This window comes from Babylonia areolata, chromosome 3 (genome assembly GCF_041734735.1).
Source record: "Babylonia areolata isolate BAREFJ2019XMU chromosome 3, ASM4173473v1, whole genome shotgun sequence".
Lineage (NCBI taxonomy): Eukaryota > Metazoa > Mollusca > Gastropoda > Neogastropoda > Buccinidae > Babylonia > Babylonia areolata.
In genome coordinates, this window is record NC_134878.1 from 49,060,873 (window position 1) to 49,132,961 (window position 72,089).

At 41.0% G+C, this 72,089-nt stretch overlaps 2 protein-coding genes across 2 annotated transcripts; one reads left to right on the forward strand and one right to left on the reverse strand.

The window, feature by feature from the left end:
• Positions 1–5,128: 5,128 nt before the first annotated feature.
• On the reverse strand, positions 5,129–24,539 carry LOC143280059 (lipoamide acyltransferase component of branched-chain alpha-keto acid dehydrogenase complex, mitochondrial-like). The gene is made up of 11 exons (XM_076584551.1): positions 24,261–24,539; positions 17,986–18,124; positions 15,473–15,548; positions 14,629–14,810; positions 13,380–13,531; positions 12,034–12,127; positions 11,196–11,503; positions 9,624–9,701; positions 8,095–8,286; positions 6,080–6,151; positions 5,129–5,546 (listed from the first exon to the last, which is right to left on the reverse strand). The coding sequence occupies exons 1-11, from the start codon at positions 24,318–24,320 to the stop codon at positions 5,379–5,381; spliced, it is 1,521 nt and encodes a 506-aa protein (XP_076440666.1). The 5' UTR covers positions 24,321–24,539; the 3' UTR covers positions 5,129–5,378.
• An 85-nt stretch (positions 24,540–24,624) lies between these two features.
• On the forward strand, positions 24,625–56,886 carry LOC143280060 (serine/threonine-protein kinase Nek8-like). Its single transcript, XM_076584553.1, has 17 exons — positions 24,625–24,975; positions 27,699–27,904; positions 28,514–28,569; positions 30,657–30,833; positions 32,021–32,070; positions 32,822–32,903; positions 36,077–36,285; positions 38,783–38,859; positions 40,138–40,310; positions 42,493–42,637; positions 44,532–44,608; positions 46,623–46,740; positions 49,338–49,488; positions 50,196–50,353; positions 52,069–52,227; positions 54,218–54,376; positions 55,807–56,886. Exons 1-17 carry the CDS (start codon positions 24,929–24,931, stop codon positions 55,836–55,838), a joined length of 2,076 nt encoding a protein of 691 aa, XP_076440668.1. The 5' UTR covers positions 24,625–24,928; the 3' UTR covers positions 55,839–56,886.
• Positions 56,887–72,089: the final 15,203 nt, after the last annotated feature.

A 72,089-nucleotide genomic window follows, 5' to 3' on the forward strand; every position in this document is an offset into this window, starting at 1 on the left:
AAACTAAAGCGCCTTTCCAGTGGGTGTTGTACCAGGCTGAAACGGAGCCTCAAACTCTGATCACCATTGAACACTGGATCAGTAGTCCAACAACGGCGAACCAATTCTGCCAAGGATTTACCCCATCATGGACAGTACCAAGCAGAAATGGCTAGAGTTGTGTACCTTTGAAAGAGCAACAGTCACCCTACTTTCTTGCTATTGTTTAACATTTCTCTTTTTTCATCAGTTTGATTTCTGATTATAAATATATACTAAACATTCTAAACAAAACCCATCCATTTTCTTGTCTCCTGAAAGCAATAATTATATCTGACAATTTTATACCAACAACTGTGCTTCCTCTCACAGTTAAGTTTCTCTTTTTTGCTCATTCTTTCTTCTTTTTTTGTTTTGTTTTCATTTTCAAGGTCAGGATTAAAAAACAACAACAACAAACCCATGTATTCTGTATCATAGGCATGAAATAAAAATTATTCATTCATTAATTCACCCAAAGATAAATTTTATAACACTATATCTAAACTGAGCATTCTTAACTAAGTGGACACAATCCATTCAAGTCAAGCTCTACATTATATTATCTATATACAAGCTAAGAAAGTAGATGATTGCAGTGGAGGGGTAAAGAACTATCAAGAAATACTTTCTTCTTTGAAAATTATAGGACATGACAACAATATTCTTCCCTCTCATTTTCTGAAAGATTTTCTTTATTCTTTCACCCATAACTTATTTGAAATCCCATGATCATCGTTCCCATCCACCCTTGAAAGTAAACAAGTATCAACAGCTTTGTACAATCATCACCGGTGTACAGTAAGTGGCTGCCATCTATGGTATGAAACTCAAGACGACTAGCCAGCGCATTCAGAGTTATACTTACTTCTTGTTCAGTGGCTGAGTGCAGGTTCACATGTTCACTTTGATGAAACAGTAAAGTAGCAACAAACACTTGACCAACCCATATCACAGTGGCAGCGAAAAGTGTTTTTGCCAAGATGGTAAAAACCTACCTTTTGATATCTTACTGGTGATACCACCATTGCCATCAAGAGCCCAGCCAGCAGCTTTGTGCTTACTGCTCCATAGTAAGTGCTATATGAATGCACATCATCATTATTATCATTATCATTAATGGTCCCCTGCATTAGTCGACAGCGCAGACTTGATTGAGCAACATTGCAGTGAGGCCCTGCCCAGAAAACAGAGCAGGTCACAGCCTTCTCTGTCATTACCATCAATACTAAAACTTTCATGGCACAGTGAAGTCAAAGCAGTTTCTGTGTAAATGCATGGTTTTATTTACGGTTTCTGAATTAATGATCTAGCTAGATAAGAATCCTGATACTTGTGAAATGTACACAATGCCATATAACTTTAATATATGAATTAAAACATCATTGTATCGATACAAATGAATCTCAATTAATCAGGTTCACAATTTGCTCGATGCCTTGTGAAAAGAAATTCATTCAGATAACAATAACAGAAAGGTATTCTGAAGAAAAAAGAAATGCTGAAAGACAATAATCTACACTCCTGACCAGTGCGAAAAACAAGCATACACACACTTCTCCACATCACTCAAGAGCTGCTGGTTTATCACTCATCAATATTCAAATGCCTTTCACAACCTGGCAACTCTTCAATCAGCCAAATTCCCCTCAGTATTTGGAAGGTGGAATGACAGAAGTGAGAGCCTTCAGCTCTATGTCCTTGATCAGAAAATGTTAAAGTCTGATGTGCTGGTGCTGGAATGACGGAAGTGATAGCCTTCAGTTCTATGTCCTTGATCAGAAAAGTCTGATGGTGATAGTGCTGAACATGACAAGACAAAACCACTTATCACAAGACATTCATTCATGCAAGAAGCAGCTACATTCTGATTTGAATCAGAAACATGAAGTTTTCTTTTGCAATCACATATATTCAACTGCAATTAAATTAAGAACCAAGCCAGTGCTTTAAAATTCGGAAACTGAACCTAGGTTTTCTTTAAGTTTAATTCTACCTTCAAAAATGTTTGTCAACATTCACTGATGTAATTGATTCTCTTGAGCTCTTCTGCAGCTTAGGACTTGGAAACTATGCACATCACCACCATCATAATGATTAATATCACTGGTATCATTAGATTTCAAACTTGCAATGAAAAAAGAGGCAAACTAAGCTAAGCTCTTTCAGACATGATTATGAATCTCAGCTGATAATTTCTAATATCTCTTCTTTAACAGATATATATGAAAACAAGAATGTACATGAGATTCAGTCCAGCAGAGATAAAAAGACTAGATGGCAAATTTTAGAGACTACTGGTCCCATCATCTTTTTGTGGCTAAGAAATAAAGATTAAATTCAAGTGCAGGTTTTAGAGACAGCACAAGCAAAATCATATCTTCATTATTCTTGTAAAACAATTTTGGCTGGGGATATAATAAAGATAATAAATAAATATAACTAACCATTTTTCTTTTTTCAATTTGCACAAGACTGATAACATTTTCAAAGGTAAATACAAATCTGATATGAAACTTACCTGTGCTTTGTACAATGAGTAATAGTTTGGTTTTAATCAACGAGTTGATCAATGGTAAACATCCCCACTTGAACAAGAATATCAACTAGTAACAAAACAAACAAATAAAAAATAAAGAACATGCTAACAAAAAAAGGTATTTGTACACAAAAACATATATCTATATAATGTGACTGCATTTCACAATACCATCCAGACACTACTACAGACACCTGACCTGTTAATGCTGCAGGCTGCATTATTGGGAGTTGATAATGATCTTAACTGGTTCATATTGAACATATCTTGCCATCGTGAAGCAAAACACCAGAAAACAGCACAACACAAATTAGGCTATACCATCAAGCCAGTTGGAAGTAAAGAACACTATTCAAACAAAAACTGCTCTACAGTTATACATTTATAATGTCTTCTTTTGTTAATGTATAGTGTGTATGTGTATACATTTGTGAGTGTAGGAGACAGTAGAGAAAGCATGGGGAGAGGGAGAAGATCTCTTAGTTTGTGGACTGCAACTCCCATGTTCACTCGTATGTACAGGAGTGGGCTTTCACATGTATGACTGATTTTACCCGCCATGTAGGCAGCCATACTCCGTTTTCAGGGGGTGCATGCTGGGTATGGTCTTGTTTCCACAACCCACCGAACGCCGACATGGATTACAGGATCTTTAACATGTGTCTTTGATCTTCTGCTTGCGTATACACACGAGGGTGGTTCGGGCACAAGCACGTCTGCACATATGTTGACCTGGGAGATCGGGAAAAATATCCAACCTTTACCCACCAGGCACCGTTACCGTGATTTGAGCCCCGGACCATCAGATTGAAAGTCCAACGCTCTAACTACTTGGTTATTGTGCCCGTCAGGGAGAGATCTGATTTATGTATGTAGTAGAGTCCTTCTTTCTGAGGAAATGCTTTGTGAGGTTGCTTTTTTCCCCCCAAACTATAGCAGACTGTGATAAAAATGTGGCCATAAATCTAGTTCCATAAAATCTGAGTACATTTAAAATAGCAACATTGTACAAAAAGGTAATCAGTCTTGAAATATACCATGTGATCACAGAACAATAATGCCACTGACACCCCCAAGGTATTTTAAATGTGGACCTTCACAGCCTACAACAGAGATACAAATTAAACAGCAATGCAAATGTGAAAATCTGTGTATCCATTAGAAAATGTTCTTGTCCTAAGCATTTTCCCCAAACTGAGGCAACTCTCTGATAACACACCATTGTACATCCCTTCCTCCAAACAAAACCAATTATTATCCTTGTTGTTGCTGATAGTCCAGCCGACCACACAGAGCCATAACAGGACTGCCAAACCATACAAATGCTCAACTGCGTCAACACAAAACTGTCACATCTACACACACACACAAAAAAAACAACAACAAAAAAACACCAAGAAAAATCCACAAAACACAGTTCATGACACATTGTCCTAACCATTTAGCTCCTTAGGGCAAATGAGACTGGGGCGTGCTGAGGACATCAGCCATTCTGTTTCATTCAACATCCCCAGATTATTTTTTAAAAAAAGGAAAAAAAAAAAGAGGATAAACCCCAAAAAATTTCCAGAAGGCTGGGATGCTATTTATACTGAAAGACCCCTGAATCCCATGCAGGAAAACAACAAGAAAGAACTATATATATATCTATCTATCTATATATATATATATATATATATCTATATATATATATATATATCTATATATATATCTAAAATTTAATAAACATCTATCCCAAAACCAAACAAATTCAATCAGATACAGCTCCATTACTTTTTCAAGTTCTGTACCATGCAGACAATGCATGCCGTCATGCTACGCATGGTTTATCCACATTCTCACTTGACAATCACACAATGTACCTTTGTGTGTGTTCATCAACCACTAGCCAACCACTTCAAAATGCAAAACTGGACTACTGCTTTTTTTTTTTTTTTTAAACACAAAGGCCCATGTGCTGTTGTTTATTATGTTACCTACGGAATAAACTGCATTTGCTTTTTGTTTTTTTATGGTTTAACCCCTTGCCTGCTGAACCTTGGTGGAATGGGTTCAGTGTAGCATGAGTCTAATCAGCATTTACTAATCATTATGAAATTATCAACGGTGTAATTGATTTTGCTGAACAAAAGCAATGCAGTCCCATGACGATGAAGTCAAAACAAAGAATGGTGACTGGCATGCTGACCTTTAAGCTCCACTTTATCTCAGTGAGGTGACAACCCCTTACTGATGGGCACACTTGTCAGTAGTGGTTAAGGGGCTGATGTGGTCAGTGTGCACATGTAAAGAAAACTGCATGTGCACATGCATGGTTTATCTCAGAAATGATAACTAGAGCCAGGACATACCGGAACATGCTGAATGTAAAAAAGAAGAAGTCCAGGCAAGACATCTTCAATCTATGGATACCAAGGCCAACAGTTTTTCTTCTTTTTATCCATTCTGATTTTTGTTTGGTATGTGAGTTACAATTTTTTGTTAGGAATTACACACTGTTAAGCAAAACTTGCAAAGATGAAGTGTCTTCTCAAGCACCCACAAAAAAAAGAAAGGAAAAAAAAAAAAAAAGAAAAGAAAAAAAGAAGAAGGAAAAACAACAAAGCAACAAAAGACCCACAGCATTTCCAGGAAAATTAAGATACACGACTCTTGTGTATGGCACACCTGCACTCGGAAACACAAACAATGCTCTTTCACACCCCTAAGTAATACAGCATGATCCCAATTCACCAAAAAGCATGAGCAAAGTTCTGGTATTATTTTTCCGGTCAAAGAGGGTCTACCATGTCAATTACGCTCCAGTCACAACTCATCCACATCATTTCAAGTCTAATATCATCGCTGCTGGATCCTCCAGGAATGATTTCCACAGGTTGGAGAAGCGAGCGACAGTAGCACCGTCAATGATTCGATGATCTGCTGTCCAGCTGACGTTCATGATGTGTGCTTTGACCACCTCTCCATTTGCGTCGAATCGTGGAACCACCTGCACCACACAACAGCTTACAGTGTTACCCAGGTAAAGAACTGCAATGTTCCACTGGTCATTTCAACGACCTGAGGTTATCATACAGACAGACACCGCACTGAATGTAATCCAAGTTAGACAGAAACGTATACAAGATGGTAATGTACATTCAGACATGTCACAGATTTTAGCCTGGAAAATAAGCATGGTGAAAGCAGAACAACTTATAAGTCTGTAAAACGATGTAAAGCAAAGAATGCTTTCATCTCTAATCACTTAAAAGTATACAAGAGGAGGTCATGGTTGGACACCCATCACAATTCACAACCATATACACTCTAAAAAGTAGGATACTAGTGTAATGCTGCAAATCTGAGAGCTGTTTTAACAATATCAACCAACCCTCTCCCCCCCCACCCCCGCAAAAAGTTAAACATGAAACAAAGTTTTAGCTCTGTGATTATAAATGATTAATCACCATGATATCTGCAAACCAAATCAGCGCTTTACACAGAACAACAGATTAAACAAAGTAAAAAGTGAACACATGCCTGTATCTTTCCAAGGGCTCCAATGAACACCTCAGGAGGCATGATGACTGGCCTGGCGTATGTACCCCCAATCTGTAACATAGGTTATGATAATACCATGGCATATGTGCCCCCAATCTATGATAATACCATGGTATATGTACCCTCAATCTGTAACATAGCTTATAATACCATGGCATATGTATCCCCAATCTGTAACATAGCTTATAATACCATGGCATATGTACCCCCAATCTGCAACATAGTTTATGATAATACCATGGCATATGTGCCTCCAATCTATGATAATACCATGGTATATGTACCCTCAATCTGTAACATAGCTTATAATATCATGGCATATGTATCCCCAATCTGTAACATAGCTTATAATACCATGGCATATGTACCCCCAATCTGTGACATAGTTTATGATAATACCATGACATATGTACCCCCAATCTGTAACATAGCTTATAATACCATGGCATATGTACCCCCAATCTGTAACATAGCTTATAACACCATGGCATATGTACCCCCAATCTGCAACATAGTTTATGACATTACCATGGCATATGTACTCCCAATCTGCAACATAGTTTATGACAATACCATGGCATATGTACCCCCAATCTGTGACATAGTTTATGATAATACCATGGCATATGTACCCCCAATCTGTAACATAGTTTATGATAATACCACTGCATGTGTACTCCCTATCTGTAAAACAGTTTATGACAATACCATGACATATGTACCCCCAATCTGTAACATAGTTTATGATAATACCATGGCACATGTACCCCCAATCTGTAACAGTTTACATTATCACATACACAAACTGATCTCTGAGCAATGTGCACAAGTTCTTGTGTGAACGTGCTTCATATCAATTATTACCTTTCAAACTCCAGGATTCACTGATGAAAAGAAAACTGTGTAGAACAGTCCACTTCACAATATTTCTCTGTCAAGAGACTGAGCTGACGCAACTCCAGATCATTATCATTGATAACCCAGCGAGAAATCTTCCCCGCAGGTCAGAAAACAAAACTCCATACCTTTTCGCAAGACTGTTCCACAGCCATTGTAACATTTTACAGGACAGTATTCCTAATAGAAATAACTGCAATCAACAAAAAACCGGCTTTTACACAGAACCCCCAGCACAAATATTTATCAACACAAAAAGCAAACGCAACAGCCAATTGGGCTGTTAAGACAGCACAAACATATAATTCTAGTAACACATTTATACTGTTAATGTGCTTCGACAAAATAAAAATCCAAACAACTCTTGCGTTTTACTCAGATACTGTTTGACTGTCCACAGCTTTCATTTTCTTTGAAAACTTGGACTAAAGATGTTCACACACTAAACAAATGTGTACCTATATTACAAAATTACAAAAGTTTTCCTAGACCAAATTACTCTTTTCCCCTCAAGAATTTTTAAGCCCCAGGTAATGTCGTTTAGTTTGGGGTGCTGCTGTTGTCAGCACTAAAACATTTTGGTCATATGATGTTTCTCATGCTGTCAGTTCCAAGCAGGGTTCCAACAAGTCAGAACAAAATTCCATTATTTTTCAACACTTTTTCCAAGACACAAAAACAAAGTCATTATGTAAACATATAATCATGTACAAACACACACACACACACAACAGAATTACGTAAGTGAATGAGAAATTGTGCGAGAAAGTGTGGGAGGAGTAGTATGGGGTGTTCAAACACTGTTGCAGAAAAAGTACCAGAGGTCTTGACATTTTTTTCAATTCAGTTTTATCACTTTTTTTTTTATTATTATTTTTTTTTTATCTTTCTCTCTTATTTTTATTTTTCTTGTGTAAGCAAAATCTCCTATACAGGAGGTGTAATGAAAACTCCCAAGACCTTGCACAGTGTAAAACATTTATTCCCACAACTTTCCCAGCCCTGGAAACAGTCTTCCTATTTTCCCCCAAGACTTAAACACACACACACACACACTTCTCTGTGGAAGCCCTGTCCATGCACATGACAACACTCACAGATCCAATGTTGGAGAGGGAGACGGTGCCCCCAGTGAGGTCTGCTGTGCCAAGTTTGCCTGCCGCCCCCAGGGCCTGCAGACGGGTCAGCTCTGAGGCGATCTCAAACACACTCAGCGACTGCACATTCTTCACGTTGGGCACCAGGAGGCCGTCGGGGGTGTCCATGGCCACACCAATGTTGTGCGAGGCCTGTGTGAGAGAGAACAGACGATGGACGCCGACTGATGTCGTCCTTTGTTTAGGGTTTTTGTTGTTGTTCTGTTTCATCTGCCTGTCTAGGCACTGGATACCCCACACTGACTCATCTAGGTTTGTTCAGAGATGATGGACACTGACTGATGTTGTTCCTTTGTTTATTTTTGTTCTTGTTTTTCCGTTTCATCTGCCTATTTATGCACTGGATACGCAAACTGACTTATCGTGGTTTGTTCAATAAATTTAGTAACCTTACAATGTGAATTATATTCAAGCTTGATCACAACACCCCCTCTGTTCTATCCAGCAGCTATTTCAATAATTTTCAGTTGTGACAAATACTAGTGGAAATCAGAACCTTACTTTGGCTCTGTAAAGGTTTAATGAGTGTATTTTGGGAGGTTGGGGGTTGTTGTAATGCTATGTCATGTCATGTATTGTGTGTAAGTGTGTGTGTGTGCAATGTGTGTGTGTGTGTGTGTGTGTGTGTGTGTGTGTGTGTGTGCGTGCGTGCGTGCGCACGTGCATGTGTGTGTGTGTATGTGTGGATATGCATATGTTTGTGTATGATGAACACATGAATGGTGTATAGGCAGATGTATTAATGGATTTATATGTGTGTATTGTTCTGTTTTGTGAATTGAAAAGAATAAAAGAAAAAGGGAAAAATGATGATGGACACGGACATTTTTCAAACATTGTTGGACATACACTGTTCGACCTGATGAAAAACTATGTTACAGACACCAAATATTAGGTTTTTCTATCAATCATCCTTTCTCCTGGAATTTGCAGTGCACCCTATAACACAGGCAACACGTATACTGTTGTTGAAAACATGAACAGAAGAAAATAAATCAGACATGGAAAGAAAAGCATATCACTACAAGGCTGAATATAGAGAACACGAAGAATGAAATCAGTCTCATCACTGGATTCAATGGCGCAGCACTGCTGTATACTGGACTCCGGCTGACGAGGTTAGACATGAACTTCAAACCAGAGTGTAAGCTGTTCAAGGCACCAAATTATCTAGAAATAAAACAAAACAAAACAAATGCTTACTCTGGTTCTGGGATAAAAAAAAAAAAAGGAAACCAAAAACAACAAAAAAAAACAGTAATAACTTGACAGTGTGTACAGATTAAAGATTTTTAAATGAAACACAAAAACTGGCAAGAAAAATGGAAGAGCTTATCTCACAACTAACCCCCATTCCTTTTAGCTCATGGGGGAAAAACAAAACAAAACAAAAAATCCCATACACAAATAAAAACCTGTCTAATACTTTAAAAAGTATTTGGGTGGAAAGCAACAGCTGAACAACTCACCTTGTAAGTGATGTTCTCACACTTCTCGTCAACAGATGAATTGAGCAATGGGTACTGATGAAGAGCCAAAGAAGCAGCCTGAAATAAAGTTTTACAGTGCTGTAAATGTTTATTCATGTGTATGTTGTCTATAATCAATTTATGTCTCTATATGCTGCTTTGATATAAAAAAAAACCTCAAACAATAAAATCACAGCAACAATGGTCGAGTCTTTAAATGTGACCTTGGGGTAATCATTAATATAAATGCAAGTCAAAAGACAAACAGTAATCTCATACCCCAGCTGCAATGCAAAACTATACCCCTCTTTGTGGCGGACCAGGAAAGTTTCAGTTTTCAGTTTCAGTAGCTCAAGGAGGCGTCACTGCGTTCGGAAAAATCCATATACGCTACACCACATCTGCCAAGCAGATGCCTGACCAGCGGCGTAGCCCAACGCGCTTAGTCAGGCCCTGAAAAAAAACAAAAAAACAAAAACAAAAAAAAAAACAACGGAAGGTACTGTTCAAAAGTTTTCAAATCCTTTATTTTCGTCTTTTATCCACTGGACATCTGTTTTGAAAGATACAGATATAAATACGTCATGTCTCCTTCAAGATGTCACTGCCATTTAATGTCAATGCGGACTGGACGAATGGCTGATGTGAACAGACCACCTGACATGGACCCTGCACGGTTCTGACTTTATGGTGAAAAATAATGTCTAGCTGTCTGGTGGAACTTCTTTTAAACAGAAAGGATACTTAAAGTAGCAGGAATTTCACCCCTGAAATCCTGTGCAAACTGACATACTTAATATGACTTGCTGGTGACAAGGCAGCATTTACTGCATTAGTCACTCTTAAGTTATCTAATGATAAATGCCTTATTGCGGCTAATGTCCAAGTTTTCGTTGTGGAAAGAATGTAGCCTACATTTCTAAGTAACATCAACCTTGTAAATTCTACAGTTTGTCCCTTTCAATGAAACTTTAACTTCTGATTATGGGAATATTACCCACTTCCAAGTTATGTCACGTGTGTGAGTGTGTATTCTGTCACCTTCCTTTCCATCATTATATTCTCTTTTTGTAAAACGCACAGAGCTCTGAGCTACATCAAAGGATGTGGAGTGATGGCCAAGGAAGCGGGAGAATCTGTGTGCACAGGATCGAATCACACACTCAGCAGTATTTTCTCCCCCTGCACTAGACCTTGAGTGGTGGTCTGGACACTAGTCACTTAGATGAGACGATGAACCAAAGTCCTGTTTGTAGCATACACTTTGTGCATGTAAAAGAACAACAGGGTTGTCACAGACAAAATTCTGTAAAAAAAACAACCACCACCCCAAAACACCCCACTTTGGTAGGAAATCAATACAGCTGCAGGCAGAAAAAAATAAATGGTGGAACTGCACTGTAGCGATGCGCTTTCCCCATGGGGAGCAGCCTGAATTCCACACATTGAGATATGTTGTGTCAAAGAGTATCAATACAACACACCATGGAAGTGTGTCATTATCATCATCACCATCATCATACTGAAACGTAAAACACACTGATTCACTCTGACAACACACCCATCCCTCACCTTCAGAAACACAGGCATGTAGGAGAACCGAATCCCCCTCTGCTCCGCAATGCTCTTCAGCTTGTCGCGAATGTTGACTAGCTGGGTGAGGTCCACGTCATCATAGTAACCAAAAGCCGGGATGTTCAGTGCTGCCGTCATGGTTTTGACCATGGCTTTCTGCATGCCCTTGATTGGCACCCTGCGGTCCTGCCCTACAGGGGTGGACACCCGGGGTACTACTGGCGGTGGTGGAGGTGGACGGGTGGTGGTGGGAGGTGGGGGGCGAATTTCCTGCAGTGGTGGTGGCTGTGCAGGTGGTATAGTGTCTGTTGTTGAAGACAAAGGTTTTCCTGCTGTATTCAATGTCAACAAAATGAGCCCCCCCCCCCCTCCACCCCCCAAAAAAAAAATCATATACAGAGGAAATAGCAACATAATATGATTATGGCATGATGAATATGTTGATAAAGAAAGAGACTCATCTCCTGCAAAGTCTGTTGCACTGATCCAAAGACTGCTGTTGATGAGTAAATTCATCAGTAAAGGGCTTGTCATCTGACTGAGATAAGACAGACCTTACAGGTCAGGATGTCAAGTAACATGTCAAAATGTTAATTTGTTGAACATTCACTTAAATCTGCATTGCCTTTCTAAGACAGGCCTTTGCTTAATTCATCTTGCAAATTAACATTCAGGCAGCATCTGGATCTCAATAATGTCTGTGAAAATGAAAATGCAGCTTGCATGGTATTATCTGAGGAGTAAAATGTCACAAGTATGAAAATAAAATATCTCTTCTCCATCAGCTTAGACTTTCCAGAACTCAAACCCTGAGGAAGACACACAGAAGGCTCACATGTCTTCTTGACGGAGTCCTCCAAGAATTTCAGAATGTCTTCTTTCAACACACGCCCATCTTTCCCTGTTCCTGCAATGTCGTTCAAGGTGATCTGTAGACAAATCGATGCAATCATTTAAGTGTTGCAGTTTGTGTACATGTAAAATTTATACACCACAACAAACATCCCCTCTACACTATCCCACACCCACACACCCACACTTACACGCATAACAAACATATGCACAGAGTTACGTATGCTTATTACTATGTTAAAAAAAGTTTCCCTTGTTAATGACAGCCAACACTGAATTAATCTAAATAATACAAAAAAGCAGACACAAAACATGTGCTGCTGACACCAAACTATCACTATCTGGAAATCTTACAGGATTCTTTAATACTGTATCATATTCTAAAGATACATGTTAATATATCACTTAAAAACAATGTATGCCATGATATCAAGCAATGAAATAACAAATTGCACACACATGACATAATATGCACATAAACACATACAGCAATAGAAACAGATTCAGTTTTTATGTGCCCACACAGCATATTAACATACAGGAGGGATGAAATGCACAGTACATATGTAACTTAAAAGTCCAGCGCTACTGACAAACAAATAATTCTATTTCTCTTCAAACTATTCTTATCTTCAATTATTCTTTTTTTCCCCCCATCTAATACACTGGTGACAGCAGGAAACATTTTCTCTCACATGTATTAATACTTTCCTTGCACAAAAAAATAGAGTACTTTGATGACACTGGTGTAGTTTGTGATTTTTTTTTTTTTTTTTTTGGGGGGGGGGGAGGAGGGGAGGCAGTGGGGGAAAGAAAAAGAGTGGTTAACACCAGAAAGTAACTATCTCACTGGCTTATATCAATACTCCTCCCTGTTTATTTTTTGACTGTCCATATATTTTGTCCTTTTTGTTTTGTTCTGCAGTGTGCCAGCCAAGCCTTCAGATCATATTCTATTCAATGCCTATGACTGTGTGCTTCTGCTTCAATGACAAACCCTCATGCATTATGTTCAACAGCTGGCAAAAGACAATCTGACACTGCCATAAAAAAGTTGTGACACAGGATGAATTTCAAACCATGAAGGACAAGCTTAGCAAACCCAGTATCTCCACAACACAGTTGACCTTCCTGAACATACATGGTATCACAGAAAACCTACCCTGTGGTGTTAATGTTTGCAACCATTCCCCCCATCCCTCTGTTGATGTTAATCTAACTGGGCCCCTGTGTTAAAGAGGTAGAATGCATTATAAATGCCCATTTTATCATAATTATTACTATCATTAACAGCCTGTACGTCAGAAAGTGTCCATCCGCCATGCTCACATTGTTCTCCATGGCCAGTCGTCTGACAGCCGGTGTAGCCAGGACCTTGTGGCCGCCACGGATGGTCTGTGTAGGCACACCATGGGATTGTGAGGAGGCAGACTCCTCGGCACGCGCTGCCTGAGGCTCATACACATCCTCCTCCTTGGTCTCTGGGACACGCTTTCTTCATTTCAATAGGTTTCAGCAAATTATGTCATCATTTCAAACGGCTTCAAAATAGAGCTTCTGTAGCAGTGTAAAGGGGGAGGAGGGGAGGGAGGTCCGGATTCAGTAAAATACACTCTTGGGCTACGAGTAGAGGAAGGGAGGGAGGATTAAATTCATTAAAATACACTTGTGGCAATCACAGAAAATTTTAACTGTAAAGTGACAAATTTTCATGCTCCGCTTCTACAGTCACAACTTGGTGCACACATTATAATTTTTTTGATTTGGCTCAGTATCAAGCTTCATGCTTCAGACCAGAGAAGATGACAGGAACTGTTACATGGCAGCCAGTAACAGCTTGATAATAATTCACTGTGACATCCATAGCACACCTTCGTAACTGTCAAAAACTGGTTGCTGTCATCACTAAAGCCATGTCATCGTTTTGCTGTATGTAACTGGCAAAATATTTCTTTAAAATTGTGATCAAAGTGCATCAGCTGGAATAAACAATATAATTTTCAAAGTTGATAGCTAACCTGCACAAAACTTAAATCAAAAACACACTTAATTGTCATCACAAATCTGTGACAGAAACATTGCATGAAGGTCACCAAAAACCAGCTTTCGTAAAGCTACAATTTTCATCATCTTCAAAACACTGAAACCTCTCTCTCCTCACTCATTGCAAACTAACCAGTCAAATGAGATGCTTCTAAAAATTATGAAAAGAAACATGGCCAGCATGCTTTCAGCTGAGTGCTTTGATTGTTTGGAATTCAATGAGTGTTAGTCTGAGAAATATTCTTTCAGTCAGTTTAAACAAAATCTAAAATTATACCTTTTCAAGCAAGCTTTTTGTGGAAGTATTCTTCAAATGTTTCTTTAATCATTTATCTGCTTGTTATCTAACCCTGTCACTGTATTGCATAGTTCTGAGTGCGTGTCCATGTGTAGGTGTGGGTGTGTATGGGTGTGGGTGTGTATGGGTGTGGGTGTGTATGGGTGTGGATGGGTGGGTGGATGAGGGTGGGTAGGTGCAATGAGTTTCTACTGAGAGCTGTGCTTTATAATGGAAACTTATGATGATGATGATTACCTGCACTGGACTCCACCTCAATGTCAACCAGAGGGTTTCCCACTAGAGCTGTGTCGTCCACATTGTAGTGCAGTTTCTTGATGATCCCATCGTAACGACTGGTGATGGTGACAGAAGCTTTGTCGCTCTGCACCTCACAGATTGGGTCAAACTGATTCACGTCATCACCTACCTCCACAAACCTGGACAGGACACAAAAAATAGGTTCTTTACTGCAACAATGATGGTGGGGATTTTTTTGTTTGTTTTTGGTTTTGTTTTCACATCTGGTGTCAGTGCTTCATGAAATGCCTAATATGCATGCATGCACATCCCTCCTTTCCCACAACCATCCCCTCACAATACTATACATGCAAGAGTGTAGATACATGTACACACACATTCTTATACAATTACATGCAGTGCACACTCATATGCAATACGTTCACATACAGATGTATGCACACATTGGATGATCCACACCCAAACAATTGCACACACACACACACAGAGACTGAGAAAGCACATGCCAAAGTATCACCAGAATATTTGTATTTCTTTTTATCACAACATATTTCTCTGTGTGAAATTTGGGCTGCTCTCCCCAGGGAGAGTGTGTTGCTATACTACAGCGCCACCCATTTTTTTGGTATTTTTTCCTGCGTGCAGTTTTATTTGTTTTTCCTATCAAAGTGGATATTTCTACAAAATTTTGCCAGGAACAAACCTTTTGTTGCTGTGGGTTCTTTTACGTGCACTAAGTGCATGCTGCACATGGGACCTCGGTTTATCGTCTCATCCGAATGACTAATAGAATAATGGTTTAACCTAAGATTTTACAACTTTATCATCAAAAGTTTCTCACCATTCTTTGACAACCACTTCTCGAATGCCTTCTCCAATGTCTGACAGGTTGAATGGCAGGACTTCCTTCCTTCTTCCTGCAATTATAAACCCTCTTGATCAAATCAACTGTCAGAAAAAAGAAGAAGCTCAGTTTCAATAAGTGAAGATAATCCCTAAAAGAATGTTTCATTTATGCAATATATAGATGCAGGCACAAATGTATGGCAATTTTGAATTACATTTATGTAGAACATCTTTTTCTGGGGTTGACGTGGACGCAGCAGGGACACAGAAGGAAATATCATTGCCCAGTTGACTGTCTGACTGGCACTGCTGTTGTTTGAGAACACCAGATTTCTTTACCTTTTTTTCTGGTCTTCCACCCCTACTCTGTTGTTGAAAGTGATCACATATTGGACACTGGCTTTCTGTTAGATTTGGGTCAAACTGGGACCATAAACGAGAAGCTTCATCAATTTCTGCCAGTGCTGTGGCTATTGATGCTGAAGTATTTGTATGTTTGTGCAGTGTGTACAGCCACATGGTACAACACACACACACTGTTTTTGAGTGCACTCACTCCTTGTCCTCCAAAACATTCAGACTGTAGAATCTGTTTATATCAAAAGCAATACTTAGACATGTTCTTGATGGCCTCTTTTTATCTTTCTGAAGCCTCTTGGACCTTTTCCCAGAAAGTCTACACAAAGAATTTAAATGTTCTAAATGCTTTGGGAGAGAGTGATTACTTTGCTCCATATTTGATTTCAGTGTCTAGATAAAACAACACTCACAAACAGTAAGAAAGGAGATGCAGAAAAGAGAAAGAAAAGACAGATAAAAGACTGACTACTGCTAATACTTCTCCACTCCTGTTGACTGATGCTCTTGCTGTTACTGCTACTGTCACTGTTGCTTCTGCTTTGTCAGTATTTTGAGTTGTACTTGGCAGTAGTTATATCAATTTTGCTTATGATCTTGTAACTTGAACGCAAAACCAGCATAACCAAGCATAACCAGCATAATACATTTTTATACAAACTTCACTTTTCTTGTCTTTCACTCATAATACACACACACACACACATATATATGAAATTCTACACTGAATGTGTTACTGAGAGGTACATATATGTGTGCAGTGTAGTCACTCAATGGCCTGTCAATCAAACACACACACACACACACACACTTGAGCTAATCGAAACTGCTATGAAAAGTACTATGACTTTGACTACCGCTTCCACCACCACCACAATTACAACTACACCTGATGCTGCTGCTATTACTGTTGCTATGTTTCTTAACTCTTTTTATTTTTCTAAATATCAAATGTTACTTTCTTCTGCAACGCTGCAAACTAGAACAATTATACTATACACATAAGTCACCACCAGCTCACTGCTATGACTCAGCTTCCTGGCAAAGTGCCAGAGTGTAGCATCTGTCTGACCTGCCTCACATAGACCTTAAATCGTCAGTTAATTAAGTCACTCACATACGTGCTGCAGACACCAGCTTTTGTCAGGTGAAAGACAACACCTGGAGCTAGAATCGTCACTATTTTTTATTCACAAAAAAACTGATGCACACTTTTTATAGAACCAAAACACAAGCAATCCAATGCATGAATGCACAGCCAAAAGACTGCAATAGTCAACCAAAGTTGTGACCTAGAAACAGCGCGCCGCGTGAAGTGCACTCTGTGGCTGAACAGGTTAGGCAGGAGGCCATGTGCATGATATAACCATTATACCCCCAGGGAAGAAGACAAAAATGACTGCAGGATTCTTCAAAGACAAAAAACTAAAGTTTATAAAAACCTTTTGGGTGGTAGTTGAATCCTCTTTGTTTTGACACAACGTTTCAGACCATAGGCCCGTTGTCAAGTGATGAGAAGAAGACAGGGTGAATAGGAAAGCCTGTGATTTTTGTCATTATACCCCCAACTCGCCCGATGTCGACTTGCAGTGTAACACCCCCACCAGCCCGGTACCGTCGTCTAAACACGTGCTTACTATGGACGCAGCCATTGTTGTTTACATAAAAGAGACTTGCGAGATTCACAGCCTCATTTTCGGCACTTCCTGCCATGCATTTTGCACTTTTCAGAGTCCGATTTGCTTGAATTTTGACAAAGTTGTGAATTTTTAAAGTTGCAAGACGAGTTTGATGATTTCCGAGAGCTTTAGCATAATCTGAACGCCAATTCTGAAGATAACTTTGAACCGTTTTAATGATTTTTGCATGAGAATCTTGTAAAAATCGATTGAACTGAGTGAGCTAGATATCGACTATGCATGTGTGTGTTATTTTGGAAAAAATTACAAATAATTCCAGGTGTCAAAGGGTTAAACACAAACACACACAAACCACATACAATATACATTAAACACATCCACCACACACTCACACAGAGTGCAAGCTACCCAAACTAGCATTACTAGTTCATTCTAAAAATTTCACACCTCTGTGAAAGTCACTTTAATTATCAAATCAATGTAGCTTAATTTTAATTTACTGACACTGTACCTGCTGATGTGTGGAAAAACTGCCAGCGGAAGGAGACTGGACCGCCCTGGAAAGCACCAGGTGTAACTGACTGATGGAAGTTACCAGACTGACATGCCACAGCTGTCACAGCAGCCTGCTTTTTGGTGCGGCCATGTGCCTGTAATAGAATCACTTAATTAAAGTAAAATTAAACTAAAACACTCTACTGATGTAAATGAGGTTTAAAACTATGATCATTATACAACAAAAGTAAAAAAAAAACACCTGCATTTATTTTTTTTTACAAAAACAAAAAGTATAATTAGTGTTTTAATGCAGACAGAATCTTCTGTTTTTATTTTCATATGTGTGTATGTGTGTGTGTGTGTGTGTGTGTGTGTGTGTGTGTGTGTGTGTGAGAGAGAGAGAGAGAGAGAGAGAGAGAGTGTGTATGTGTGTGTGTGTGTGTGTGTCTATGAGTGTGCATGTGTGTATGCATGCTTGTGTGTAAAAATCGTCAAGTCTCCACACTCAGCTCTTTCAAGTCTGGCCTTAAAACCCACCTCTTCCTAAAATAGCCTCCCGTCCCTGCCTCTTCCTTGTCTTCAGTTTCTCGAGTCTTAGAGTTATGCATGCGTGTGAATGACTGGTGTGAAAGCGCTTTATAAGTTTATTTGTCTTTGCACAAGATTCAGCACTATATAAATACCATTATTATTATTATTATTGTACTTTTCATTTTATATATATATATATATATATATATATATATATATAAAGGTTACCTACTTCCGGGAGGTTATCGGCCGTAGTTTCGTTTTCTCCGCATAGGCGGATAGTAGTTTGCACAGGACAGGAATGTCAGACCCCTGCCGGAGTCTGCACTTGTTGGGTCACGGTTAAGTATGTGTAATTAAAATATATTTAAACATTTCATTTCATTATCTATTTGCTTACTTCATTTTTCTTCATTTTTTAGATTTATCAGCTTATTTATTATTATTCTTTGTTCGTGGGCTGCAACTCCCATGTTCAATTGTACGTACACGAGTGGGCTTTTATGGGAATGACTGTTTTTACCCTGCCATATAGGCAGCCATACTCTGTCTTTGGGGGGTGGGATGGGGGGTGGGGGATGGTGCATGCTGGGTATGTTCTTGTTTCTACAACCCACCAAACGCTGACATGGATTGCAGGATCTTTAACATGCACATTTGATCATCTGCTTGTGTATACGCAGGAAGGGGAGTCAGGCACAAGCAGGTCTGCACATATGTTGATCTGGGAGATCGGAAAAATCTCCACCCTTTATCCACCAGGCACCATTACCGAAATTCAAACCTGGGACCCTCATATTGAAAGTCCAAGGCTTTTACCACTCGGCTATTTCTTTCATTCATTTGATGACATCTATTTATTTGCTTACGAGTTATGTATCTCATTTTCCTGACTGACTAAGTGTGTTGGGTATAAAAATGCCGCTGGTCAGGCATCTGCTTGTGTTTAGCAGATGTAGTGTAGCTATATCAACATATGGATTTGCATGAATGCTGTGACATAAAAAATTCACACACACACATAATGCAACGCTACACTCAGTGGGATTATGCATGCTCATGCACATACAAACATCACACAGCTGTAGTGTTGATCTCACGGCAATATTAACATTTTTACCCGTGCACTCTTCGATGTTGAAGTGAGAAATCAAATCCACCCGAATGGGTATACCGGCTTGTGACATTGTGCACCATCTCTGGCTCGACATTCTTATATTATAATTAACATTTTTACCCGTCTGCAGTACAAACCATACGTGAGAAAGTCCAAAACGGGTGAAAATGTTAATTATATATATAAGTTTGTCGACTATAGTAGAGGATTTTAAAACGAACTTGTCGAGATTAGAAAGGTGTCTAAAATACCGGCTTGTGACAACTGAAGTTGTGCACCATCTCTAGTTCGACATTCTTATATTATAATTAACATTTTTACCCGTCTGCAGTACAAACCATACGTGAGAAAGTCCCAAACGGGTGAAAATGTTAATTATATATATAAGTTTGTCGACTATAGTAGACGATTTTAAAACGAACTTGTGGAGATTAGAAAGGTGTCTAAAAAGGGATGCTTTTTGGGGCATTCCATGCACCTAGCAAGGGGCTTGGAAAGAATGGGGGATACGCAAAGTGAAAGAAAAAATGTGACCCATGGGTCAGTTCGAACTTACCCGTCTGTGGTACAAAACATACATGAAAACGATTAAGACGGGAGTGTGTATATATACACAAGTTTGGGTCAGTACTCGCAATGAAACTTGTCTCGATTCTAAACGCCGGTATGTCCGAGTTCGTGGGGCATTCCATGCATCAAGCAATGGGCTTGAAATAGAAAAATTCGTAAAGAAATCGGGAAGCTTGTCGCTGTCATATCTCCAGGAGCGGACATGCGCGAACGAGACGTATAAGGCAGTTCGATCGAAAGCGGTCAGTGTACGCGATCGCCAGGTTATTTAAAGTGAAGACGGAATGAACTGTACCATGCTTCGCGAGAGGATGAAAACAGAGTGGGGGACGAGACAATAGGTTGTGATCCTAACATGAACATGACTGAAAATAATAAAACAGCTTGCATGAAACACCGTGCATGAAAAGAGTGACGGCAGTCTCCTGTGGTGGGTCTGTTCTTTTCAGCCTGTTTCGTTGTACATCCTTGCTCGGTTCCGACAGCACTGACCAGGTACACGTGGAAACCGCACACCATTCCCTGTATTGCAGTGCTCAAATGCGTTGCACAGAGGACTTCACATTAAAAAATGAGCGGGACTGGTGGAACTGACCTTCCTTAACAACGTGCTGTGCAGAAAAGTCACATACCGAAATAGGAAAGTGCATTTTAACGGCCGAGTCAGTGTCCGTGCTGAACTTAACCGTTTCAATTGGACAGCTGCACGTCCCTTTCTCGTCAGTGATGCTTTGGCCGGCTGTGAATGTTCAAGTCAGCGATTTCACATGTGTGTGTGTGTGTGTGTGTGTGTGTGTGTGTGTGTGTGTGTGCCTGTGTGTGTGTGCCGGTGTGTGTGTGTGTGTGTGTGTGTGTGTGTGTTGAGAACTTCATTCCGTGATTGTCCGTGGTGTGTGTTAGCTTGTTTCCTCGACAGCACGCGTCACATACGTGTGTGCTGTGTCCTGTGTTGCATGTCAGTGTGCTCCTGGCCTTCCGTGGAGAACTGAGGGCGAGACATAAAATATTTAGCTCCACAGATGGCCATTCTTTCCGTACGCACACAGTTGTTCATGTTACGTTCGGAACCCATCAGTTGTCTAGTCCTCCACTCTTGTTTTCATCCTCCCGCTGAAACACGGTGCAGTTCATTCCGTTGTCTTCACTTCAAGTATAAGATTGTCAGTGCACAGTAACCTCTTTCCTACGTCCCCTTCGTGCACATCCACTTCGGCAGACAGGACAGGTCGTGCATGTACAATCACAACATTCTTTCAACATGTGTCTGGCAGTGTACAGTGACAGCTTCATTCCGTGTTTGCCAGTGTGTCCGTATAGTTGCCGCGGGGGCTCAGGCTGACTTCATTCCGTGACTTATGATGTTGTGCGAGCCAGTGTACACTCACAAGTTCATTCCGTGATAATGTGTGTAGGGTTGACAACTTCATGGTTCCGGGATTGTGTGTGTAGGCACTGACAACTGACTTCATTTCGTGGCGCACCAAACCACGATATAAAGTAAGGTGTCAGTGCCTACACACAGAATCCCGGAACCATAAAGTTGTCAACCCTACACACATTATCACGGAATGAATTTGTGAGAGTACACTGGCACGCACAGCATCATAAGTCACGGAATGAAGTCAGGCTGAGCCCCGGCAACTGTACGGACACACTGGCAAACATGGAATGAACCTGTCACTGTACACTGCCAGACACATGTTGAAAGAATGTTGTGATTGTACATGCACGACCTGTCCTGTCTGCCGAAGTGGATGTGCACGAAGGGGACGTAGGAAAGAGGTTACTGTGCATTGACAATCTTGTACTTGAAGTGAAGACGACGGAATGAACTGCACCGTGTTTCAGTGGGAGGATGAAAACAAGAGTGGAGGACTAGACAACTGATGGGTTCCGAACGTAACATGAACAACTGTGTGCGTACGGAAAGAATGGCCATCTGTGGAGCTAAATATTTTATGTCTCGCCCTCAGTTCTCCACGGAAGGCCAGGAGCACACTGACATGCAACACAGGACACAGCACACACGTATGTGACGCGTGCTGTCGAGGAAACAAGTTGTCTAACACACACCACGGACAATCACGGAATGAAGTTCTCAACACACACACACACACACACAGGCACACACACACACACACGTGAAATCGCTGACTTGAACATTCACAGCCGGCCAAAGCATCACTGACGAGAAAGGGACATCCAGCTGTCCAATTGAAACGGTTAAGTTCAGCACGGACACTGACTCGGCCGTTAAAATGCACTTTCCTATTTCGGTATGTGACTTTTCTGCACAGCACGTTGTTAAGGAAGGTCAGTTCCATCAGTCCCGCTCATTTTTTAATGTGAAGTCCTCTTTGCAACACATTTGAGCACTGCAATACAGGGAATGGTGTGCGGTTTCCACGTGCACCCGGTCAGTGCTGTCGGAACTGATACAGCAAGGACGTACAACGAAACAGGCCGAAAAAAACGGACCCACCACAGGAGACTGCCGTCACTCTTTTGACGTCGCACACACGTGAGTGTTTCATGTAAGCTGTTTTATTACTTTCAGTCATGTTCATGTTAGGATCACAACCTATTGTCTCGTCCCCCACTCTGTTTTCATCCTCTCGCGAAGCATGGTACAGTTCATTCCGTCTTCACTTTAGATAACCTGGCGATCGCGTTCACTGACCGCTTTCGATCGAACTGCCTTATACGTCCCGTTCGTGCATGTCCGCTCCTGGAGATATGACAGCGACAAGCAGTCCTGATTTCTTTACGAATTTTTCTATTTCAAGCCCATTGGTTGATGCATGGAATGCCCCACGAACTCGGACATACCGGCGTTTAGAATCGAGACAAGTTTCATTATGAGTACTGACCCAAACATGTGTATATATACACACTCCCGTCTTAATCGTTTTCATGTATGTTTTGTACCACAGACGGGTAAGTTCGAACTGACCCATGGGTCACATTTTTTCTTTCACTTTGCGTATCCCCCATTCTTTCCAAGCCCCTTGCTAGGTGCATGGAATGCCCCAAAAAGCATCCCTTTTTAGACACCTTTCTAATCTCCACAAGTTCGTTTTAAAATTGTCTACTATAGTCGACAAACTTATATATATATAATTAACATTTTCACCCGTTTGGGACTTTCTCACGTATGGTTTGTACTGCAGACGGGTAAAAATGTTAATTATAATATAAGAATGTCGAACTAGAGATGGTGCACAACTTCGTAACAAGCCCGGGTATTTTAGACACATTTCTAATCTCGACAAGTTCGTTTTAAAATCCTCTACTATATTTGACAAACTTATATATATAATTAACATTTTCACCCGTTTGGGACTTTCTCACGTATGGTTTGTACTGCAGACGGGTAAAAATGTTAATTATAATATAAGAATGTCGAACCAGAGATGGTGCACAACTTTGTCACCAGCCGGTATACCCATTTGGGTAGATTTGGTTTCTGACTTCGACACCGAAGAGTGCACGGGTCAAAATGTTAATATTGCCGATCTCACAAACCAAGCACCTGCAGCAGCGAGCATTTGTACAGCTACAATCGCGCATAGCTCCCACAATCCATGCACTCACACATGTAAACACCCCCTACACCCTGTCCCCCGTACAGACACATACATACACAGAGTGACACACACACACGTACACACACCAGCTCACGCTTCAAACTTGGGGCCGTGTCCACAAACAAGGCATCTGATTGGCGTGTTTTTCCAAGAGCTCCAAAAGTTAGATTGTGCCCCAGTTTCCAAACACCAACATGTATCTCAATAGCAGCAGAAACTACACTTGACGGTAAAGTTGAAATGCACAAAAGAGTACAAAATTCACGTATTTAAAAATGAATGCGCTCCAGACATGACTTTCAAATGCAGGGCGAAAGTGAAACAGGGCCAGACGTCCACAAAAGCAGCACTTGCAGAAAACAATCCCAGAGCTGAGACTAGACTGACCAAACAACACAAACAATTACAATTCTCTCTACATGTATAGCACAACACAGTATTGCAAACTAATTCTACGACCATTCAGCATTAAATCTCTATTACCGTCGTCCGAATTCGTCGAACAAATGTCTGCACAGCTCTACGAGTGATGAACGTCGCCATCGCCTTGCCTTGACCTTCTCACAGTCGTCTGCAAGTCACTGAGCGGAGGCCTTCGTGCACGATGACGTTCGTGTATTTAAGACACAGCAATACCGTGAACTGTTTTGAGAAAGCACTCAATAACAGATGTTCATGAATGTTTATCCATACGATATTTATCACATTCACAAAATTTGTTTAAAAATGTGCTAAACGTTTGAGCTAAACGTTTGTGTTAAATGCCAGCAATTCTCAAACTGTGAATTTTTTATTTGGTAGAACTCTTGTGCACAATAATACTTTACCAATTGCAGACAAAATATTTCTGAAAAATACTTATAATTACGTTTTTTTTGTTACAGTATTTTGAAAACTTAACTTTTTTTGTTGTACATATTCGTCAGATCTCTGAGATTATATCTGGGTTATTCATTTGTACTAAAGGAAATAATTCATTCGACACAAGTGACCCTGAACCATCGTGTATATTGTTTACGGAAGTTGTTTTTACACGTTCAACGAAGATGGTGGACTTGGAGATAATCAAACATGCATGCATGGCCGGAAGATCATGATGTTGTCTGCTTGAAATTCGATCGATAGAGTAGGCAGCACGTTTCATAACAACAATGGAAAAGTATGAGAAAATTCGTGTGGTTGGACGTGGTGCCTACGGGTTTGTATTTTTCACATCAATGTGTATGTTTCACTCTCTGTGTGTGTATGTATGTATGTATGTGTGTGTGTGTGTGTGTGAAACTTGTCAAAAGATTGTCTTTTCCCACAGAGTTTTCCCAGCAATCAAAATGTATTTGACATGAGTTTATAAACATACATGATACAAATGGTAAGTGCTTACTGCACATTCATTAGTGCAAGCAACAGGTGATTCAAGAGGGCAACATATCAACGTACGTCGGTCGGCATTATTTCAGGAGTCCTGCACGGTAGAGTTCTTGTCTCCTTTCTGTTCCTCACCTTCATTAATGACGTTCCCAATGCTGTCAAGTTTTGCATCACCAAAATCTTTGCTGATAACTGTCTTCTGAAACAAATTACCTCCTCTCAAGCCTCCAACTACAAGAAGATAGATCGATAGAGTAGGCAATTAACCCTCAAAGTGCTGGATATAACAAAACATACTTACAGAAATCATGCTTAAAACAAAGGGATAGTTTGCCTCCGCTACCTGTGCTCTGATTTGGGGCATTTGTATGCTTATCAGTAAGAATAAATAGGTAAACCTATACATTTTTGGAAAGTAGAGTGAATGAAGAATCAGGTAAAAGTAAGAAAAAGGCTGTACCTTGTATGTAGTTGGAGATATTCCATAGGATATAATTAACAAATTTTGCACACTCGTTTTCCAAAAACGTCAACCACAATGTTTATAGGTATTTTCACATCTTTTACACAGTTAAAATCTCAAAATTGGAATTAAACTGTACAAAAAATGTTCTGGCTGCAGAATCATGATATGAATATAACTGAAACAATGAAATTATAAGCATTGTATTATTTGTTTGAGACACACCCACCGACGCCACGCACGCGCACATCTACAATACTTTATGCAATCACAAGCAAAAACAGATATAAATGTTTTCTTTTAGCTCATGTTGCTTTCAAAAGCAGCAAGAATGCTTTAAATCAAAATAATTTCCAGTTTTCTAGCTTGATTTGGTCAAGAAATCGCAATAGACCCATGCCTAACCCACTTTACCACCCCTCCCCACCCCCATCACCCACCCCCCAGTTTTTGTGGCTGGAGACACAAAACTGAATGAACAACAAGCAAGCCCGCATGCCCAAGTGTCAAAATAACAAAGCCGTTTTCACCAGAATCCCTGTCAGCAAATGAATCATCACTAGTGACAAGGTCACTCATTTCCTGAGCTTTGTCAACTTCAGTGTCACTCATTGTTTACAAAAAATACGAAGATCTGGACTTATAAACTCGGTCAAAGTTTGTGCAAACACAAGCAGGGAGGCAGTAACACCAGAACGAGGCAGTTTTACGAAGGCTGCCGAGCATAGCCGTACGATGTCGGACCTTATGTAAACAGAGCCACGATCGTGGCCCATCGCACTTTACCGGGAAAGCCACGATCGTGGCTCATCGCGCTCTCCGGGTTAAAAAAATTTTTTTTTCAATCCTCACAACAGCGCAATCCTCAGCAGCCTCCCCAAACTACAACAGAATCATCAATATAATGATGTTGGTTGTATAAAGGAAGAAGAAGAAGAAGAAGACCTTTTATCTCTGGAACAATGGGAAGCACTCTGGCATATGAGCTTCAACCCCAGCAAATACACCGTCATTTGCATCTCCTCAAGCAAGAAGAATGCTGTAATACCAACAAAGTACAGCCTCCATGGACAGGCACTGGAAACAACAGCATCCAGCAAATACCTCAACGTCACCATCATAGAGCAACTGTCCAGGGGAAAACATATTGCCAACATGGTCAGCAAGGGCAAGAGACCTGTGGGTTTTATGAGGTGGAATTTACGTGAATGCTTCATCAGCGTTAAGGCAGTGATGTACAAGACCATAGTCCGACCAGTTTTAGAGTATTCATCCCATGGTCTGGGACTCGGCCTGTCATAAAGACGTCATGGCGCTTGAGAAATTGCATTGCAGGGCAGCCCACAATGTCTTCAGTAACTACAGTGATTGGTCACCAGGCTGTGTTACCAGTATGCTCTACTAGTTTGCTGCACTGGGAACCTCTTGCAGAAAGAAGACAACACAGCCGCCTCACCATGTTGTACAAAATCAATAGGAATATGGTCGATATTGATAAGTTCTTATTTTACACCAGAAGGGATAGCCAGACAAGGGGAGCCCAAAAACTGTTCCAGGAATGTACCCCCCATGGGCAGTCTGCAATTGTTTCTTTCCAAGAACCTTGTGCCAGTGATACAACCTGCCACCAGCCTCACGGATATGCTTTCATTGGAGCTCTTCCAGGCTGGTCTGGGTCAGTATACTGGCTCAGCTATGAACAACTAACCAGCAGCATCACACTTACATAGTTTTAACCATTTACATCAAGTTGTTTCTGAGATATGGACACCCCACTTATTACACCCAGTTAGCTCAGCAGACTCCGCTGGACTACACATGTTCTTTAGAACCCAGTCCAAGCCAAGGAAGAAGAAGAAGAGGAAGATGAGATGTCTCAGCAGAATGATCAGCACACCTGGAGACCATCACTGAATATCTAAAAGGTAGTCGAGACAAATACCAGCTTTTCATGACAAGTACCAGGGATTTTTGCACACTTTTGCAAATGCGTAGGTGCTGACATTGTCATACAGTCACAATGACTTGAGCTATTTTATGATTTGAGACTTTTCATTCAGTAATTGTGTTGAACATTCTGCATTTTGCAGGACAGTGCATCTTTGCTGCCGGCTGTTAGACAAAAAACTGGTGATCATCAAACAAATTCCAGTGGAACAGATGACGAAGGAGGAAAGACAAGCTGCACTCAATGAAGTCAAGGTTCTGTCGATGCTGCACCACATCAACATCATCGAGTACTATGAAAATTTCCTGGAGGACAAAGCGCTTATGATTGTCATGGAATACGCACAAGGTATTTTGATCTACTTTCATTCTTAATATATTTTTGTGAACCAGCACTCATTTTCGCCAGTTTTGTTATTCTTTTTTTATGACATGCACTTACCTCATAATTGTTTATCTTTTTCTTATTGATATAGTAGAAACTACTTCAAAGAAATTTTCATTTTGTATGTTTGTTTCTTTTGTTTTTATCAGAAATTTGTCTACAGAACTATGTAATTAATGTGTCTTTCTCATTTAGAAGTTCTCACGTGAAAATGATCGATCATTTGTATCTCTCTCTCTCTCTCTCTCTCTCTCTCTCTCTCTCTCTATATATATATATATATATAACACATATAATGATATGTACATGCAGTGTTTCCAAATTGAGGTAATAAAATAGCAATGTGTAGATGCCTTCTATCTGTTGAATCAGTGAGTGAAATAGCAATATATAGATGTTTTTTTATCTGCTGATAGAAGGGTGTATGTCACACTGACACATTTTAGATATGAAAGTTACCATCACTTATTGACAGTTTGATGGCTGAAACCCTACACACACACGCATCTCTCTTTCTCTCTATTTATATATATTAATTGCTTCCCCTTGGGGTTTTTTTTGTTTTTTTTTCAGGTGGAACTGTTTTGGAGTACCTCCAAAGCCGGAATGGAAATTTACTGGAAGAAGAAGTAGGCAGCATTCTTTGTCTGCCCCCCACCTGCTCCCTATGTCTCTGTCTCTCCAACCTGCCCCTCCTTCACCCCTCCTGCCCCAAGTAAACCCCCCCACCCCCCTTGTCCTCTTCTCTTTGTTCTCTACAATTTTATGTTGGTTTGGTTATGGTTTGCCAGTGTTGTGTCACAGTTTCAGTTTCAGGGTGTTCAAGTGTGTGGATTGATCCATATACTGTACACCACATCTTTTTAGTAAAAACTTAAAAACAAAAAACAAAAAAAAAACAACAACAAAAAACAAAACAAACAAACAACTTAATAGACACAACAACAACAAAAAACAACAACAGGCCTGACCTATGTATATCAACCGATGCAACCAAGACACTTGTATGCTCTCTGGTTCTCTCAAGATTGGATTACTGCAACTCTCTTTTGGCCGGCCTTCCCAAATACCTGTTAGACAGACTCCAAAGAATTCAGAATAACGCTGCCAGACTCATTTGCAGAGCTTCTAAATTTGACCATGTTTCTCCTCTCCTTCAGTCTCTCCACTGGTTGCCTGTTTCTGATCGAATAGACTATAAGCTATCCACTCTGACCTTTTCTGCAGTCAACGGATCTGGCCCCAAATATCTTTCTGAACTCATTCATATCTATACCCCTTCTCGCCAGCTCCGTTCTTCCTCTGATACTCGACTTCTCAGGATACCTCACGTCAGAAGTAAGACCTATGGACACAGATCGTTTTCTTTTCAATCGCCAAAGACGTGGAACAAGCTCCCTGATAACCTCCGTCATTCTGATTCCCTCGCATCTTTTAAATCTCGTCTCAAAACTCACCTTTTCCCTCAGCAATAAGTTCAGTTGTGGCAGGTCCACAACTACATGCATGTATATGAATGTGTATTGTGTGTGCGTGTGTCTATGTAAGTTTGTGCCTGCCTATGTGTGCGTATGTGTTAGGGTAGCTGTTAGATACACATGTATGTTAAAATGTATGTATGCAGTGTGCGTGTGTGTGTGTGCGTGCGTGCGTGTGTGTGTGTGTGCGGTCACATTTTGGTGTGTGCATGTAACATAGATATAATGTTTTATGTTATCAAAAGCGTTTTTGTAAAGCACCTAGAGCAGATTTCTGGATAGTGTGCTATATAAGTATCCATTATTATTATTATTATTATGTATAAACCGAATGCACTAGTTAGGCATTGAGAACCTACCCTAGTTTGTGTAAAACATTTACATACAAGAAATGACATAAATAAGCAAAACTTATCAAAATTGATAGGTAAATTCCGTCTAAAAGTCAGATAATATCAGCAGAAAGAAAATGTAAACTTTGTAATAAAGTGGGTCAGGTCATGACATCATTTCATTTTTCTGAAGATACCTGCATTGTTATGTATGATTTAGTGATGGTAATGTCAGTACATCATTTTTTTTTTATTCTTTGGGAAAGGGCTCATATAAACCTAAGCTGTGTAATTCGGGTAAATCAGATAATTTTTGGTTGTATCATAAAGTAGGGAGGTTAAATGATCCACATTTGCTGGTTTTGTGATTAATCACGGTTCACCAACTGAAACAGGAGGGGAAGGGGTAAATGCAATTCCAAGAGAATACTGTCGTTGTACAAAAAAAGATGTGACATGACTACTGTTGGTGATAAATTTCGTTTTATCATGGAACATATTTCTGATATTCTCAAAGGATTGTTGCCTGATAAATATTTATGTCCCAAGTCTGTATTTCTCATTTTGTTTATTATTTTCTGCAGGCAGTTGGGGTTCTGTTAAGACTGAGAGTATTTTCACTAAAACTTGCAATGTTGCAAAGGACAAATTTCATGTGGAGGAAAGAATGTTAGCCTTTATTTTACATCATTTATGCAGACATCATAGGAAACCTAGTTGTGTTCTTGATGATGTTATTTTCTGAAATTCTCTCTGTGACATGTTGTTAGCCTTTATTTTACATTATTCATGCAAACATTATAGTAAACCTAGTTGTGTTCTTGACTTTGTTGTTTTCTGAAATTCTCTGCGTGCCAGAAAAGGGTTGAAAGATTAAGTAAATCTTGAATGTTGAATGTTGTGCAGGAGATCCTCAAGTTCTTTGCCCAGATGGTGCTGTCCCTGCAACACGTGCACTCCAAACAGATCTTGCACAGAGACCTCAAGACGCAAAACATTCTTTTGGACAAGAAGAAGGAGATAGTAAAGATCGGGGATTTCGGCATCTCCAAAGTCCTTAGCAGCAAGAGCAAAGCTTACACTGTAAGTCTAAACAACAACAACAACAACAACAACAAAAGCAGCAACTATCATTAAAAGACTCACACACTATAAGAGCAAAGCTTACACAGTAAATCTGAAGAAAAGAAAAAATAGCAACTATTTATTTCAAGGACTCACACACTAAGAGCAAAGCTTGCACCGCTAGACTGAAGAAAAGAAAAAGTAGCAACTGTTATTAAAAAGACTCACATATTAAGAGCGAAGTTTAAACTGTAAGTCTGAAGCAAGTGCAGTAACGTTTGCTGAGGACACACACTTATGACTTAATTTGCCATAATCCTGCATTTGCTGCACTGCTGGTACAATCAGTACATTCAAAATATTGACTTTTTGAAAAGTATAGTTTCACCGTTCATTTATTCCTCCCTAAAAACCACATCATGATTAACTCATTCTACCCCACACTTACATGTCTGCTGTAACTCCTCTGGACCAGTACTACATGAGACCACTGCGGAAAAAACAGGGTGGTTTTCTAAAATGGTGAAAATCGATGGAGAATTGTTGATTTTGATTGGTTGATCATTTTCATGCTTCCAGAATCCATGAACGGTTCAGTTTAGAATGTCAACTTTACCAAACAAGACTGAACAAAATCAGAATAGTGTGGGTAAGAGAATACTCGTACCTGGTCCACATGCAAAGTAATCATGGTATGAGTGAACTTGTACCAGGCGTAGAATGAGTTAAGCTTTTGTCTAGAAGGATGGCGTCTTTTCAGAATTCACTGGGAACAGCATGTCACCAACAAAAAAGTGAGCAAATACACAGACATTTTGAATGAGGTGAAACAGGAACATTGGAAGTGGCTGGGCCACATCCTGAAGGTGAATAAAATCAACCATCCTTCTGCTGCCCTCAGATGGGCTCCACCAGGGAAAAGAGAGGCAGATCACTGGGCACATGGAGAACTGTGGAAGAGGAGATGAAAATAGCAGGCAAGACCTATAAAAAAAAAAAAAAAAATCAGCTGGCTAGCTCAGGACCAAAAATGACAGGTGAAGAAGATTTGTTGGTGTCTTATGCTCCAACCAGTGCAAAGAGGATTAAGGAAGAGCATTTCAATTTGTTTTTATGTAATCACCTATGTTTTGTATGTAGCCGGCTCTGAAAAATGGATGTTACCATTGGAAACTGAAGCTTTCCCTGTCATTTTCTGTGTGCAGGTTGTTGGGACGCCATGTTATATCTCACCAGAATTATGTGAAGGAAAACCGTATCCTTGAAAGTAGCTTGGATTTAAAGTAGTGTTGGTGCTCTAGCTCCTCAGTGTCTTGACTCACGACAGATTATTTTGTTCTTGTTGCCAAGGAAACTCTTATATTAACATTACACTAGCTTGTGTTCATTTTACTGAGAGCTGTAAACAGTTTTTCTGTACATGTTGAGGCAAAGTAAATAGGATGGGTTCAAGTTACAAAAAATTCTTGTTGCTTTAATATTGTTCTTGTGACTTTATACAGAAAAAAGAGAAAAAAAGACTGCTGAACCTTGGTAAACTATCAATTTGGCATTGGTTTTAACTGCAGGTCCTACTGTTTATATATCATTTTATGATGTACAGGTAATTGCTTTGATGATCAAAGGGAATGAAATCCCAAGAGGAAGAAGTCCCCAAAAAAAAGAATAGTAACTGGCATTCTGGCATGTGATCTTGAGTTTATCTCAATGAGATGGCAGCTCTTCACTGACCAGTATACCTGTCAGCAGCAGTCAGATGGATGAAAACAGTGTGTCTGTTGTCAAAGAAAGGGGGGAAAAAAAGAAGTGAAAACAATACAGATTCAGGAATCAGTGTCAAGACAAGACAAGACAAGACAAGACAAGACATGATGTGTTTATTTCAGGAAACCCCTTGGGGGCATATGAAAGCTTTTATATTTTCACATCATGATGTAATGGTGGTGTTGTCGTGTTCATGTTGTTGTTTCTGTGGAGTTGCCCCTGTTGTCTTTAACCGCGGTCAGATACAACCAGAAAAGCGACATCTGGGCACTGGGGTGTGTTCTGTATGAACTAGCAAGTCTCAAGAGAGCATTTGAAGCTGCAGTAAGTGTCCTTAAATCATTAATTTCTTGTTTTAACCCGGTGTTCGGTTGTCTGTGTGTGTGTGTGTGTGTGTGTGTCCGTGTGTCTGTGGTAAACTTTAACATTGCCATTTTCTCTGCAAATACTTTGTCAGTTGACACCAAATTTGGCATAAAAATAGGAAAAATTCAGTTCCTTCCAGTCATCTTGTTTAAAACAATATTGCACCTCTGGGATGGGCACAGAAAAATAAAAAAAGAAGCCTAATTATATGCAAACTGCATTTACTGTTATATTTATATTTTTAGTATTCTCTAAATTTGGCACTTTGACCTCTTATTCTGACACAGCAACAAGAGCAGTCATTATTATCATTTTTTGTTCAAACAGGAACTTCTTTTGCTAAGCATGGAATTTTTATTTATTTTGCAAACGTTTTGGTGCAGATAGTAAAAAAGGGAAATTACTCTGTAATTAATGCTAGGGGACTTAATTTATCACAAGTGAGTCTTGAAGGCCTTGCCTCTCTTGTTTTTCTTCTTTTCTCTTATGACACATCAGCAACAGCTGGGGGATGCTGTGGCAGAGTTGGTTAGGGTTTGGAGACCAGAGATGAGGGTTTGAGACCATGTTTTGGCATGGTGTTGTGTCCTTGGGGAAAGGTTCTTTACTCTGGTTTTTCATCACTCTACCCAGGGGTGAATAGGCACCTGACTTCAGCTGGGAAAGTTTCAGCTGTGGAAGGAGAGGGTCGGGCCCCACCTTCCTATGCTGAGCCCTACACACACTACATACAAATTCACTGCCCTGACGGTTGTAAAAGGCTAGAATACAGAATGCTTTATTATCTCAATAAGAGAAATTCATGTGTGGTGTATTTTATGTAAACAATACACGAAAATCACAGTCACTCAATGTAAACACAATAAAGATGTAAAATGCTGAAATGCTTAGTTGATAAGGACCTTTCATACAATGATCACAATCATACACATGTTATGATTACATACTTTCACAGTCATTCATCAGAAATACATAAGGAACATAAAATGCATAGATACAAAGTTAATGCTAATCAATCTTATACAATAATCACAAATCAACCAGTGCGATAAGCACACTAAGACAACAGAAGAAAGGAGGAATTTTGTCGAATGTCCCGTCACACATATCGGTGATTGAAGACATTTTGTTAAAGTATTCATGGATACATTTGAGTATTATCCCAAGGGGTGGGAGATATGAATGAATGGAGGGTTGGGGGAAACTGGGCAAATGAGGGTGAAATGAGGGTGAAATTTGAAAAACAACAACAACCACCAATTACAGGAAATTACTTAAAGGACTTTGCAAAAGAAAAGTCGTTAAACTGACAAGTGAAACAACTGATAATGAATGCAAAAAGTCAAAAACATCAACATTCTCAACAGAAGAAAATATCATACTATGGTTAAAACAACGACGTACATGATTAAAACCAGTTGTTATTCGACAGTATTTAAAATCCATGAACGACTATATAATTCACATAACCTTGCATGTGCATGCACGCACATGCACACACACACACACACACACACACACACACACACGCACTTACACAAGCATGCACACACACACATACAAACATACACACATACACATGTACACACACAACCCCCCCCCCCACCCCTCTCCCCGCACCCATCCTCCCACTCGCCCCCTCACACACACACATACAGATATAGATCTCCCAACAGATATGCATACACACATTTACACACACACACACACACACACACACACACAACGCCTGTGTGTTAATTAGTCTGTTATTTAAGAAATGAATCAACTGGGGTATGAAAATGTTTTGGGTTCTAAAGGTTTTTAGTTTGGGAAATCGATAGTGTTTCCCTGAAGGTAAAAGTTTGTAATATTTTGAAAGAATATGGCTTTCATCACTTATGATCTGTGTTGATTTTTCTTTCACACGCTGTTTGTACAGATCATTAAGAGGTTCTTGTTTGTCCCCAACTATTTTGGTGGACACATTCACAATTTTGCTCAATGTATTCTTGTTCTTCACATTTAAACTTCCGTGCCAGCAGATAAAAGAGAAAGTTAAAACCGATTCAATGAAGCATCAGTAAAAACCATTTAGAATGATAGGATTGACCTGGATATTTCTAAGCTTCTGTAAACAGTAGATGCGAGACTGGCATTTTTTTTTGGATGTGACATGTGGTGGGTGTAAAATCGATGGAGAGGCTATGGGACCTTTAACCTTTAACCATAAACAATGATGGAGAAAAAACCCACAACAGTAACAGTTTGAGTCTGGACCTGTGCCTTACGTTCTGGCACAGTGATGAAAGATTTGTATGTTCTGCTGTACGTATCTCACTGTGAAGTTAGCTAGCTGATCTTCTGCGTTCTTGTGAAGGTACTGAAGTAACCTGACTCAAGACTCAAAAAGCTGGTTGTTAATTAAGCATCTTTTTGTTTAAATACACCAGACACATACAGAGACACACACAGATACAGACACAGACACACACAGACACATAGACCCAGACACACATATACACAGACACACGCACATCCATTTTGATGTTGAACAAATTTCTAACACCAACAATAACAGCAAAAAAAGAGAGCAAAATTTGCTGCTTGTCATACTGAATTCATTCATCTTTACAAACTGGACATTGCCCTTTTTTTTTTTTTTTTTTTTTAAGAGGATGACATTGCCTTTTTTTTTCTTTTTTTTTTTTAAAGAGGACATTTTAACAATAATAATAAAGTAGTTATGTGGTGCTGAATCTTGTTGTAGAGCCAAACGAAAGCACTTAGACACCTGTCATTCACACACATGAATAGTTCTAATTCAGTGTCAGTTTCAGTTTCTCAAGGAGGTGTCACTGCTTTTGGACAAATCCATATTATATGCTACACCACATCTGCTGGGTAGATGCCTAGTCAAGTGTTGAGTGCATGAATGTATATTTGTTTACCAATCAGACCGGATTTCTTCCACAGAGTTTTGCCAGAGGACATTACTTATGTTGCGCGTGGGCTAGTTTTTAGTGTGCCAAGTGCATGCTGCACATGAGACCTCGGCTTATTGGCTCATCTGTATGACTAGATGCTCAGTCTGAGAGATAAAACTTTATAGATCAATAAAAAAAAACATTATCTGCTTCATCTGTGTATAGAACCTGCCAGCGTTGATCCTGAAGATCATGCGAGGGACGTTCTCGCCCATCTCGGATCAGTACAGCGAAGAGCTGCGCTTTCTCATTCTGAGCATGTTGCACCTGGACCCGGCCCGCCGACCCCACATCAACCAGATCATGGCCTGCCCCATCGTCGTCAACGCTCTCATGAACCTCCACACAGACACCGGCAAAGTGGCCTGTGTCAGGTAGGCGTGTCACTGGGAGATACTTTGCTTCAACACACACACCACACACACACATGCATGTACGCATGCACACACAGGTGCATACACGTACGCCCCCCACCCCACCCCCTCCACACACACACACACATACACAGACACACATACACACACAGAGGCACACACACACACACATACATACAGAGCTGCACACACGCTCAAACAGAGGTACACACAGAGACACCAGCAAAGTGGCTTGTGTCGGGTAGGTGTGTCATTGGGAGATAGTTTGCTTACACACACACACGCACACGCACACACACACACACACACACACTTACCTCCATGTAGACGCCAGCAAAATGGCCTATGTCATTTACATGACAAGGAAATAACTTGCTTCATTTTTTTTTCTTTTGTTTTACTGCCAGAGAGACTGTTACCTTCTCAGTGTCTTTCTTCTATTTCAGCTTCTTAGGAGGGTGAGGGGCTGGGGGTAGACTGGAGGGGAATGATGTAGACAGTGTGTTAAGTATAGGTGATAGGGAGGGGTGATGGAGAAAAGAGGGGGTGTGGGAGTGGTAAAACAAAATGGTGGAGAGAGGAAAAGAATGAATAATAATAATAATAGTATTTATATAGCACAGAATCTTATGCAGAGACAAACCAAAGTGCTTTCACACCAGTCATTCACACGCATGCATAACTCTAAAACTGAAGAAGAAACTGAATACATGGAAGAGGCAGGGGAGGGAGGCTATCTCGTGAAGAGGTGGGTTTTAAGGCCAGACTTGAAAGAGCTGAGTACGGAGACCTGATGAAGCGAAAGAGGAAGTTCATTCCAAAATGTAAGGTCCAGAGACAGAGAAAGAATGGCGTCCAACAGTGGAGTGTTTGAATCTGGGTATGCATAAACATAGTGGATCCGAAGTTGATCGTAGAGAGCGAGATGGAGTGTAGATCTTGTACTTTATTCTGTGTGAGACAGGGAACCAGTGGAGATGTTGCAAAAGATGAGTGATGTGTTCAGATATTTCTTTCTGAGGACGAGTCGGGCAGCAGAGTTTTGTATGCGCTGAAGGGACTGAATGGATGAAGCAGGCAAACCAAACAATAGAGAGTTACAGTCGTCAAGGCGAAAGAGAATGAGAGAAACGACAAGTCTAGATGTTGCATCAGTGGTCAGATATTTCCTACGGAATGAAGGAGGGCAGGAGGAGGAGGCAGATGAAACCCTTGGTCATATGGTGAAAGGTTTCGCTTTGCTTCTGATAAAAATGCAGTGCACTATTTCCATACTTTCTGTGTGTATTTTGCATTATTTCAGGTGTAAGCCTCTGTAGTAAGTTATGTATTGTAAAAAATATATATTGTGTTTTGAAGAAATTTATTTCTGCCTTCCTGGCAACCTGTATCCTACAAATTGTTCTTTATATGCTTTTTTTTTTAAAGCATGATTTAGTCTATGCATAGTTTTTTTGTTTTTTTTGTTTTTGTTGTTGCTTTTTTTAATGTTTTTTTTCAGTAGAGGAATTTGGGTAGGGGTTTGGGGGGAGGGGGCCAAAATTAGAATGTTTTTGTTTTCTCATTTTTGCATTCACTGACGTAATAGACAGCCGTTTACTAATTGAAACTGGGCTGTCTCTCTGAATACTTTTTTTTTCAGATCCTGAAGAAAATCACTATTTTTAACTTGATTTGAATTTGACATGGACTGAAACAGATATGGGTGCCTCTTTTTATTTATTTTAATTTTATTTTTTTCATTATTTTGAGAAATTAACTTGATTTGAATTTTATATGGACTGAGTGACACATAGGTGAGGTGCTTTTTATTTCTTTTCTATCTTTTAGTGGACCTTTCAACATTAATTTAAAAAAAAATTCTCTTCAACTGTGTTTAAGATTTGACAGGAATTCAATCCAGAAATTTGTGCGGTCTCTGCTGGGCTTTAAGCAACATGGTTTGATGACATTGTAGCTCAAAGCCCAACCAACTCCATAGGGTCATATCAAGACGGAAGGAACATGATTAGATTTGATTTGACTGACTGGAAGCAAAAGCATTGTTTCTGTGCTGTATATTTGTATTTGTATTACCGATACTCTTTTTGTCACAACATATTTCTCTGTGTGAAATTCGGGCTGCTCTCCCAAAGGAGAGCGTGTTGCTACACTGAGAGTGCCACCCCCTTTTTTTGTGTGTGTGTGTATTGTTTTCTGCCTGCAATTTTATTTGTTTCCTATCGAAGTGGATTTTTCTACAGAATTTTGCCAGGGACAACCCTTTTGTTGCTATGGGTTCTTTTACATGCGCAAAATGCATGCTGCACACGGGACCTCAGTTTATCGTCTCATCCAATTGACCAGCGTCCAGACCACCACTCAAGGTCGAGTGGAAGAGGAAAAAATACTGGCGACTGCCAGTGTGATTCGAACCAGTGCGCTCAGATTCTCTCGCTTCCTAGGCGGACGTGTTACCTCTAGCCCAACACTCCACTGTTATTGTGTCTGTGTGCAGGATACACAGGCCATTGTCCAGTATGCCTGGCGGCAGTCGCAGCAGGGCATCTGCTCGCGGCATCGGCTCTGCCAGAGGTGTGTGTGTGTGTGTGTGTGCGAAAGTGAGAGAGTGTGTGTGTGAGAGAGTAAGAGAGATAGGGAGAATGTGTGTGTGTGTGTGTGTGTGTGTGTGTGTGTTGTGTTGTGTTGCGTCTCTGTGTATGTGAGTGTGTGTGAAAGTGAGAGAGTGTGTGAGAGAGTAAGAGAGAGAAGGAGAATGTGTGTGTGTTTGTGTGAGTGTGTGTGTGTGAAAGTGAGAGAGAGAGTGTGTAAGAGAGTAAGAGAGATACAATGCATATGTGTATGTGTGTGTGTGTGTGTGAACGTGAGAGAGTGTGTGAAAGAGTAAGAGAGAGAGGGAGAATGTGTGTGTGTGTGTGTGTGTGTGTGAAAGTGAGGGAGAGAGTGTGTGAGAGAGTTAGAGAGAGAGAGAGGGAGAATGTTTGTGTGTGTGTGTGTGTATATGTGTATATATATGTGTGTCTATGTGTGTGTGAGAGAGAGAGAGAGAGAGTGTGTGTGTGTGAAAGTGAGAGAGAGTAAAAGAGAGAGGGAGAATGTGTGTGTGTGTGTGTGAGAGAGAGATGGAGAGAGAGAGAGAGAGTGTGTGTGTATGTATGCGCATGTGTAGATATATATATTATATATATATATACATGTCATATTTGAGTGCGAAAAGATTCTCAAAGCATGGAATATTTACAGATTGTTAGAGCATGAATTGATTACAAATCTCGCATAAACTGATTTTTTTTTCTCTTCCCATTTTCTCTTCCCTCTTTTACCCATGAAATACACAGCATTCTGGACTGTACTTGAGGAATTTGCTGTAGAAATGTTAAATTATTCTTCTGTTTACTTTGTCTGGTGTAGAAAAGTTTCATTGTTATTACTATTATCATTATTATTATTTTGCTTTGGGACTGGCTTGAATGATATTATTTTAACTGAGCTGTTTCACACAGCAAATGTAAGTGTGACATGGTATTTTAAGAATACAGAATACTTTATTATCTCAACCAGAGAAATTCATTTGTGGTGTAAAACACATAAACAATACACGGACATCACAGTCATTCAATATGTATACATAAAAGACATAAAATGCTTAGATGGCAACCCATGTGTACAATAAATAACCACAGTAGACAACAACAACAACAACAACAACAGAAACCTTGAAAAGGTAACTTTGATTAAATCATACATACATCATCACAGCCATACATGTGCAATACAAAAACCAGTTAAAGCACAGGAATAAAATAGGCATAAGACAGCCTACTAAAAGTAGACATCAATGCCTCTCTCCAGACGGCCTCTCGGGAAAGCCACGGGCCCTGAGTTCGGTGCTGGCATGGGGAGGGGGGCTGTCACTGCCAACCCGTCTTCCCCTCCCCTCCCCAGATACCCAGGTGGTGCAGGTGGCCACGGGACGCACACAGCGGGCGGCCGTCACCAAGCACGGCCGTCTGTTTGTCTGGGAGGTGGGTGGGGGAGGAGGGTTTTATTCCAGTTTTTTTGACTCACTTGTGTAAACAAAGTGAGTCTATGTTTTAACCCGGTGTTCGGTTGTCTTTGTGTGTGTCTGTGTGTTCGTGGTAAACTTTAACATTGACATTTTCTCTGCAAATACTTTGTCAGTTGACACCAAATTAGACATAAAAATAGGAAAAATTCAGTTCTTTCCGGTCATCTTGTTTAAAACAATATTGCACCTCTGGGATGGGCACAAAAAAGAAAAAAAGAAAAAAGAAAAAAAAAAGAAGCCTACTTATATGCAAACTGCATTTACTGTTATATTTATATTTTTTGTATTCTCTAAACTTGGCACTTTGACCTCTTATTCTGACACAACAACAAGAGGAGTCATTTTTATCATTTTTTGTTCAAACAGGAACTTCTTTTGCTAAGCATGGAATTTTTATTTATTTTGCAAACATTTTGGTGCAGATAGTAAAAAAGGGAAATTACTCTGTAATTAATGCTAGGGGACTTAATTTATCACAAGTGAGTCTTGAAGGCCTTGCCTCTCTTGTTTTCTTTATGTATCACCTTGCATGGCTTAGATGTCTGGGAGACTGAACAGATGTTTTTGCATTGTCATTGTTGTGTTGTTGTTTTTTCATTGTTATTGTTTATGTATCACTGATCATGACTGTCAGTTTGTCTGGGAGGTAGGGGAGATGTTTTTTGTTGTTGTTTTTCTTTTTTCATCATCATCATTTATGTATCACCAAGCATGGCGGACTGTATTTCTGGGAGGTGGGGGAGACGGGGTTTTTTTTTCGTTTTTTTTTTCATAATCATCATTTATGTATCACCAAGCATGGCCATCTGTTTGGGGGGTGGGGGAGACAGTTTTTGTTCCATTGTTATTATGTATCACCAAGCATGGCCATCTGTTTGTTTGGGAGGTTGGAGAAATGTGTTTTATTTATTTATTATTTTCATCATCATCATTTATGTATCACCAAGCATGCCCGTCTGTTTACATCTGGGAGGTGGGGGAGACTTTTTTTTTTTCATTGTTGGTTATGTGTCACCATGCATGGCCATCTGTTTACATCTGGGAGGTGGGGGAGACTTCTTTCCCCGTTGTTATTGTTTGTGTATCACCTAGCATGGCCGTCTGTTTGTCTGGGAGGTGTGGAAGATGTGTTTTTTTCTCATCGTCATCATTTATGTATCACCTAGCATGGCCGTCTGTTTGTCTGGGAGGTGTGGAAGATGTGTTTTTTTCTCATCGTCATCATTTATGTATCACCTAGCATGGCCGTCTGTTTGTCTGGGAGGTGTGGAAGATGTGTTTTTTTCTCATCGTCATCATTTATGTATCACCTAGCATGGCCGTCTGTTTGTCTGGGAGGTGTGGAAGATGTGTTTTTTTCTCATCGTCATCATTTATGTATCACCTAGCATGGCCGTTCTGTTTGTCTGGGAGGTGTGGAAGATGTGTTTTTTTCTCATCATCATCATTTATGTATCACCTAGCATGGCCGTTCTGTTCGGATGGGAGGTTGGGGATTTTTTTGTTTGTTTGTTCATTGTCATTTATGTCTCACCAAGCGTGGCAGTCTGTCTGGGATGCTGGGAAGATGTTTTTTTGCATTGTTATTGTTTATGTATTACCAAGCATGGTTGTCTGTTTGTCTGGGAGGTTGGGGAGATGTTTTGTTGTTTTATTGTCATTGTTAATGTATCTTACACTTTAGGGGACATGTGCTTTCCTGTGTCAGATCATGCTCCTTGTCATAAAGGCAGAATTAACAATGACCGTGGATCATTGCTTTTATGAAATGTCTCTCTCTTTCCATCCATTAACCCATTCGTCCTTCCATTGATCTGTTACTGCTGAGCTACCTGCCTACCTATGGACAGAGAGAGAGAGAGAGAGAGAGAGAGAGAGAGAGAGAGAGAGAGAGTGTGTACTTTTCAGATTGAATTAGCAACAGTATAAGGTGTGTATATTCTAGTGTGTTTTGTGTTCGACTGAGTTATTGGCGTGAAGTGCTGTCAGAGGTTTGAAAGTGCTATATAAATGTACTATTTTTTTTGTTCTTGTTCTTATTCTTCATCATCATCATCATCTTCTTTTTTTTTTTCTTTTTTTTTTTTACATCATCTTATTCTTCTGCTCCTTCTCCTCCCTCTTCTTCTTCCCAACAGCCTGTGGGGGTAGGGGGGGAGACAGCATTGCCTGGCTCCATGGACAGTGCCCAGCCCACCTTGATCCCCCGTTATCTGGAGGGTCAGGCTGCCGTCACCATCCAGCACGTGGCTTGCGGGGACCTCTTCACCGCCTGTCTCACTGGTCAGTCGTCCATTTTCTTCTTCTCTCTTTTTAATTGACTCACTTGTGCAAACAAAGTGAGTCTATGTTTTAACCCGGTGTTCGGTTGTCTGTGTGTGTGTGTGTGTGTGTGTGTGTGTGTGTGTCCGTGTGTCTGTGTGTCTGTGGTAAACTTTAACATTGCCATTTTCTCTGCAAATACTTTGTCAGTTGACACCAAATTTGGCATAAAAATAGGAAAAATTCACTTCTTTCCAGTCATCTTGTTTAAAACAATATTGCACCTCTGGGATGGGCACAAAAAAAATAAAAAAAAGAAGCCTACTTATATGCAAACTGCATTTACTGTTATATTTATATTTTTTGTATTCTCTAAACTTGGCACTTTGACCTTTTATTCTGACAACAACAAGAGGAGTCATTATTATCATTTTTTGTTCAAACAGGAACTTCTTTTGCTAAGCATGGAATTTTTATTTATTTTGCAAACGTTTTGGTGCAGATAGTAAAAAAGGGAAATTACTCTGTAATTAATGCTAGGGGACTTAATTTATCACAAGTGAGTCTTGAAGGCCTTGCCTCTCTTGTTTTTTTTATTTATCATTTTGTTTTGCCTGCCCCATCATCCGCACCATTTACCAGTGTTAGGTCACCAGGAAGCTACACACCAGAGGAGATCCTGCACTGCTGCTGAGTGGTGTTTAACACCACCAAAGTGACTCAGCAGCAGTGCAGGGTCTCCTGTGGTGTGTGGCCTCCTGGTGACCTAACATCAATGGTTCCTTGTGGACTGCCGACGCTGGGACTGTGACAGACAAACCCGGGTGTGGCCGTGTATGAGCGGCGTGGGAGTAATGCTACTGAAACTGTGCAGATGATGAGGCAGCAAAAGAAAAAAAAAAGAAAAAAGTTCCTGTACTGACTTAACACACACAGGTCACCACATGCCAAACCACCTACTGAAGGTGAGGCAAAATAGTTTATTTCTTGTGACCCCAGGGGGCATTGAAACGTTATATACATACATCTTTTGCACATACCTGACGACAGCAATTGCTTAGTCATTGAGCCAGATTGGATACCGCCATCATGTCCCTCCGACAAGACTCCCCCAAGAATCTGCTGAAACTGGAGACCTTGGGTAATAGGACTCACCCCAATCATGGAAGTTGGGGGTGGGGGGGGACTGAAACTGAAGTCACCACGAGAACAAAGCATGAAAGGCCCTAGAATTTGGGAATGATCCATTTTCCTTATACAATACAATACAGTACAGTACAGTACAATACGTTACAATGTATTACAACACAGTACTTCTTCTTCTGCGTTCGTGGGCTTTTAACTCCCACGTTCACTCGTATATACGCGAGTGGGCTTTTTACGTGTATGGCCGTTTTTACCCCGCCACATAGGCAGCCATACTCCACTTTCCGGGTTGTGTATGCTGGGTATGTTCTTGTTTCCATAACCCACCGAATGCTGACATGGATTACAGGATCTTTAATGTGCGTATTTGATCTTATGCTTGCGTATACACACGAAGGGGTTAAGGCACTGGCAGGTCTGTACATATGTTGACCTGGGAGATCGGAAAAATCTCCACCCTTTACCCACCAGGCGCCGTCACCGTGATTTGAACCCGGGACCCTCAGATTGAAAGTCCAACGCTTTAACCATTCGGCTATGGCGCCCGTCCAACACAATACACTTTACAGACCCACACACCCCCAATGCATACACCCACAGACTATTACTGTCTGTTTTGGACACACACTATTTCTGCACACGAAAGGTGATACAAACACACATCATGTGTATATACAGGCACATGCATACATGATCACAGTAAGAGACTTGAGGATGTGTGTGCGTATTATCATAGAGAGAATTCAGGAGTCTGGATGTGTGTTTTCAGATCGCGGCATACTGATGACTTATGGCAGTGGAGCCAATGGATGTCTCGGTCATGGCAACTATAATGATGTCACACAGGTAAGCAAAAGTATGTGTGCACACACACACACACACACACACACACACACATGCACACACACACACACACACACAGAAGTAGTAGAAGTAGTAGTAGTAGTATCATTATCATCATCGTCATCATCATTATTACCAGTAGTAGTAACAGTGTCATTGTTATTGTTATTATTGTTGTTTGTCACGCTCTATAAGAGAGCGGACTAGAAACCCCCACCCAGCCCAGCACTAACACCCAGACAACACAAACACAGACTACAACAATGCAGGGTTCACATACATTTGTTTAATCACACACCTAGCTTGCCCACAAACAATAACCACAACCCCAGCTGCAACAACACTTAAATAACAGAATGGGTAAATATAACACACACACACACACACACACACACACACACAACCACAAAAAAACCCAGAGCTTTAAATTAAGATATGAAACAAGCACAACGTTGATGATGTAGTGATGATGAAGTAGTGACGACGATGACGAACAGTAAGTGACGACGACGAAGAACGGCGACGACGAACACGAAGAACAGTGACGACAAAGACGAACAGTAAGTTACGACGACGTAGAACAGTGACGACAGACGCGAAGAACAGCGACGACGAACACGAACAGTGACGCCGAAGACGAAGAGCAGTGACGACGAAGACAAAGAGCAGAACACCCAGACAGCTGAGCGCCAGGCCAGAGAACGCTGGCGACGGAAGCCAGCGGCAGGCGGCAGCAGCCAACGGAGGCCTGGACCAAGGAAGTCAAAGGCAGGCAGAGGGGTTCCCGGGGAGACAGTGGAGGGTCAGTGGAAGAGTAGGGAAGTCCGTGGATAAACACGAAAGTGGGAATGCTGAAACCACTGTATATAGCCTATTATCCACTGGTAGGATTCACTTTTGGACAACCCCAATTAAACAACCTAAATGTACCCAGCCCAGAATTCGTAAAGAAAACAAATCTTACAAAATTTCAGTTTAACCCCTCCCTGATCAACACATGGGCTACAGAATAGATCAATTTTACTCAGCTGCGCAATTTCGGAAGTTTAAAAGGCTGACAACAACCACACCCAAGAGCAAGGATAACGGAAAAGGATAAGGGGGGTAGTTTGGAATATTCTTGCTTATGTATCATATATAATACAGTGACACACATACGCACACATTAATAGAACGAATAACTGAAGGGGTTCACAAGGAAGACTTAAATCTAGATTTTACGGTTGAACCCTTTAATACACGTAACAAATATTTTATCACATTCTTATAAAATTTATGTCTAAAAATGCATACGCATCCTACAAATGCACATAAAAGAGCAAAGTATTATATTTACTCAAATATTCGCTCCCTCCTATCTTTCTCTCTCTCTCTCTCTCTCTCTCTCATTCACGGACATGAACACAAGACAGACAGACAGAACACAGGTTAGGACTATCTTTACAGTCTCCTCTTACCTTCCAGAGAGGTACCACTACCCCCAGGCTGGAAGTTCACACAGAGCACACAGAGACCACGACCACTCGGAGGAAACTGATCCCCACTACAAGCGTCCAGACGGGCAAACAGCCCTGAAGAGAGCCAAAGACTGGCACGGCTGCCTCCTCTGACAGTCGCGGGCGAAAAGCCCAGAATCTTGTCATTTGTTGACAAGGAAGAGGCTGATCTCAGTTCAGTGACAGCCTGAACTGAGACTGAGACAGACTGAAAATCTCGTGCAAGCAGCCCAACCCACACTGCTCTCTAGCTAGAATGGGGTGGGTGAACGAGGGGGTTTAGTACTCATATCTGATTTTGTCATGAGATGTGACATTGTTGTTATCAATATTATCAGTAGTAGTAGTATCATTGTTATTATTATCATTCTTAGTATCATCATCATCATCATCATCATTATTCTTAGTAGTAGCAGAAGCAGTAGTATTAGTAGTAGTAGTAGTAGTAGTAGTAGTAGTAGTAATATTCTTCTTCTTATCATCATCATCATCATCATCATCATCATGTGGTACACTTTCAGGCCAAAATTGTGGAGGCCCTGCTGGGCTATGAAGTGGTGCAGGTGTCTTGTGGGGCCTCTCACGTCCTGGCCGTCACCAATGAACATGAGGTCTTCGCCTGGGGCAGGGGAGACAATGGTGTGTGTGTGTGTGTGTGGAGTGTTGTGTTTGTGTATGTGTGTTGAGTGCTGTGTGTGTGTGTGTGTGTGTGTTTGTGTGTGTGTGTTGGGTGCTGTGTGTGTGTGTGTGTTGAGTGTTGTGTTTGTGTATGTGTGTTGAGTGCTGTGTGTGTGTGTGTGTGTGTGTGTGTGTGTGTGTGTGTGTGTGGCTAGTGAGTGTGCGTGTGTTTGTGTGTGTGTGTGTGTGTGGAGTTGTGTCAGTGCATGCTTACTTGTGTTTGTGTGTGCAAGGGAACGACAAAGTGTTGGAGTTTCTGTGTAGCAGACTGCATTGTCCAAAAGACAAAATCAAACTATTGTTTTTTGACAGAAAATTGATGGAAAGTGATCTTCCACAGCTAAATTGGGGTCCAGTCTCCTCCTTCCCCAAACAAAGTGAGGTACCCATTCACACCTTGGCAGAGAGATATGAGGAAAATCAGAGTAAAGTGCCTTTTCCCGAGGACACAACACCATGAGAAAGTGAGGCCTCGAACCATGATCATCGGTGAACACTGGATCAAAAGTCCGCCGCTGAACTGATTCTTCCATGGCATCTCAAATTACAGCATTGCATTAAAAAAAAAAAGTAACGGGTGTGTTTGTGTTGGTAAATGTAACCGTGCATCCTTGCAAGACATTAACCCATTCTACCATGGGGAGTATACTGCCTCAGTAGGCTTCCCTGCCATACTGATGAGGTAAAATGTGGAAAATGTACTGAAATCGACTGATATTTGCCTAAAAAATTGACTTGTGTGGGACAAGCTGGAAGCACTGTAGAAGTTATTTCTCTTTGCTTGTGGTTTATGCATTTGCAGGAACTGTGGAAACTGATTTAATGAAACAGTATTTTGACACACTAGCAGTGCTTGGGTGCAGGGTTGAATGAGTTAAGAACTTTTGAGTGTTTAACTCACTCCGGACGATGGAACGCTATAGCGTTCCTGACGTAAGGTAGCATTCTGGACGACGGAACGCTATAGCGGTTTCGACCATTAAAATTTTTTCCATGTTTTTCCTCATGGGGTAGCATAACAATCGCAGTTACACCGGGCACTGCGAACGTGTCAATGGTCGAATGGAAAGTTTCGTCATCAGATTTCGTGACAACACACTCCACAGCGAGCCAGTGAGTTCAGGACCCCACACGACAAGCTAATCTGCATACGTATCGAAAATGGCGTCGCAGGCAATACAAGTGGAAATTTTTGGAGCAAACTAGATCACAGACAGTGGCTTTTACCACTGCTGGCTGAAGTGATTGAAATGCATCAAACTGAGGGTTTCAACATTGACAAGGATGATGAAGATGTTGAATAAAATATCTGCAGTGAAGAAAGCTACCAGCAAGAAGTTACTGATAGTGACTCAGCTTCTGAGAGCAGTGAAGAGGGAGGGGGGTGGGTGTTCACAGGACGTGAGGCGAGGGGTCAGTGGGTAAAGTACAGTGATTTTCATTGAGTTATTTTATGTTTTGTATTTTTTGTGATTTTTTTCCCTAACCCTAACAAATGGGTTGTCAGTAGGTAAAAAGCAAGGGAGAGAACTATTTGTCCGGAGTGAGTTAACAGACATGAGAATTGTGAAGGATTGTTCCAAATGACAGTAGTGTCTGTTACGCTTAGATGACTATGTATTGATTCAAGGTCCTGACCATGGCGTTGCGTTAAATGTGCAGGTCAGGCCTCTGCTTCTTTCACTTAACTCATTCTACGCCAGGTAGGAGTTAAGTTGTACCATGATTACTTCCCCTGTTGGCCAAGTACAAGTATATTTGTATCAACACACTGTTCTAATTTGGTTTATTCTTGCTTGGTATAGTTAGCATTCTTAGCTGAACTGATTACGGATTCTGGAAGTATGAAAATGAAGCTTTGTTTAACTGACGAAATCAACTTCTTCCTCGTTCACCTCCCGTTAGATGAGCAGCCCGGTGTTCTCGATAAAGGCTGCCGTCCATCGCAGCTCCTCCAGGGTGCCGTACAGCTCGGCTTCCACTGCTGTTGGTGTTAGCCAGTACTTCCTCCTGCATGCTGCATGCGTCGTACAGTCGTGAAGGATGTGGTCGGTTGTCATTGGTCCCTCACCACAAGGGCACTCTCCACTCTGTCCAATGCCAAATTTTTTGTGTGCATGTGGTGGAGCAGGCGGTTGTGTCCAGTCCTCAGGCGGAAGATCTTGACCTGTTCCCGTCATTCCAGCAAATGGTATCTGTCTTCTGGGTTATATTTGGGGTGCTGGCGGCGCCACTTTATTCCTTGCTGTGGCTTGATGATTGTCTTGATTTCATCGTGATGAAATCAACTATTCTCCATAAATTTTTCGCTGTTTTAGTAAACCACCCTACTTTTTACTGCAAGTGGTCTTATGAAGTGCTGGTCCAGGGGAGGTGTAGCAGGCATGTAGCTGTGTGGTAGAATGATTATATATTTAAAAAAAAGAAAGAAAAAAGAAGCAGATGTGGTGTAGTGTAGATGTGATCACTCCTCTTGCTTTGATGTCGCCTTGAAAGTGAAAAAGAGACTGTGTGGGTCCCCCCCCCCCCCCCCCCCCCCTACTCCTCCATTCCCACAGGACGCCTGGGCCTGGGTAACCAGGAGTGCATGGCGTCGCCCCAGCCCGTGGCCGTGTCGGAGGACATCCGGCCCTGCTCCGTGTACTGCGGTGTGGACTGCTCCGTCATCCTCACTCTGGATGGCACGCTGCTCTGCTGTGGCAACAACAGGTGAAAACAGTGCTGCTTCTGGTTACGTCCTTCCCTTCATTGTTAGTGCGCATTGTCGAAAAACAACAACAACACAACAACAAAACAAAAAACAACAACTGCTGTGTCTCATGTTGTCAGTTCTGTATGGAAAATGGTGCTGACCACACACGCGTGCGCACACACACACACACACACACACACAGACACACACACACACTATACAACAAACACACACACACACACACACACACACACACATATACTATACAACACACCACACACACACACACACACACAAAGGAAAGAAGAAGAAAAAAAAAACAACACCATCAACAGCAACAACCAATATTGTCTAAATCAGATACTCTTGATTGTGGTGGTGATGATACCGATGATGGTGATGATGATGATAATGATGGTAGTGGTGGTGGTGGTGGTGCTGCTGCTGATGGTGCTGATGTTGATGTTGATGATGATGATGATGATGATGGTGCTGCTACTGATGTGAATGATGATGATGGTGTTGACAATGATGTTGATGATGTTTATAGTTATGATATTGCTGCTGATGGTGATAATGATAATGATGCTTCTGCTGCTGCTGCTGGTGGTGATGATGTTTACGATAATGTTGATAGTATGATGCTGCTACTGCTCATGGTGGGTAAGAACAGCCAGTAATGATGATGATGATGGTGATGATGATGATGATGATGATGATGCAGGAACAACAAATTGGGCCTGGACGAGATCAGCGGGGAGGGGGTGTTGGAGCGACTGGTGGAGGAGGTGCACATGTTTTCCCCCATCACCTCCGCCCCCATCACCACCCTGCAGGCACAGGGCGTGGCCGTGGGCACCTCACACACCGCGCTGCTCACCGGTGAGTCACACCTTCAGCATAGCGCCACTCACTGGTTAGTCACGCCATGCTGATCGCTGGTGAGTCGCACCTCGCACACAACACTGCTCACTGGTGAGTGACACCTCGCACACAACACTGCTCACTGGTGAGTAACACCTCGCACAGAACACAGCCCACTGGTGAGTAACACCTTGTGCACAACACTGCTCACTGGTGAGTGACACCTTGTGCACAACACTGCTCACTGGTGAGTTACACCTCGCACACAACACTGCTCACTAGTGAGTCACACCATGCTGATTGCTGGTAAGTGACACCTGGCACACAACACTGCTGACTGGTGAGTCACACCTCACGCACAACACTGTTCACTGGTGAGTCACACCTCACACACAAGACTGCTCACTGGTGAGTCACACCTTGCACACAATACTGCTCACTGGTGAGTAGCACCTCGCACACAGCACTGCTCACTGGTGAGTCATACCTGGCACACAACACTGCTCACTGGTGAGTCGCACACAACACTGCTCACTGGTGAATCAAACCACACATGTCGCACAAGTCACTGGTGAGTCACACCACACACGCCACACTGCTGGTCACTGGTGAGTCAATATACTGCTCACTGGTGAGTCACACCTCGCACACAGTGTTGGTATGTGTGTACAGTGACTGTACTCATATCAAGTGTGTTGCCATGCGTGTACAGTGACTGTACTCATATCAAGTGTGTTGCCATGTGTGTTGTACAGTGACTACTCATGTGAAGTGATGGCCTAGAGGTAACACATCTGCGTAGGAAGTGAGAGAATCTGAGCGCGCTGGTTTGAATCATGGCTCACCCACTGATATTTTCTCCCCCACCACTAGACCTTGAGTGGTAGTCTGGATGCTAGTCATTCGGATGAGACGTTTGCAGCATGCACTTAGTGCATGTAAAAGAACCCATGGCAAGAAAAGGGTTGTTCCTGGTGGAAATTCTGTAGAAAAATCCACTTCGATAGGAAAAACAAATAAAACTGCACACAGGAAAAAATACAAAAAAAATGGGTGGCGATGTAGTGTAGCGACACGCTCTCCCTGGGGAGAGCAGCCCGAATTTCACACAGAGAAATCTGTTGTGACAAAAAGAGAAATACAAATACAAGTGTGTTGTCATGTGTGTACAGTGACTGTACTAGTATCAAGTGTGTTGCCAAGTGTGCTGTAAAGTGACTGTACTCATATCAAGTGTGTTGCCATGTGTGTACAGTGACTGTACTCATATCAAGTGTGTTGCCATGTGTGTACAGTTACTGTACTCATATCAAGTGTGTTGCCATGTGTGTTGTAAAGTGACTGTACTCATATCAAGTGTGTTGCCATGTGTGTACAGTGACTGTACTCAATTCAGGTGTGTTGCCATGTGTGTACAGTGACTGTACTCATATCAAATGTGTTGCCATGTGTCGACAGTGATTGTGCTCATATCAAGTATGTTGTTACATGTGTTCAGTGACTGTACTTATATCAGGTGTGTTACATGTGTGTTCAGTGACTGTGCTCATATCAAGTGTGTTGCCATGTGTGTACAGTGACTGTGCTCATATCAAGTGTGTTGCCATGTGTGTACAGTGACTGTGCTCATATCAAAGTGTGTTGCCTTGTGTGGACAGTGATTGTGCTCATATCAAATATGCTGTCTGCACAGTGACTGTACTCACTTCAGGTGCATTGTCATGTGTGGGCAGTGGAGGGCAAGTGCTATACGTTTGGCTCCAACCAGTTTGGCCAGCTGGGCTACGAGAAGGAGTCGCAGGACAGGCGGCCTGCCCTCGTCAAGGTGCTCAGCTCCCACAAGCTGTCCACTGTGGCCTGTGGCGACACCTTCACCATGGCAGTGTCAGATGGTGAGTTGCTCAGGAAGGGTTCAACAAGTCATTCAAGGATCATTCAAGGAAGAATGTGGCAAAATTGTTAAGATGCTCATCTCCTAGTGCAGTGTTCCTGAGGGTCCAAGGTTTGATTCCCCAGGTCTCCCTCCCCCTTTCTCCCAAGATTGGCTGGAAAATCAACCTGAAAGCTTAGTCTTTTGGATGAGACGATAAATCGACGTCCTATGTGCAGCACGCCCTTTTGCACTGATGAAGAAACCCATGCTGCTACTTAAATGTTGCCCTCGAGCAAAATTCTGCCGGAGAAATCCACTCTGATAGGTACACAGATATATCTGCATGCACTCAAGGCCTGACTGTGCATTTTGGGTAATGCTGCTGGTTTGGCATCTGCTGAGCAGATGTGGAGTTGCGTAAATGGATTTATCCAAATGTAGAGACACCTCCTTGAGAAACTGAATCTGAGACTCAGAAAGGGACTGGCAGCCATTGCAAAGTGATTAGCGTCGCGGACTGACAACTGTGAGGATGCGGGTTTGAGCCCCATCTGAGGTTTTGTTTTGTTGTGACTGAAAGTTACCTCCCTTGAATCCCCCCCACCCCCACCCCCTTTTTTTTTGTCAGCCTGTAGCCAGCATACCCAGAGGTGAGAGTGCTTTGGGCTCAAATGGAAAGACTGAGGGCCACCCAGTCGTGAGTCATCCACTTCATGGATATGCATCTTTGAGAGTGTTGCTCAAATCGCCTGATCAACACTGCAGGTGTCTGCATCTCTCAGCCTGGTTGATGCCAGGATATGTTATGAGACTCTGCAGCCTTGTCAAGTTGTCCCAAACCTAGATATACTTTCATAACCATCTAAATATAGAAAATAAAATGCCCCAAATCCACCAACAGAAAAATCATTCAGGAATGTTTGGTTATGGCCATGTAACATTTTCCTGTCTATAAGTATCATAAATTTGAATGTGTTTGTAGTACTTTACACACATATTATTGTGTCGTGATGGGTATATTTACATGTGGGCATTTCTTACAGACACAGACACAGATACATGCACAAAGCGTACACATGCACATATGTATGCATATTCCACTCTTGCAATACCAAAGTAAAATTTAACTCAGAATTTCCAGCAGCTGGAATAGAAAAGGAACTACTGTAATCCAGTATGCTACACCACATCTGTTTAAAGCAACAACAAAAAGAAAGTATATGAAAAAAGCAACAAAAAAAGCAGATGCCTGACCTATACATAAACCCACTGTGTTGGTCAAGTCATTAGAGCCCACTCTAGGTTTGAGTAAAACATTGAAATTAAATGAAATAAGATATATGCGGAGTGTGGAGTGATGGCCTAGAGGTAACGTGTCCGCCTGGGAAGTGAGAGAATCTGAGTGCGCTGGTTCAAATCACAGCTCAGCCGCCAATATTTTCTCCCCCTCCACTAGACCTTGAGTGGTGGTCTGGACACTAGTCATTTGGATGAGACGATAAACTGAGGTCCCGTGTGCTGCATGCACTTAGCGCATGTAAAAGAACTCACGGCAACAAGAGGGTTGTTCCTACCAAAATTCTGTAGAAAATCCACTTCAATAGGAAAAATAAATTAAATTGCATGCAGGAAAAAAAAGAAGAAAAAAAGCGTGTCGCTGTAGTGTAGCGACCTGCTCTCCCTGGGGACAACAGCTCGAATTTCACACAGAGAAATCTGTTGTGATAAAAAGAAATATAAATACAAATACCCAAAGCGGTTAGAGACATTAGAATATAATGAAAATGAAAGATACATAGAAGGCAAATGAGTGAAATAAGATAAGAACTGTATGCACTGAATTTTTTTGTGTGTGTTGTGTCATGCTGACAGCATGCCCTTTCCTTCTTCCCACACTCACACACACACACACACACACACACACACACACACACACACACACACACACATCTCTCTCTCTCTATATATATATATATATCTTTATCATTGGTACTTTTCTCTTGAAACAGCAGGGGAAATATTCTCGTGGGGCAAAAGTGCCAGGGGAAGACTGGGACGGGCGGACGAGGATCCTGGGACACCTAAGAAAGTGGCCATAACTGGGGAGGACCCCTTCAGCATTGTCTCCCTTTCCTGCAGCCATGGAAACACTCTGGTGGCAATCCGACGTAAGTTGCTGCTTTTGTGTTGTTTTGTTTTGCTTTGTTTTAGCTTGTTTTGCTTTGTCTTGTTTCACTTTGTTTTGTTTTACTTTTTTCATTTTGTTTTGTTTTGCTTTGCTTTGTTTTATGTCCTATATCACTCTTTGCACATACACACACACACACACACACACACATATATACACATCACAACGTGTACTCAAACACATGCAGTCTCTCTTGAACACACACACACACACACACACACACACACACACAAACAAAAACAAAAAAAACACATACACACACACACAGAACACACAAAATTAGTGCAATCAATCCTGTTTTTCAATTTAAGTAGCATTTTGTTGAATAAATTAACACACACACACACACACACACACACACACCTCGCACACAAAATTAGTGCAGTCAAACAATTCTGCTTTTCAGTTTAAGTAGCGTTTTCTTGAATAAATTCTACTGTGTTGGGGACAGAAGAAAACAACACCACATTATTATTTTGATGTGTATGTTTTTTTGTTGTTTGATAATTTTCATTTCATTTCATGTTGATGCTTTACGCAAACCTCGGGTAGACCCTCAAGAGCTGACTAGCATGTTGGGTTTGTGCATAGGTCATGCATCTTTATTTTGTGGTTGGTTTCAATTATCTTTAATTGTTCACCAGTACACATGATTACAATGCAAACAAAGACAAAAGAGCATCAACAAAGCTTAAAGCTTATACTGTGCTCACAACGTTGCACTTCAATTTTAACATGATGGCTGATGAACCACGTTATCAGTTGTATCAGATAACATTTATAAACAGTAAGTAATGAAATAATGAAATAAACAAATAAATACATAATATAGTAAAATAATGCTAATATCAATATTAACATGGGATTAAATTTATAGTCACCACATGGTGGTGGTTTGTTTTGTTTTGCTTTTTTTTTTTTTTGACGGGCGCAATAGCCAAGTGGTTAAAGAGTTGGACTGTCAATCTGAGGGTCCCGGGTTCGAATCACGGTGACGGCACCTGGTGGGTAAAGGGTGGAGATTTTTCCGATCTCCCAGGTCAACATATGTGCAGACCTGCTAGTGCCTGAACCCCCTTCGTGTTTATATGCAAGCAGAAGATCAAATACGCACGTTAATATCTTGTAATCCATGTCAGCTTTTCGGTGGGTTATGGAAACAAGAACATACCCAGCATGCACACCCCCGAAAACGGAGTATGGCTGCCTACATGGCGGGGTAAAAACGGTCATACACGTAAAAGCCCACTCGTGTGCATACGAGTGAACGCAGAAGAAGAAGAAGAAGTTTTGCTTTTTGTTTTTGTTTCAGTGTGAATCTGGTATAGTGTATGTAGATGAGTTTGCATGCTTTGACGCCTCCTTGAAACCACCTAGAAAGTGAAACTGAAACCTTACTTTGCATTTCAGCTGTGCAAAGATCTGGCAGTCCTATCGAGTGACAACGGAGTGCTGAACTATTTCACCGAGACCGCTGTCCGTTGGTGACAGAAGATGTACATGGCCATTGCTTCACTCTACACAGGCCCTGTGAACAGTTTGACACTTGTGGTCTGTGTTGAAGATGTTTGAGTAGTGGTCATCATCATCTGACCAGCCTTCGCTGCTGGTGAAACGAGATCAGTGGCCCTTTGTTTTGGAAATCTCTTACCACAGAAATGCAGGCACTGCTCCACTATTAAAGTCTTTCAAGTCTAATCTGAAAACATTCTTGTTCAAATAGTATTTTGAATTATAGATCCTTTTCCATCCCCCCAAAAACCACCTGTGTGTGTGTGTGTGTGTGTGTGTGTGTGTGTGTGTTTGCATCAGTGTGTTTGTGGGGAGTGGCAGGGGTCTCGGGGTGAGGTGGGAGACGTGTGTGTCGTGAGTGATGTTACATTTTTAAAATAGTATTTTCAGTTTGTTTCTCTCTTTTTTTTATATGTATTATATTCCTTTGTCTTATTCATACTAGATGTATTGCTAATGCACTTAGAGTCACAGGGTAAGAGTGATATAAATGCTCATTCTTTTTCTTCTTCTTATTATTATCATCATCATTATTATTATCATTATCACAGAGTTTGAAGTGCACTAACTACTTTTGGTGTACTCACCATTATTTTCTGATTTTGCCGAACAAAAGCAGTGCAATCCCAAGACAGGAAGAAGTCCTAATAGAGCAGGGTAGTGACCGACACCCTGACCTGTAAGCTCCGTCTTTATCCCAGTGAGGTGACAGCTCTTCACTGGATGAGCCTACTCATCGTCAGCAGTTAAAGGGTTAATTGAACTTTTTTGTGCGTGAATTTACACTTGAAATCGAAAACCAGAATGAGAGCTTGCGTATGACCGGAGTGATGTGAGGCTAACATCGATGTTCTGCTTGAAATGAATGGGACATCATCTCTGTCTGCTGTTGCTGTTGTCTTATTCATTTATTTATTTATTATTATTTTATTATTATTATTATTACTACTACCTTTTTTATATTATAGTTATTATTTATTTATTTATTTATTTATGTAAGCTTATCTATTATTTATTCACCTTTTTTTTTCTCAAGGCCTGACTAAGCGCGTTGGGTTACGCTGCTGGTCAGGCATCTGCTTGGCAAATGTGGTGTAGCGTATATGGATTTGTCCGAACGCAGTGACGCCTCCTTGAGCTACTGAAACTGAAACTGAAACTGTTGCCTAGGTTTGGAAGGCTCTCAAGGCATGAATTTATGTGCAGGTCAGGCATTTGCTCTTTAATTTTTTTTTTTTTTTTTTTTTCCAAAAAGCAGACATGTAGTGTGTATGGATCAGTCCACACGCTTTGACGTCTCCTGGAAAGTGGAAGTGAAAGTGAATTCAGCAAGGGAAAAGATGTTTGTTACTGAAACTGTGGGGCAGCATTGTTCCAAGGCCCAGAGACAGTGTGATAACTCGTGGACCAGTTTTCACTGTTGCTGTGTGCATGTTTTGTAGGCAGTGGTGGATCTCAAGACTGCTTGATGAGAGACTGTTTTGTTCTTTCGATTGGTGTCAATTTCTGATGTTGTGGCCAGAATCATGTTTTATTTGTTGTCTGCCAGCCCTTCAGCTGTTAAACACACACACACATGCATGTGTGTATGTATGCATGCACACATGCATGCATGCACACACACACACATAATTGTGTGTGTGTAACTATTTTTTAAAAATTAATTTGTTTATTTATTTATTTATTTTATCTGTTTAATTAATTAATTAATTAATTAATTAATTCATACACAATTAACTTTCCCTCTCTCACCTCCACACATACAGAGAATCTCAGGCTTTCATGGGTAACTGCATTGATTATTGATTTTACCTTGACCTAAGTGTTAATATCAACTGTGCTGCCTTCATCGTAACTGAGATATCTGACTGCAGCCTCTTCTTGTTTTCCTCTTTTTTATGCTTACTTTTCTTTTCTTTTCTTTCTTTGTTTCTTCTCTCTTTCTCTCCTTTTTTTCTTCAAACGTAAATGCTAGTCAAATGATGTTTAGGATGTATACACTGCTGTCTAGGCTATAAGCAGAACCACACACTTAGCCGACTGCGAGATCCCCGTGACAGGCTAGATAGTGCCAGACACTGATAAGTAGGTCAGCTGCTGTGCCTGCTAACCCGTCACTGACCCTTCTTTGTCTTCTATTAAAGCGTGGCAATTTGCGCGCCTCTTTTGAGCGGGCTGGTGAGCATACTCCTTTATCTGTGGCATTAATGTTTGCACTGTTGGAAAGAGCGGACACTTCTCTTTTTGTTGGTGGTAGTACTTTCCTTGGCTGGAAAATATTTTTTAAGATAGCAGTATTTACTTGACAGAACTGTGCTGACAATTGTGACTGGCGGTGGTGTGGGTTTTTTTCATAGCAGAAGTACCGTGAGTTTGGTTTTCCTTCACATTCTGTTCTCTCACATTTTTCTTCCATTCCTTTCTTTCATTCTGTTTTCTTCTCTCTCTTTCTTTCGTGCTGTTTCCTTCCCTCTCTTTCTCTCCTTCATCCCTTCCTTTCTTTCGTTCTGTTTCCTTCTCTCTCTTTTCTTCAGTGTGCGTGAATGACTGAATCAGTGTGCCTGTGGAGTACTTGTACAAGCTGCAAAACAGTTGTGATCTTTAACACGCCACAGCTTCCTTCAGAATTTCCAGCCATCAACACAGGTTAGTGAGAGGCATGCTGATGTGTAATGCTGTGCATGGAATGTATTGTCTGCGTTGAGCGAAATTTGTGAGATTAGATTCAGTGTGTTAAAAATGTGTCAAAATGCATGTTAACAAACTGGTGGTAAGCATACCTGCTTTTTTCAAACAGTTATCCTGAGAAAAATAATCGGATGTTCACATTTGAGTTTCCTGTCGTTTTAAAGCTAAGACTGTGCTCTTTCAGACCATACTATTCATTAAGCGATTGCGATGACAAGCAATGTGTTATCAAAAGTTAACGAAGAGGTGTTGTTTTCTCCCTGTGGCCGCTGCCATCGCGCGGAACAGCACACTGGTCTTTCTCCCTCCCAACAGCTGATAACGCCTGGAGGCGCAGCGTGAAAGAGAACTCATAGCGTTTTGTGCTCTCAGTTCTTCCAAGTTAAAGCTCTAACCCTTCCCGCGGTAGCGTGTTATTTTTAGGTGGCGCCTTTCCCTCCTGAGTTGAATGCAGGATCAAGTTCTCTCCTCGGGTGAACTAAACGTCAAGCGCTGAACACGTGTGTATAACGTTGTGTGTTTAGGGTGAACTATTTATCAATGGTTTCCCCACATCAATGGGAATTCATTTACAGCTTAGTCTTTCATGAAGGACCATGACTTTCAAACTAGGAAGCAAGGCTGCCTTGGCTCTCAGTGCTGCTGCCTTTGTGATGAGCTAGCCTTTGGGGACTGCCCCAGCGCTGACTGTCCTAAAGCTCTCTTGGCCAAGAAACTGGGGTTGTAAGTCCACAAAAATTAAAATTCTATCCCAGATTGTTGGAACAGCAGTTGCCTTCACTGCTGTTCAGACTTTCATAGTCAAACACAACTATCAGTTATTTTATTCAGTGATTTATAGCATATTTGTTCCTTTCTGTGGTATTCTTCTGGCATTAATGGGTACTGAATGTGCACCTTGTTGAGAAAAGTTAGGAAAGGACACTGGAGGTAGGAAATGATGTTTTTTGTGTGCTTAATCATGAAAGAAAATAATGTTATTTGTGTGCTTCAATCATGACAGAAAATGATGATAATTCTTGTGTGTTTTAATTAAAATCATGAAAGAAAAATAATGTTACGTGTGTGTTTAAACCTTGAAAAAAAAAAGAAGAGAATATTTGTGTGCTTTTGTCTTGAGATAAAATGATAATGCTTGTGTGTTTTAACCACGAAAAGAAAATTATGACATCTTTGTACTTAAATCATGAAAGAAAATTATGATATCTGTGTGCTTGAATCATGAAAGAATATGAGAATATCTCCTCGCTTTGATGATGATGATGATGATGATATAGATACTTATATATCATCTATCCTCGGTCAGAGACCAAGCTCTAAGAGCTTTACAAGCACAGGGTCATTTTCACAACAGGCTGCCCAACTGGGTGGAGCCGACAGAGAGCTTCCGTTGGGTGCTCATCATTCGTTTCCTGTGTCATTCAGTTAGGTTTCAGTCATGCATTCTCTCTCTCTCTCGCGGACAAGTACAATTTTATGTGTATAACTGTTTCTTTATAACCCTGCTATGTAGGGAGCTATTCTCCACTTCTGGGGGTGTGCATGCTGGGTATATTCTTGTTTCCATAACCCACTGAACGCTGACATGGATTACAGGATCTTTAACGTGCATATTTGATCTTCTGCATGCATACACCCCCAAGGGGGGTTTAGGCACTAGCAGGTCTGCACACATGTTGACCTGGGAGGTCAGAAAAATCTCCACCCTTTACCCACCAGTGGCCGTATTCAAGAAAACATCATGCCTGAGGGTAAATGTGTACCTGTGGGTAAATCTGCCTGAGGCAAGGCAAACTGCCCGAGGGTAAGCAATATCCAGTATTCATGAGCACAAGAGTCTACCCGCGTATCTACAAACCCGAAGGCAATTTACCATTACTACCTGCCAAGGGTGACTGCCCATGAAGGAGAGGTAAATATGGCGGATCCTTTTGCAGCATTTTTCTTTTTTTTCTTTCTTTTTTTTAAAGGGAAAACAGGCATGCTTTACAGATAGCATGTGTTTTGCGAACTCTCTTGACAATTTCCCAAGCTGTGGTGTGATGAGAAGTGAAACTGAGAGCATGTGCAGATGGGAATCGTCGGGATTAAAAAAAAAAAAGACGATGGGTTAGCGGTCTGAGCGAACCGCATGTGTCTTGAATACGAAGATAACTTATCCTTCATGGTAAACTGTACCCACGGGTCCCAACCTTGCCAAAGATAACTTGCCTGAAGGCAAAATGAATTTTGTCTCGAATACGGCCCCAGGTGCACGAGGGATGGAACTCAGGAAACTTGGACGATAATCCAGCGCTCTGACCACTTGACCACTGCACCCATCATCATGAAAGAAAATGAAAATATTTGTGTGATTTAGTCATGGAAGAAAATGATGACATGTGTCAGCATCAAATGATCAGTCATGATCATGCTTATGTTTTTTTTTTGTTTGTGTGTGTACTAATTTTGATTTATGTACATTTTGTGTGAATTTGGCTTTGTAAGCATGGAAAGAAAGCGAGACTTATTAGTATAACTTGTTGTAAGTGTATGAATGGATGTTGCAACAAGATGTGGTATACTTTTGCTTGTGAAAATGGTTAAATATTGTTACAAAATGTGTGATGTTATATTTGCAATTTTAACACTCACAGACACAGATGGACAGACAGGCGTACAGACAGATGAACATCTACATACATGGTTGACTTGAATTCATTTACAAAAATTGACCAGAATTCATATGAATTTCGTTGTTGTTTTTTGTTTTGCTGTTTGTGCCAAACCTTTCTAGAGTTTTCTTTATGCTGTTATGCAAAGTTTTTGAATCCACATGTTTATTATAAAGGAAAATTTTATGAAATGACAACCACGGAAGCAAACATTGTTATGCTTACAATATCAATGCAAATCCTTTCCGTCCAGGGTTTATGGCATTTCTTTCAATTTTTGGAGCTGATCTTGTTAGCAATATTTGCAAGCCAGTTTGTTTTTATGTGACTTGTTTTGACTAAAATTATGTGTGCAATTTATATGTTGTGATTTACCTGAAATAAAACCAATGTCAACAATCAGTTGTATCTTAGAAATGAAACTGATTGGATGAATGTACAAATATTTGCTGAACCACCAGTGTGTGTGTGTGTGTGTGTGTGTGTGTATGACAATTCTGAACAGAGTGGCATTTTCCCGAAATAGATACACGAGAAGCAAAGTGGCTGATCCATTTCTGAAAGGGGAAAACAGTAACAACAACAACACACACACACACACACACACGCATGCACGCGGGAGCTCACTCTCTCTCTCTCTTTCATTCCTCTCCCCAACTCCCTTTCTGCCCTAGCAAAAGGAAAATAAGTGCAAACAGTTTCAACTCAAAATGAAAGTATCACCTTGCTGGAACAAACAAAAATTGAAATAACAAATGTCTATGAGCAGTTAAACCCAAGCTTGGCTGGAATCGGCAAAGAATGGAATGAAGTCACACCGGAAGAAACCTCACATTGCTCAGTTCAGTCCACAGTTACAACCAAGCTGACGTCAAGAGGGCAAGGCATCAGGACTGATGACACTTAAAAAAAAAAAAAAAATCCATTAAAAAAAAAGAAAAAAAGCAACAACACAGATCACAGACATCAAACACGGAACATGTGAAGTACCTCTTTAAAAGAAAAAAACAACAACAAAAACAACAACAACACGTTTATTGCAAGGAAAGAAAAAAGAAATAATGTCCAATAACTTGCAATATTTAACCACACCATAAACTGGTTACACAGACTGAACGAGAGAACAAATTCTGTCTGTATAATTGAATATCAGCAGGGTAAACTAAATACCTAAAGGACCATAAATGTTAGCCACCGCAGGATGGTGGTTTGGGGCAGTGCCCGTCCCAGTGAGCACATTGCTACTGTCTGTGTGTCAGAGTGTAACAGTCTGGCAAACATCTCAAAGACTGCAAAGGCAATTCTTTTGGCATAATTTTTTTTTTACCTGCATGTAGAACTCCATAGCCCCCCTCCCCCCCCTCGCCCCCATTCTCACTCCTACTCCAACAACAACAAGAGGAGGATATTCAGCGCAAGCGTTAAGTCTGTCCTCATTGTATTGGATCACAAACTCAGATACTTAACAAAATCAAGTACTGACAAACTCTAGACCATCATGTCGGATATGCATTAGGGTTACGAGGTTATGGTTCAACATCTTACAGCCTTTTACGGTCATCGGGGCAGTGATTTCATACCCACTGTGGTCGGCATATATATAATTTTATGACGGGCGGAATAGCCGAGTGGTTTAAGCGTTGGACTTTCAGTCTGAGGGTCCCGGGTTCGAATCACCGGGTAACGGCGCCTGGTGGGTAAAGGGTGGAGATTTTTCCGATCTTCCAGGTCAACATATGTGCAGACATGCTAGTGCCTGAAACCCCTTAGTGAGTATACGCACGCAGAAGATCAAATACGCACGTTAAAGATCCTGTAACCCATGTCAGTGTTCGGTGGGTTATGGAGACACGAAAATACCCAGCATGCATAAAAAAACCACGAAACAGTCATCGGCAAGTCGATGTTGGTCGTGTAACGGAAAATGTTAGTAATGGTCAAAGTTATGACCGCTGAACATTAATGGAAGAAGAAGAAGAAGAAGGTGGTGACCAGTCCTCTTTCCGCCATTATAATTTCAAGCGAAGTCAGGGAGTGACACGGGGGGAGTATTGACATGGGGGAGCATTGACACGGGGGAGTATCGACACGGGGGAATATCGACATATAGGGGAGTATGGACATGGGGGAGTATTGACACGGGGGGAGCATCGACACGAGGGGAGTATCGACACGGGGGGAGTATCGACACGGGGGAGTATCGACACGGGGGGAGTACTAACACGGGGGGAGTATCGACACGGGGGAGTACTAACACGGGGGGAGTACTAACACGGGGGAGTATCGACACGGGGGGAGTACTAACACGGGGGAGTATCGACACGGGGGGAGTACTAACACGGGGGAGTATCGACACGGGGGGGAGTACTAACACGGGGGGAGTATCGACACGGGGGGAGTACTGACACGAGGGGAGTATCGACACGGGGGGAGTACTGACACGGGGGGAGTACTGACACGAGGGGAGTATCGACACGGGGGGAGTACTGACACGGGGGGAGTACTGACACGGGGGAGTATCGACACGGGGGGAGTACTGACACGGGGGAGTATCGACACGGGGGGAGTATCGACACGGGGGGAGTATCGACACGAGGGGAGTATCGACACGGGGGGAGTACTGACACGGGGGGAGTATCGACACGGGGGGATTATCGACACGGGGGGAGTACTAACACGGGGGAGTATCGGTGCGGGGGGAGTACTGACGCGGGGGGAGTACTCACACGGGGGAGTATCGACACGGGGGGAGTACTAACACGGGGGGAGTATCGACACGGGGGGAGTATCGACACACTCCCCGCCCCTCCCACACCGCCCCCCCTCCCCATGAACACCTGGAAGGAGAGAGGAAAATGGGAGTGAAGTACCTTTTCCAAGGACAACAACCCCATGCCTAAACGGGGTCTCCAACTCTGTTCACTGGTGAACACTGGATTAGAGGTCACCTGGCATGTCGGTGCAGGAGTGAATCAACCAAAGAAAAGTTAAAGAACAAGCTCATGCTCAATTTGTGTTTTTCATATCTGGTCCTCTAGCTCTGGGCATAAACTGAAAAGAGATTAATAATAATAATGATAATAATAATGATAAACGAAAAAAACAAAACTCAGATGATGCATAAATCATAGGCTGGTACAATTGGAACCTGTTCAATCGGCCTTTTGAAAGTGTCAATGGGTGGAGCAACACAATCCTAACACTGCGCTGTGGTTGCGTGGTGGCTGGCAATTTCGTTTTGTCAACATATCTCTCACCGAAATTAATAGGCTGTCTGTGTGCTGTTTGACAAACGAGTCTGCATGCACGTATATAGGCTCCACCTGCTGATTTTCAACACAGGTGCATTTCGACGACAATACGATTGCAAAGCTTTGTAAGGTTTGTTGCTATGAATGCTGTTGAAGATATGTTTTTAAAGATTGTATTTGAAATTGTCTGAGTTTCGTAAACAACAACAAGAAAAACAAATAAAAACTATGAAACAAAGAACAAAAAACACATCTTCATGTCACAAAAAGTTCTTATGAAAACTGTGATCTCTCAATGATCTCAAAACGAATCCCTTTATGCTCTCTGTCTGTCTGTCTGTCTCTTTCTGTGTGTGTGTGTGTGTGTGTGTGTGTGTGTGTGTGTGTGTGTGTGTGTGTGTGTGTGTCTGTCTGTCTGTCTGTCTGTCTGTCTGTCTCTTTCTGTGTGTGTGTGTGTGTGTGTGTGTGTGTTAGCTAACCAACAACACTGCGTGGCAGGTCATTCCATGTGTCAATAACACTCTCAGACAACGAATAGGTTCTCAGTGTACTGCCGGACAAAAGGGTTCTGCATGCACACCTGAAGTCGTACTAAGAAACGATCACAGCCAGGCACAGCTGGCTATCTTATGAGCAAAACGCGATTATAGAGTTTGTCAGTAAAAAGGTGAGAGCAGTTCAAAATGAGTTTGCAATAAAAACAACAACAACAACAACAACAACGTATATTTGAAACGGTCTGAAAAAGCGCAAAGAAACGAAACACAAACATCAACACCCCCAACTAAAACAACAATCAAACAAATAAATAAACAAAAACCGCAAACACAACAACTATCGTGGCACAGAAAGTTGTCTTCGTGCCCAAATCTATTGTCCCGTTCCTGCAAACTGATCCGTTTAGCCTCTCTCTCTCTCCCCTCCCTCCCCCCCCTCTCTCTCTCTTGCGCGCGAGTGTGAATGAATATGTGGCCCTATATGAGTGCGCACACGGTGTGTGTGTGTGTGTGTGTGTGTGTGTGTGTGTGTGTGTGTGTGTGTGTGTGAGAGAGAGAGAGAGAGAGAGAGAGAGAGAACACTGAACACTGAAATATTTAATGTCATTAGCTGTAAAGCTCTAGTGACATAGTACGTACAAATCAGAACAAAAATGGTGCAAAACAAATAAAATGGAACAGAAAGGGAAAACATAATCAAAGTAAACTAAACTACTAAGCGATAAGCGGCACTTTGGTATTTTGTCGTTCGCTTAAAATGTCCATGTGGCAGGTAAGTACTGTGCCTTCCCCCCCCCCTCCCTTCCCCCCCAGTCGTTCGTCTCTAAGGTTTGAACAGTACACAGGAAACAAAGTACATATTATAATCCGAATAATAATTATCTAAGCATGTGACATCGACACACATCATATCAATACGAACACATAACAAAGTACATATAAAACATATAACACATCAGAAAAATACATTGTCGAAATTGACCATCCAAATGTAACCATTCCTTATGTCTATGCCTTTCCCCCCTCATAGAACCCATACTAATTTTATAATTAATCAATGAGTATTTGGACCGACAGTAGACGTTTTACGCATATTTACTGCCTCGGATACATATTTTGCTTGTGAGAGTATTCATCTTCATTTCCTGTCATCAGTATGCCGAGCAAATCTTTTCTCTGCACTGGAGCTGTATTGAAAAGGGTACAGTTTTTTTTCGCAATTCTTTGTATCTTTTGCAGTCAAATATGAAATGGTTTTCACCTTCTAGTCTTTCGCCACACATTGGGCAAGGGGATGTTGCTACGTCTGAATCGAACCATCTTCTGTTGGCATTCAGTCCAAGTGCTCTCATTCTGAGCCTCGCAAAACAGATTCTATGCCATTTGTTTGTTACGATCTTGATATATTTCTCCGTTTGAAAAATTGATTTAAATGAATAGAACCATTTATACCTATCATTGCTCTCTATTTCTCCGTCCTAGTTTTGTTTGTTACATGCTATAAGTCTATATTTAATTTCAGATACAAAGCCGCTCTCGTGCTCTACTCCTCGGCACATCCAGACCAGACCGAATCCATGTTCCGTTAGTGATTTCTTGATGTGGAATACCCAGTTCTGTTTGCCCTTCTCCTCTTGCAGCAGCAGCATCTCGTATGCTTGCCTAGATAATCGTGATATTGGCAGTCTAGTAAGTTTGAGCCAATATTTCATGCATTTTACAATTGATTTATTATGCAATGGGTACCTGTCAGTTTCGCCATACATTATTGTGTTTGATGAATGTAATAGGACACCAAGAAAGCGCTTCATTGCGAAAGTATGTACTCTTTCAATTTGATTATTTGTCATGAGTCCCCGTATTTCCGCTCCATAGTTCAAGACTGGTTCAATTTGTGTGTCGAAAAGATTCCAGAAAAGCTGTGCATCAGTCGACCGTAGTTTCCTGAGTGATTTTATAATTTGGATGACACCTGTTTTCCCTTTTCTATTTGCTTCATCCCACGCAGACGTCAAACTCAATTTAGTTGTGAATAACATTCCTAAATATTTATATGAATTGGTTACTTTTATTTCTCTCTCACCAAAGCACCATTTTTCATGAGTCGAAAGGTGACCTCCTTTGCGGAAGACTATAATATTGGTCTTATCAAGATTTACTGTTAATTGTAATCTGTCTGTTTCTTGCTTAAGGGCATTTAATTGACTTTGTAACCCAATGGGTGTATCAGACAAGATAACAACATCGTCAGCAAATAGCATTAGGAACAATTCTGTTGCGCCATGTATCATTTGTATTCCACGTCTACCCTTCTTTGATAACTCTGCTGCCAATTCATTGATGAAAAAGGAAAATAGCTGTGGGCTTAGCATACAGCCTTGTTTAACCCCTCGTGGACATTAAAAAAGTCGGAACAAATACCTCTGTCACGAACACATACAAGTACAGAATCGTAGATGCTTTTAACGGCCATGAAAAACTTTCCATGTACCCCGATTTTTCTTAGTGTACTCCACAGAATGTTTCTGTTCACAGAATCAAATGCTTTTTTGAAGTCTACGAATGCTACGTATAGCTTAGTCTTGCGTAAAAGACGATTTTGGACTAGAGCGTATAAAGTGAATATATATGGTCAATAGTGCTATAATCTGTTCTGAAGCCCGCCTGTTCCTCTCTATTTTTTTCTTCTATTTCTGCCCATTTTCTTAATCTGCGATTTAAAATGTGTGTATACACTTTACTAATTGCACTCGTCAAGGCTACTCCTCTGTAATTGTCCGGGTTGTTTGTGTCTCCCTTTTTATGTAGAGGCACAATAATGGAGAGAGAGAGAGAGAGAGAGAGAGAGAGAGAGAGAGAGAGAGAGAGAGAGAGAGAGAGAGAGAGAGAGATTCAAATGGTTTAATGACTTAAGCAACATGCTCATATCACCGTGGAAAACACGCTCCCCCCTCTCCCACCCCTTCGAACGTTCCCTCCCTCCTACACTTTTCACAACATTCTATTGCTTTTCATAAGGAAGACAAAACAATATATAACGGTATGTATTCGCACAATCATCGTAGACTACTGCTGAGGTCGATATCTAAGTAACCCGAGGCCATCGACCCGATTACGTAGTCACAGAGAGGGAGGGGGAGAGAGAGAGAGAGAGAGAGAGAGAGAGAGAGAGAGAGAGAGAGAGAGAGAGAATATTCAAATAACATTTGTCAATTTAACTATCTTCACAATCGATTAACATACATTTCCACCAACGAATCAATTAAACAGTGGCAACATAAATCGAATGGCATTTTGCATGCTAAGAATTGGTTTTCGAAATGAAGCTTTGTTTGTGAGATCATTTACGCTGAGTCCCTTCGCAGTCTTAAGCTATGGTAAATAAATTTTGCTAAGCTGTTTGAATGTTGCACATCACACAAAAACGCCATGGGATGTATTTTAAGTTTCTTCACGTTTTCTTTTGTAAAATATTTCTGTCTTAAATCATCGGTTGCTGTGCACATCGACAGAAAATGCGTTTCATCTTCCAATCGGCATTTACACAAAGGACACGATAAATCTACCCCATAATCAGAAGAAAAGCGTAATTTATGTGTTTTTATGTCAGATATGCCAAGCCTGAATCGAATGAATGTGTCTCGAAGTTTAATATTTTTGATACTTTCGAAGTAAGGTTCTCAAGATAATTCAGTTTTGAACAATCTGTACACAGAATATCTTTCACGTTCCTTGATTCTTCCATTCCACCCTTGAAACCAGCAGTCAGATATACGTTCTTTATATTCTCGTAAAAACCAGTTAATCTCTTGTACCCCTTGATTAAGCCAAACAAACCCAAAACCATAAATTGTTAAATGTCTCTGGACATCCGTGACCCAGCAATCTTTACCATTGTCATGAATATTAAGAAGCATGTTGTATGATTTCTTAGGAAGTCTACTATTTTCCATTCTGGTAAGACGTAGCCAATATCGAATTGCATTTACTTTTGCATCTATCCATAGTGGTTTCCTGCCCGTTTCACCATATACCATGTCGTTTGGCGTTTTTGGAGATACATTAAGAAGTTTTTTTAAAGCAAATAAATGTGCCTTTTCAATGCGTGAGTCGTTTAGCAAGCCCCAAACCTCTGACCCGTATAAAAGCATGGGTTTAATTTGTGTATCAAATAATTTGAAGACAAGCGATGGAGTTACATCACCAATACTCCACATGGTTCTAAATATATCAAGAATTCCAGCTTTTGCTTTAGTTATATGTTTGTTAAGAGAGAAAGAGAATGAAAGCCGAGTGCTGAGCAAAATTCCTAGGTAATTGTAAGCATTAACAATTTTTATCTCCGTACCTTTGTAAAACCATCTTTCTCGACTAGCAATGTACCCACCCTTCCTAAAAATAACAATATTCGATTTTTCCAGATTTACTGTGAGATTAAGGGAATCTGCATTCTTTGCTAGCAAAGTCAGCTGATGCTGTAATCCAACTGGAGTGAATGATATCAAAGCTACGTCGTCAGCAAATAGCAATATAAACAATTCGTAAAAATCTGGGTAAAGCTGAGCTCCATGTTTTCCATTACTAACAATGTCAGTGGCTAGTTCGTTAATAAATAAGGAGAAGAGTAATGGGCTAGTTATTTCCCCTTGTTTGAGTCCTTTTTGACAAAAAAGAAAATCTGACAGTCCCCACCCGTCCCCACTTCTGACTCGGAATTTTACCGTTTGGTACATGCTTTGAATTGCGTAGAATTTTCTCCCACTTAAGCCATGTTTCAAAAGTATAGGCCAGAGTTTACTGTATGATACAAAGTCGAATGCTTTCTTGAAGTCGATGAAGGCAACATAAAGTTTTTTATTTTGTGCTAAGTATTTCTGAATGACTGCAAAGAGTGTAAAAATATGATCTATTGTAGAGTGATCCTTCCTAAAACCCGCTTGCTCTTCTCCTATACTTTCATTCTCCTCGATCCAAGTGACTAGACGCTTATTAAGTATATAACTGTACAGCTTACTACATACATTTAAAAGGGAAATCTCACGATAGTTATTTGGGTCATCTGTTTTACCTTTCTTGTAAACTGGTTGAATAATTGCTTCTGACCAAGACTCTGGGTATTGCCCAGTGCTAAAGGCTTGGTTAAATAAACGTACCAAAAATGGTGCAACAGTACTTGCAGAGTAGATAAATACCTCAGGAATTAAAGTATCAGGGCCACCAGCTTTATTATGTTTTAAATGGTTGATAGCATCAAAGACTTCATCAATTAGAATATCACCGTTTAACTGCAAATTGAATTCATCATCATGATCACATCCATCATGGATAATTACTTTCTTTAGATCCATAATGTTTATGGCATCAAATACTGTAGCAAAGTACTTTATCCATTCTTCCTTTGAGATGTTTCCATTAATAATTTTCCTTGATGATATTGACTTAATGGTAGCCCAAAATGTTTTTGGGTCATCGATACTATCAATAATCTTATTTTTCATATGACTTTTATACATGGCGGATTTTGATTTTAACAAGTGTTTATATTCATGTCGCTTTAAGAGGTAGTCATCCATCTTTTCATTTAAACCACTATTTCTATATTGTCTGAGTGAACGTTTTGTAATTGCTTTACTTTCTTGGCATTCTTTGTCATACCATTTTTGTTTGCGAGCATGATTTGATACCGTTATTTTCCTCTCCATGCATGAGGAAGCTTGCACTAATATTGATGTAAGCCTATTCACAGCTTCATGCATATCGGTCTCAATCAACCTTGTTGCCAATAGTAAATTATCCAGCAGGCTGTCTAGCTCGTTTTTGAACATGTCTAATTTTGTAGGATCCCACACAAGCTTTTCTATAACAACAGGCTTGTTCCTTATTGGAATCGACTGAGTACTTTCTGTGCACCTCAGCTGACAAGTGATTGGCATATGCTGAGAGTCTATCCTCTCTCCTATGCTCATTTTCTGCGGCAAGTGAGCAATCGTACGTGATATAACAAAATAGTCTATTACACTATTTCCTGCGCTAGAAATGAATGTAAATCGACCATTGTCGTCACCAGTGCAGTTGCCATTGAGGAAAACTAGATCAAAAAGTGCTCCTAAATCTAGGAGTTTTGTACCGAAATCATTTTCTCCCTGATCTTCAGAATTTCTTATTTCTTGATCTGAAAGCGAGCTATCTTTCCATTGTTCAGAATAACTTTCAACATGCATCCTCATAATAGGCTGCTTATTGGATGTTCTGGCATTGAGATCGCCACATATAAAGAACGGAACGTCACCATATTTCTCAACTATCTGTAACAGACAGTTTTCAAGCATTTCAATCCCGTCATTAAAGTCAGAGCCTGCATAGAAAGGTGAGCCTACAGGTGGCAAGTATGTGCAAACAAGAAACATATCGTTACTAATACCGAAGAGATTCTTTGACAGCTTTAAAATGATAAGGTTTTTACCATCGAATTCAATTCTTTGAGAGAGAGAGAGAGAGAGAGAGAGAGAGAGAGAGAGACGTTCAAAGCAATCTATGTAACGCCACCTTTCCCTTCAGGAATCGTCAAAGTCAACAAGTGTCTTATGTAAAAGCTTGGCTTTGAAGCGCCCGACAGAACGCACTTGCTAAAGTCCCAGATGGAAGGAACTAACTCAACGTTTGCGAGCGTAACTACACTAGCTATTAGTCTGGAGGAAACCTCCCTTCTCGTTGTTAATCCGATTATACGAGTTACAGAGTCATTGGAGGATATAAAGACCAACGCGCTACTCCAGAGACCTCTATTCACCGAATGTTGTTTTGTTCTGTCAGTCTGTCCAGTGGGGGGGGGGAGGGGGAGTGGGGGGGAACAACTGACCGGTCGGACCAGCACTGGTCAGCACGTATACCAAGTGGTCAAAAAGATTCAGGATGAAGGCTTCATAGCCTTTAAAAGGCCATTATTGGGGCAGTGAATTCATATCCGCTGTTATGACTAGGGCTCGGCGAGATCCATCCCTCTCCTTCCGCTGTAGTCAGGTACCCGTTCACACCCGGGTGGAGTGAGGAAAATCGGAGTAAAGTGCTTGTCTTACGGACACAACACCATG

Coding starts and splice junctions, on each gene's coding strand:
- LOC143280059 (XM_076584551.1), bottom strand. CDS start 24,320: ATGGCGACGTTCATCACTCGTAGAGCTGTGCAGACATTTGTTCGACGA. Junction 15,549..17,985: donor GTTTTTCCACACATCAGCAG/GTACAGTGTCAG, acceptor TTATAATTGCAG/GAAGAAGGAAGGAAGTCCTG. Junction 8,287..9,623: donor GTGAGAACATCACTTACAAG/GTGAGTTGTTCA, acceptor TCTCTCACACAG/GCCTCGCACAACATTGGTGT.
- LOC143280060 (XM_076584553.1), top strand. CDS start 24,929: ATGGAAAAGTATGAGAAAATTCGTGTGGTTGGACGTGGTGCCTACGG. Junction 27,905..28,513: donor TGTCATGGAATACGCACAAG/GTATTTTGATCT, acceptor TTTTTTTTTCAG/GTGGAACTGTTTTGGAGTAC. Junction 32,904..36,076: donor AGAGAGCATTTGAAGCTGCA/GTAAGTGTCCTT, acceptor ATCTGTGTATAG/AACCTGCCAGCGTTGATCCT.